This window comes from Diadema antillarum, unplaced genomic scaffold, assembly GCF_040938485.1.
Source record: "Diadema antillarum isolate AM-2024a unplaced genomic scaffold, OU_Dant_1.0 seq00001377_RagTag, whole genome shotgun sequence".
In the NCBI taxonomy this organism is placed as follows: Eukaryota; Metazoa; Echinodermata; class Echinoidea; order Diadematoida; family Diadematidae; genus Diadema; species Diadema antillarum.
In genome coordinates, this window is record NW_027272137.1 from 1179123 (window position 1) to 1251211 (window position 72089).

General features: G+C 37.4%; 2 protein-coding genes and 1 pseudogene across 2 annotated transcripts in view; 2 read left to right on the forward strand and 1 right to left on the reverse strand.

The window, feature by feature from the left end:
* The window catches only part of LOC139708837 (histone H2A-like), a 6069-nt gene extending 4586 nt beyond the window's left edge, over positions 1–1483 (forward strand). The window contains exon 3 of the mRNA XM_071620796.1: positions 1388–1483. Coding sequence (XP_071476897.1) covers positions 1388–1483 — 96 coding nt within the window. The remainder of the gene's footprint in view (positions 1–1387) is intronic.
* An 8885-nt stretch (positions 1484–10368) lies between these two features.
* LOC139708838 (xyloside xylosyltransferase 1-like) lies at positions 10369–13139 on the reverse strand. The gene is made up of 2 exons (XM_071620797.1): positions 12068–13139; positions 10369–11173 (listed from the first exon to the last, which is right to left on the reverse strand). The coding sequence occupies exons 1-2, from the start codon at positions 12833–12835 to the stop codon at positions 10499–10501; spliced, it is 1443 nt and encodes a 480-aa protein (XP_071476898.1). The 5' UTR covers positions 12836–13139; the 3' UTR covers positions 10369–10498.
* A 6737-nt stretch (positions 13140–19876) lies between these two features.
* On the forward strand, positions 19877–31142 carry LOC139708852 (uncharacterized; annotated as a pseudogene).
* Positions 31143–72089: the final 40947 nt, after the last annotated feature.

Sequence of the window (72089 nt, forward strand, 5' to 3'; positions counted from 1 at the left end):
TTTTTTTCTTTTTTGATAGAAAGCAGTCTAAATATTTCACCAAAAGATGGCTGAATTTCAATTCTGAAAATACAAAATCTCCCTCGGGTAAGAGGGGGATAGGCCTAACCCCTTCCATACCCTCCCCTTTCAGTCCTTTCTACTTAATACACTTTAGATTGACAGATTTTCAAATGTTTCATCTAAAGTGTGCACCAGGTCTGTTACTTCAGTTTAAAAAAAATGCAAATGTTCCATGGGTGAGAGAAGATATCTAGATACTTTCAATTAACGGAGGGTTCCCCCCTAAAAAAATAGTATACACTTCTGGGATTGAAATTTTCCCAGATTACATCATTATGTGTTTACGACATATTTTCATCTGAATTCTAAAAATGCAAAAGCACCCTCGTATGCAGGGGCGTCGATCCTGGAGGACGGGGAGCGCGGACAGGGGAAGAGGGGAGGGGCAAACATATCATTATGATCCCCAATGATTCCCGAAATGAGGAAAATTTTCTTGCGTTTTTGATAGAAAACTGGAAGGGTGGTGTTAGCAGCACTCGACCACGCCTTCTCCCTGCTCGCCCGTCCCCTCCCCCTCCCCCCCCCCCGCCCCTATATGCATACAAGTAGACTGTGGTTACATTTTGAACATATGCCACAAAATGTGTGCACAAAAACGTTTAAATGCAATCAGAAAATACAGAATCTCCCTCGTGTAGGAAGGGGAATAGGGAATAGGGCTTATCCCCTCCCACCTTCTCTGATTGACAAATTTCCAGATATTCCAACAAAAGTGTGCACCAGATTGTTGAATGTCAGTTCAAACTGAAAAAAGCTCCCTCGAATATGGGAGACGTATCTTGCCATCCTCGTATTGCTTGGTCCCCTCTATATTTGTGATATTATATATCCGAAGCTTGTCACTTCATTATGAGTCATTTTCTTGTCGAGGAAAAAAACAACAATAACCAAGCAAGGTTTTCTGTTTTGACTGTATTTAAGTTATAGTGCGAATATTCACAAAATCATGTGCAGATGCAGTACCCAAAATGGCCATCAAAAATTTACACAACTTGTCGACATTCAAACGGTCTTTTCCTATAGCATTTGTCCAAATTATCAAGATCTGTCAGTCAAAATTTTATCTCTACTCGGATAGGGAATTCGTTGCTGAGCCGTCCAATAATTTTCCTATGTAAAGCATAACGTCATACGACAGCTTTTCATCTGCTCAGACAAAAGGCTTTTCACCCTGCCAGAAAAACGTGCCATTCTTAGCCCTTTAGATGTTTGACTAACCAACACAACCAATCCAAAAATTTATCACTCCCTTAAAAAATGGCCACTGACAAAGTGATTTCATGCTAATTTTTTCTCTTTACTCTTTGTGCCATTGCTTTAGGGAGGTGTGATGCCAAATATCCAGTCGGTTCTATTGCCGAAGAAGTCGGGAAAATCCTCTTCGGAAAAGAATTCGGGACAGAGCATGGAATACTAGCCGCCTTTTTACCTGCCGTATTGTCTGATCTGTGGAAAGTTATCTATCTGTATATAAATTATACTATCTCCAGGAACGTAAATCTATCTAAGAGGATTAAACTGACTACAAAACATTGAGATAATCATGGTACTGGGCAAAAACTGAAGAAGAACAGCCGTTCCGCAAATAGAAGAAGAATGCTGCTGACGAAATGGGTAAAGAAAATAATTATGTAATGTTAGACATTTAGCAGCATGTTATATGCTTGGAAACACTTCGGGTATTCATTTCCGTAAAATTTGACCAAATTCAGTGTAAACTATGAATACTAAGCTATCGCCATGCTGGCACTGACCGGCATGCATACAGCCCATGCACACATCACTTGGAATGCTAATCACCTTGTGTCGGGATGATGATCAGTAGTCCTGTCATAACTTTCATATCCTGTGATTGATAACGTTAAAATCGGCTTCCAATCTTTTTAGTACGACTTGGCAAATTAGTGTGTATCTCACAATAAAAGACCTACTTCATGATAGTAAACATTGAATAGAAGATTGCAAAGACATGTCTTCAAATGGTTGAATATTTATATGAATATCAATATGAATCATATACAATTGACTAGTATTTATTCAAAAATAAACACATACAAATAGACGCACAATCTTAAAAAATAAAAGACCGATGTTATTTGATTTCTTATTCAGTATTCATTAAAACAAGATACTTTTTTTACAGGAGTTCATATGTGATATTTACAGAAATCAGAGTTTTTACAGAAACTGTTATTAGATGTGATTGCAATCTTTCTTGGACTCTTCTCACATGATCCCAATCAAGAAAATATAGCATGATAAAGTTCCCCTCTGCGTTCATTCTCGTCATATATCTGAATTGTTATTCACGTAGACAGAAAACCAGTTAATAAAGTTGATCAAAGTCGCAAAAAATTTATGAAATCTGAGCCGATGTGAGCATGAGAAGTGATTCTACATGGGGTAGTATACAGTTCTTTGGGCAAGTTTACACTAGTTCGCAATACACCTCGCGTCTTTTTATAGAAATCTGTTTATCAATGTTGTATACATCGACCGGATGAACGTTTAATTTCCCTTTTCCTGGCGGAAATGTAGACTTTTTTTCTTCAAAATTTTCCGAGTCTCGAATGTTAAGGATAGAAAAAAAAAAAGCCGGAACATCTCATGCGGAACTGTTCACTTTGTTTGTGTTTTGTTTTTTTTTCACAGAAAAAAAAAAAACCCAACCCCATGTTGTACTTCAAAGCATAAGGTCAATCCAAGTCAGTGTACCTGTGAATTTGTCCTCCACGAGAATAAACTCAGGCCTATTCAGATAAGACAGAATGCAAGTTAGGTGTTTTCGACAGCTTTGTATTTTCATATGTAATTACGTCTTTGTGCAATGTTTGTTACCCGCATAATAACGGATGTTCATTTCGTGTTTGTTTGTTTGTAAACGTAAAATTTTGTAGGTGTTGAATAAAGGTTTGTTGGAATACATTATTTCTGTGTCTCTTGCTTGAAAGGCGCTGCACAAATCGGGAGTTTGTGGCTGAATGTTGTTAGATTTGATGACTTGTATGAAGTTGCATGACGGTGGTGGTAAAATGCATTTCTATAGCTGAAATTATAGATGTAGATGGTTTTAATGCCATTCAGAGCGCGTTTACAGGATCGATGGGTGAACCCTGGATCTTAAAGTTCATGTTCTTTATCGAACACTTCCATTAAAACACAGACAAAGATTTACAAAAAGCATATCGACAATACTGACAAGGACAATAAAAAAAAACCAACTGGATAATTAGGAAAGTGTTGAAGGTCAGGAGGCGGGCTATAGGCCCTAAGGGCTACAAACTATGTTCTGATTTAAAATTGACTCGTTCATACCCACAGGCACACTCGTGTCTAACATGCACTATCTAATTCACTGTTTGACGACCACATGACAATATTGCACATAATCATAAACACGGACCCCGGCATCCGAACCCTGCTATACGTCACATAAGCCAGTTCAAGTTGGAATGTCGCCGTAATTTTCGTTGTGCAGAACTAGCAGGAGTGTTTGTTGATGGCCAGTTCCGATATTGTCAACATTGATGCACCATGTTACTCTCTATTAAAAACAAACAAACAAGCAAACAAAAAACCCACAAAAAAACCCCATTAAAAATCAACACGAGTGAAAATGTTAAATCTTGAAGGAGTGAATAACAGCAAAGAGTGAGCTTAGAGTGAAACTGTAACGAATTTTGTGTGAAAATGTTTATTTTCATCAATTTTGGAGTGACCTCAGGGATCACTCAAAGATGTTTTAAATGGGTTGGACATGAAATAGACGATGACATTTTGGGTTGTGAAATGGTCGAATTAAGACATGAAATATTCTTTCCTACAGGCTCGATTGTGCTAGAGTCACAATTGCCTTAATGCTGTATACAGTGTATTTGTATGCAATATGTCTTTTTCACGACATGTATCTGATGATTTTTTTTTCACTGATGTTTGATTCGTCAAATAACATAGCACCATATATCACTTCTGTACTTCTATTTAAGGATAGGAGTTTTCAGTGCTCTCAAACACGGGTCAATACACATCCATCACTGTTCAGAATAAAAAAAGACGTCATATTTATTACTTTCAAATATGTAAAAGAATACTTACACAATACAACTGTATTACGCTTTTCACTTAAATTGGGAAACTACAAACAAGAATTGTATTGAAACAGGCCTACATCTATAATTAATATCCCACACACGAAAGACCAGGAAAAAGAGAAAGAGGCCAGTAGCGTACACGTCAAAGATCTAGACACCAAGCTATTCATCGTGAAAGACACTGAACAGCCACTGCATTTCAGGAGCATCGTATGGCTGAATACTGCTCGCAGATTGAAATGCAATGTTCGAGAGAAACAAATGTTACTGAGATAACGATTACGACCCCACTCCGTCCCCCAACAAAATATATAAATTTCCCCCATTCAGATAATTTGTCACTCTTACAAAAATACCAAGATACTGTACAATCTGTAATAACAGGCACGGGGGGGGGGGGGGGGGGGGGAAAGAAAGAGTATTAGTCGTTGAAAAGCAAAATAACCGTCACAAATCTACTTTTTTTTGGCGATTTTCAGCCTAAATGAATGAACGAACCAATGTAGTTGTTCAGTAACACCATCTTGAGGACATGGGACTGACTAATGAAAAAATAAGCTGGTTTACATACCTGAGAAATAAAAGAGCATTCAACAATGATATCAACAATTCATTTCAGTAGTGGAGAAATTATTCCTTTATTGCTTCACTGCACTGGAGCCTGTATCAACATTGGAAACATCGCTACTGTATATCATTAAATATTACCATTTTTTCCAAAGAAGGTCCTGTCATAATAAGTTTGTAAGTTTCTAGATCTTAAGTATGAACACTAACCTTCCCTCACAAATGAAAAGCCAAGTTTTCTGTTTTAACTTCAAGGTGATTTTACGGAAAAAAACTTACACACTTTCCAACACCACCCCATCTTCTTGTGATTAAATACAATTGTAATACAACCATTGTACACACTGCAGTAGATATACAGCACAGTATAACTATGATGATTTTAGCCTTGAATGTTTACTCATGATAAGACAAGGGAGAGAAATTCAGTACAGAAATCATTACTTACAACTGTAATCTTTGTCAATTTGTAACCTATGCTGTTGCTTTAAATCAATCGAGCAAAATGTATTACATGTATAATGTTCAATTATAGATTACACAATGTAAGTTTACAACATTGCAATAGATTTATCACACAGTCTACACTGTTTTTGACCAGTTTTTATAGAAACAAAGGAATCATGCATAGCTTCAGCTTATGTAGGTATTCAAAGTGTATCTGCACTGCAAGAATAGCCAAAAATATATTCATCATTCATTTATTCATCTGTGTTGTTTCAATAGGGTAGCTGTGCCTTATGCTAAAACGGTTTTTCTCAGTGACTTTACACAAATATAAGATCATGTGATTCAAATCTATTACATGTACATGAAAACAAAATTATGTACATCTCACGACAACACAGCTACAATGGTAATCTTACAACATGATCACACTGATTGCATTGACAGGAGATACAATTACCTCATTTGTAGCATTTCAGTTCAGTGATATGTAATTATACATTTGCACATGTTCTTTATTGATTACATAATGCTGTGTCAAAAACTGATTAATGTGATATTTAGTCTATTGAAGTAACATGTCTTATCTCCATGGGGATACAAACCTTGGTCCCGAGGGAAAGCCCTGAGTAACACACCAAACATGCTTCAGCCTTTACCAAACATTACCCAGTTTATGCATTATAGTTACTAGTATGAAGTACACAATATCAAGGGCATGGAGGTGACCAATGAAATGACTAAGTCCACAATCTTTTGTTTGATAAAAGGAAGGGAAGCTACAAATGCTAAGAACCAACAACCCTCCCCCCCCCCCCAAAAAAAAAAAGAAAGAAAGAAAGAAAGAAAAACAAAGTTTCTGAAGAGATTGAGGAACTATGTATACCGGTACATAAAAGGGGATGGCATAGTATTGGTCGAGGTGAGGATTCAAAATTTAAATTTTTGCAAGAAACTTAAAAACCACTTTATGAAATGTTTAAAGAGTATACAATTCTAAAAGGAATTCAAAATCTATTTAATGGAAATCGGTTTTGAAATGGCTGAGATAACAAAAATAAAGATATACAAAGCTTTCCTCGAGATAAAAGGTGAGTCCCACCTTTTATTAGGATTTCTTTATTCTGGATATCTCAGCCATTTAAAAACCAATTTTTGTCAAATAAACTTTGGATTCTTCTTAAAATAATATGCTCCTTAATATTTAATAGGAGGTTTCTCGTTTTCTCCAAAATCCATCATTAAACTAGAAATGTCACTATGGTGACTGGTTTGCCTCCGCCATAATGCATGGTTCTCCTAACAGGTCTATGTACAATGTCTTGACAATGTGTGATTACAGTTTCACATAATTAACAAAATATCAAAATGACAGGTTTGTCACCAATGTGTTGCATGTTCACTTTCCTTGAACATGTATGTAGGTTGAATTGGATAAATGGTTATATTGTTTAAGAGTGTATAAGTATTTGGGGATTTGAGGATTTTTATCTGACTGCTGACCCTTTTATAAGTAAGGAAGAAATGAAATTTAGCACTTTCACTTGACCTTTGACCTTTTGGCAAGAAAATTTTGGAGAAAATTCCAAGAGAATCTCTATTAAGTAATACATGCATACACCAAGTTTCAAGAAAAATCCTACAGGTATTGCATGGATAAGAGGGAAATAGTGAAATTTTGAGGAGTTGACCCTGACCTTTGACCCTTGAACCCTAAATTCCCTAGATAGTCACTGCCAGTCAGTTAATGCATATGTACTATAAAGTTCCATGAAGATACCTTGAACCATTTTTGAGAGATATGGAGAAAAAAGTGACATTTTAACATTTTCACTTGACCTTTGACCTCCACTACGTTTCAAGAAAATATCTTCATGCACTGCATAGATATGGGGGAGATAATGACACTTTGAGCATTTGACCTTGACATTTTTGACCTTGAGCATATGCACCCAAAAAATGATAGGCACAACTTTGCCCACTCATACATACACATGCCAAGATTCAATAGGACGCTAGCTGTAACATTTTTTTTTTTGATACGCTGTCCACAAAATTAATTATGGACGGGCAGACAGAAGGACGGACAGATGGACAGACAACCAAAAACATAATATCCCTGGCGACACTTCGTGGTGGAGGAATAAAAATGTTAGAAAAACTGTTGCCCCATCTCAGCCGAAACTGTATCATCCCTTTAAAATGGCAGGGATATTGCATACCATTGCCCCTTGACCACCTCCCACTCAATCACACACACACACACACACATGCGCACTTAAAAATGTTGTGCAATCCCTGATGAATGCATTAATATGAGGAAAATAAAAGCAAATGCAAAAATAGTGCTACCCATAACACAAATAAATATACAACGTAATAAATGATAATGAAAGTCATAATTTTGATCTTTTAAATGGAGACATAATACGTTGTTGTGATTATTTAATTTTGAAACAACCACGTAGGAAATGACAGTATTAGCATGGATTTGTGGAATATCATAATCACAAATTTGAGCACTTTGAAAGTTAAGAATGTATACTACATAGCTGGTAGCACACACCATCCATATAGACATCTTCAAAGTTCCTTATCAACCAAAATGTACAAAGACTCAGTTGACACAAATTTATGTCCTCTGCTCACACCAGCCATCAACATACTGCAAAATTTTCACCTTGTGGAAATTTTCATACATTTTCCTTGACATGAAACTACAGCGATAATAGAAATACTAATTTTTTGCTTGTTTCATTAATCTTAGATTGTATTTTGTTCCTCCAGAAAAAAAAAACAAAAAACAAAAAACAAACAAGCAACATTTCACAAAGCCAAGAGCAAAAAATTACTCATGTGCAAATGTCCACTTTTACAGTATTTCAGTGGGAATGAGCACCTTTACAGATGCTGCACTTCCGAACATCTGGCTGATGCAGCCTCTTTTTGGCTCCGTAATGATAAAACATAGCTTAGGAATACATACATATACAAATGTACCTGCAGAGACTGTCAATTTTTTTTTGCTCTAAGATGGATTCATAAGGATTCATACGGATGCATATGAAGTGCATGAAATTAGACTGTGTAACAAACGCAAACAGAAAAACTGACCAGAAATGAATATTATTCATTAGTGGAAAAGTTGAGCAAAGAAAATGGGATTCCATCGGGATTCGAACCCGAGATCTCTGCATTGCTAGCCCGGTGCTCTACCGACTGAGCTATAGAAAGCCCTAGTTCAGTGTTTGTCCCAGAAACCCTAAATTCTCAATGCTCGGATGGTCAGAAGCTATAGCAGTGTGTTTGTGTGTGACAAACACGTACACACTTGAACCTGGCATAAACCAGAAGGATAATTCAACTTGATGTGACACAATTTCAGATGGGTAATGACAGAAATGAGTAATATTAGTCACAAAGGTACAACATACTTTATGCTGACACTATTTCAATTGTAGTTCGCTACATGTATGCACATTGTAATACTGCAAACTACAATGCCATTTATTGTTTTACGTACATTCTCCAAACGTGGAATCAAGATGTACATTGTTGTAGACTTTCTTGTTTTAAATGCTAGTACTAGATCTACTCTCTCTTCCTCATGAGATAGAGAGAGAGAGAGAGAGAGAGAGAGAGAGAGACGCAAACACACACACACACACACACACACACCATGTAGCTCCATGCACTCACTATACACTGTACCTTCTACATCCCGGGGGGGGGGGGGGGGGGGGGGGTGATTCATAAAGCTGTTCTTAAAGTTCCGAACGACTAAGAACGACTGGTGATCAGTTCTTATGCTGAATTACTGAAATTCTGATAAGTATAGCACATCATAACTGATCACCAGTCATTCTTAAGTTGTTCGTAACTTTACGAAATGCTTTATGAAACATCCCCCTGCAGCACTTTCTAGGGGGATTTGAAGATTAGAAAATCTTAAGAATTAAAAGTCTTTTTCAGCTCATACAATGCTTACAGCTATCCCTGTGGATTGATTATGCTTTTTAATTGAAAAAGATAAATGAATAAACCATTCTTACACCAAATGTCTATAATGAGATAAATTCAGTATCCACTCTGAGAAACACACAAAGAGGGCTACAGAGTACCATCATTGATAATCAAGGGCTACAGTGTGCTATCATTGATAATAATCAAGGGCTACAGTGTGCCATAATTGATAATCAAGAACTACAGTGTACAGTGTACCATCACTGATAATCAAGGGCTACAGTGTATCATCATTGATGATAAAAAGTTACAGTGTGCCATCATTGATAAGCAAAGTTACATTGTGCCATCATTGATAATCAATGGCTACAGTGTGCCCTTCACCACTGATAATCAATCTTTATGTGTGCTACAGGCAGGTTCTTACCTCGTACTCTGTATTATGCCGGCCATGTGAATGTGAGCTACCCTATGACTCATAAACAATGACAAGACTGGAATGTGAAATTCTATATTGAAGCATATTTTCTATTATGATACAATATCTTTCTTATTCACAAAAAAGTGAATAGTATGTGATTGCATAATCATGTCAGTTTTTCTTGGCAACTTCCTTTGCAGTCTCTGATAAAGGAAGGCATTTGGACTATTCCTAAACCCGTTGAGGATGAACTGATTTCGCTACAACACCCATTTCCCATAGACACCTACCAGAGTATACTCGGGACTAGTCCTCAACGGGTTAAAGTCATGTTTACCTTATAATTATACATGTGGAAGGAGAAAATGTAGCAATAATATTTCTACAAGTTGTAGTAGAGCACATGAGTGAAAGTTTGAGGACAATTGGACAATCCGTTCAAAAGTTATGAATTTGTGAAGTTTCAGTGCCGCCATCGCTGGACGAGAAGACTAACTACATTTTGTAATATCAAATGCGCAGAACGATTTAAAGAAAATATAAAGAAAATTCAACATAATATTTCCACTTTTTATGCATAATAAAAGAGCACTTGAATTGCCTATGACTATCCCTAACATACTGTACGTCAGTGACACATCAATAGAATGTGAACTTTTTTCAATGAATTAAATTTTGTGAAATTCTCTTTATATTTTCTTTATAGTCATATCGATCTATAATGCAACATCATAAACTGTAGAAGTCTTCTCATCAAAAGTGATTGCGCAGAAACTTAAAAAAAAATCATCACTTTTGACATATTGTCCGGTTTTTCTCAGGTTTTGACTAGCCAGTGTGCTCTAACAATGCTGCATTTTTTTAATTCACATGTATATAAAGTAGAACTTAGCCTTGAAGTCCTTGTTATGCACTGTTTGTTTTGCCATAAATGCCACCTTCATCAGTATGGAATAGGTGTATTGCAGTTGCCATGGTAAATATGGATTTTCCCCTTGCATTCAAAATATTGATCCCACACATCATCATAGCCTTTGTTCTTCCACCACTGACAGAGCTGCTTGTTCCATGAACAAGGAAGCACATAAAACAAATCCTCTTTTTCCATGGACACTAGCGTATAGAAATCTTGATCACCCAGATGGCCTCGAAAGTGATATTTATCTCTGACTGAAACAATAACATCTGGTGTCAAGAATTGCTTCAAATGTTTACTTGCACGCATCTTATCGAGATTGAGGAGAAGCACACCACTGTTGAATCCAGTCAGACCATCCGGTGGTGGAGCACCCACAAGTGTGCCCCTATTTTGAGAACGGTATAATGAGAAGATGTGGCGATAGACAGGCTGCTGCTCGTGGGCAATGCCAATGATGTTGTCACCTTGGAAACGGTCAAAGTGATCGAAGAGCTCCTTGATATCCGACATAAACTTGAGGTCAGTATCCAGCATGATGATGCGGTTTACATAGTCAGGGAGGAGGTTCTCATGGAGCATGGTGGAAAGGAAGAAGATAGACTCCATGTAGTATGGATGCTTTCCTTGTATCTTACTCTGCATCATCTCAACTAGTGGAGCCAGTTCCTTGGCGAGGTCATCAATGTCCATGAAAATGAACTGGATAAAGAAATGTCAAAAGAAGTGCACCTTGCAATGAATTAAAGTATACATACTTTGTAAATTCCCCTTCCCTAGAGCTAAAGTAGTATGTACACTGCACATGCAGGATGCATGAAATTATCAATGTGAACATTATTTCATGTAACAGGTATTCACTAAAGGCTAAAGCAAAAGGCAGCCTCACATTAATGAAGAGATACTGAGCCAGACCTGCTACTACAGAAGTGCCAGTAAACTGCAGGTAACAGTGAACATTACATTTAATTCTGGCATCAGTGTCAAATCACATCAATCAACAAATCTGCATTGAGAGATTAAATGCTCCGTATGCAGCTGTACTTCCATTGCAATTTAAACTTCACATGCATGACATTCACAATCTTTTTTGTTGTTGTTGTACACTTTAACATTCTAGAATAAATGTTTCATTTTGTTTACAAAGTCCCTTGGTCCAAATGGTACATCACTTTAATACTCTGAAGAGGGGACCGAGTGTTTTTTCATTTGAATATAATGTTAAAAACAGATCTATAAAGAAATTATCATCAGGACTTTCTCATACCAGTGGAACTTGATAATCCTGAAACAAAATGCTCTTTCTCGTTTAGAATGCAGCTGGAAGTACAATAATACTGCATATGGTATTTAAGACAAAAAACAATATGCTTGAACTCCCACAATGAGACTAGTTAAAATTTTATACATTCTCCATGAATGCCAGTTTTCTGTGCTGATTACAAGTATAATACAAGGCTTTAAGCTTTGATCAGAATATAAACAATTTGTCAAACTGATAGAAATACATACATGTAGATAGGCCTACATGTAAATGCATTGTAAAATCAAAAGCCTACAATTGCACATACAATGTAAGTACATCATGCAACCTACCTGAAATTTTGATTTGGCAATGTTAAGATTGGTGATTTCTTGTAGAGCTGACTCAAGATATGACTTGCTCTGCTGGTCAACTACAAAAAAGAACAAAAGATCCACAGAAGAAGTCTTCAGTATGGACTTCATGCAAACTTCAAAACGTGTTTTGAGATGTGGCATCTTATGAGTGTTGGTCAGTGTATGAAGAATGTGGTATTTGAAGATGTCCTGGCTTCTTGCAGGCTCTCCATTATCAGTATTTTTGTCATCCGGTCTGTTGACATCATCAGCCTCTGAATTCCATGGTTCATCGTCCGCATCTTCACTGGGTATTTCTCCCTTAACCTCTGCTGCCACAGGTACAGCATCTTTGTTGGGAAGATTAGCTTCAAACCCATTCTTCTTTACATCATCTTGATTGATTTGAGAATTACCGCTATTTCTCCAATCTTTATGAACGTCAGATATTCCAGATGACTTATGTTCACTGTTCATCTGGTCTAAATACCCTCTACTCTTCAGAAAACAGTACAAAGCAAAAGCTAGGGCAACGACAACCAGTAGTTTCGACACTTTGGATGACAGGCACGGCCCGAACACACCACGTCGCCCCCTGCTCCAGGGTCCCGCTCGGACGCGATCCCGCTCCCGAGCTTTTGACGCGCTGGCGTAATGCATGTTCTTTTCCTCCTCAACAGCAACTGTCCCTACTCCTTGACCTTGGTTAGATTTCTCGGAAGCAGGAGCTTTCTCCTCCCCACTAGCTGCCTTTACTCGTCGCATTGGATCACCAGAATACTTGAGAACGATAGAATATGAACTAAAATGTCCTCCCGCAGTTTTGCCAAGCAACTAGGCCGAGTTATTACACAAATTCCATGCAAGGGTCCAGGGCACGTAATTGTACGCAGTACCGGTTGTACCGTGTAGCGTGAGCGATTCCAAGCAAGGGGTCGGGGGTTACCCCTTTCAGACCAGGTACAGCTGTAAACGCAAAATTCTGGCAATAACAAACACATTAGACAGCCGGTAACGGGAGGGTAATCTTCCTGAGTTTGCCTGCCTCAATATTCGCCCACAGGATAGGAAACCGTGTCCGTTGTGTAGTTTGAAGATATAGTAGCAGGCACGGAGTAAGCGCTCTCAGCGCGGTTGTAGCGTTGATAACTTCATACACAGTGACACATGTAATACATTGAATACGTGTACGATACGAAGACACCGGTCCCTCCGTGTAGCTTTGCTATGACTATGGCCGTGCAGGGAGGAGGTGATCCCTGGACCGTGGCACCTGCTGTTACAGTACAGCTAGGTGCCGGTGTCTTCTGTTGGGCGTGGCCACTCCTGTCCCGGAGTGAATAGGAATATAGACAACTGTAATTATTGTACCTGTCCCGGAGTGAATAGGAATATAGACAACTGTAATTATTGTACCTATACTGTATTCGTTTTTAAAGGGGCTGTACAGTACTGGTTAAGGTGGGGATTCATGTATTTTACATTCCTAAGTGAGATAATGAGAAACCTCTTGTGAAATATGAAAGAGCATGTAATTTTAAGCATTTATTTGATGAAAATTGGTTTTCAAATGGCTGATATATCCAAAAAAGTGATAATAATAAAAGACTACATGCCCCAACTTTATTTTTGGATATCTTAGCCACTTCAAAACCGATTTTCATCAAATAAACTTTTGATACCCTTAGAATTGCATGCTCTTTGACATCTCATAGAGTGGTTTCTGAATATCTCGCAAAATGTTAAAAGCTAAATCCTCACCTCAACCAGAACTGTACATACCCTTTAAGGAGAAGTGGGGGGGGGGGGGGGGGGGGTTGGGGGTCCATAGCACCCCTGCCCTATACTGGCCCTTCCCTTCCCCTCCTCTCCTCCGCTCAGACGGGGAGGCTCTAAATTCTTATGATGTCCGTTTGGATATATTCATGGGTGTAATATACAAATTGTCCTCCGACTTTTTTCTTTTTATATTTAAGAGCTAGATTTCGTTGAGTTGGGCACTCAACTCAGTGCGTGCACCTATTAATGATGGAGAAGAGAGGAGGTGACGTGACAATTCAATACAACTTTTCATTTATTGATTTTTCACGCGATCCAAGTACAACACACTGTGATAGAAAATATAAAAGTTGAAAGTTACTAGCATCTATAAAGCACATCGGGCGTGGATATCTTGCTTCCAACACATGTAAACTGAACAGAATTTTGAAAATTATTTGTTTTTTTCAAAGATATAAATATTTTATTTATAACATATTTGATTTATGTTGTTAAAATCGACTTCCGCTGTAAAAAATTCACCATCAGATAGGGTACTGAAGTATAAGTACAGGGTCGGCAGAACCAGGGTTACGGGGTGGGGGGTTTGGCCCCCACTTTTTGTTTGAACCCGTATCTAGGAATATATAGGGTGGCACCATTTTGACACCCCCACTTTTCTTTTCTTATTTTTTTTTAAGTGGAACCCAAAGTCGAGCTGAAGGCATTTTTATTTTATATCATTTTTAATTATTTATTCATTTTTTTCTGATTTTCTGCTGATGAAACCTAGAAGTGGGCCCCTACTTTTGGAAACGTGGTGGCGGCCATGAAGTAGAGATCTACTGACTCTCCATTGACTATTGACTATTGACTCCCTTGTACATCAGTTCTCCTAACTGCAGCCATGTGATATCTTTTGCTTCATTCTTTTTCTTGTTATTCACATTCAATGATTGTGAGATTTTTTTTTTTTAATCTGACGGAGAATGTGATTCCTCCAGTCGTTTCGCTATAATTCTGTAAAATTTCTGACTAATCTTATGATCTGGGTGAGAACATTAATTGTAATAGCCTCTCCGTCAGCTATATAAGTCACAAGTCCACTCTCTTGAAATATCGAGTGAAAATATTCACTCTTAAAGGAGTGAATACAAGAATAATGATTTAGAGTAAAGTTGGAGTGAATTTTGACCGAAAATGTTTATTTTCACTCATTTTGGAATGACCTCAAGGATCACTCGAAGATTTTGGAGTGATCCCTGAGATATTAACTCTAAAACGAGTGAAAATGAACATTTTCACTCAAAATTCACCCCAACTTCACTTTAAATTCACTCTTTTTTGTACTTACTCCTTTTAGAGTGAATATTTTCACTCGTTTTTGTTTTTAGAGCACAATAACTGGGAATCCGAACGTGTTCACTCCGCGATAAGTGCACATGAAGATTTTTTTTTTTTTTTTTTAATGCCAATACCATAGGTGTCAATATGTGGGACTTCATGAAGCTGTTTCTCAAATAATGTACATTAGGACTACACTCTCTAGGTCTATAGTTGTTGAACATTTCTGCATATTTTATTATACAATGTTGCTTTACTTTAATCGTTTTTGGAACCTGTCTTGCCTTCTTTTTCTGTTTCCATTATTCATTCTTATTGCCAGTCATGCTGTGATGTTTTAACTTTTTTGTTTCGATCAAGAAAAAAATCCCCCCACACACAAAATGACCTTTTGTACCAACTCTTCCTCTAAGTTGCGTTACAATTGTGAGCTATCATTGTTCTACAGAACGATATAATATACAGATACAAGTGTATCTCTTTCTAGAAACCTTGAAACCTTGAAGGATAATCCCTGCATCAGCTGGTACGTAGAAAGCTAAACGAAAGAATACACATACTTGTAGCTTTTATTGTTGAAGTCTCTTCGATTCATAACTGATACATCATACACTCACAGATAGAATCTATTCACTGTCACGGAATAATATACCCCCCTAATTTAAGTCAATAATTGTATTCCATTTTCATAATAAGTAGATAAATACCTGTCAAAATTGTGACAGACAATGTTATATACTACTCTGGTAGTCATTTTCACTCGCAAGTCGACCGTATGCAACGAGTTGTTATCATGCTCCACTCAGCTGACCAATCACAACATTGCAATTCTGCGGCCCCTTTATTTTGCATTTTACACGCAATCATAATACAAACGAACAAACGCGAGTGAGAGCACGACGAAGTGGCGAGGAGTAGGTAAGAATTACCATACCAGCGCTTGGGCGATGCAGAGACGAATACGATTTTAACTGACGAGTAAACTTTGAATGTTGATTGTAGCTGTTAAAGTGCTGTTACCTTTTAGTTCCTGCCAAATTTTAGGATAAAACGTCCCCTCAGCTACAACTCAATCGATCATGATTCGATCTCTCGTACATACGGTGTAGAGCGAGCGTCGTGTAGTCCCACATATGCTCTATCATGTTTCAGCCTAGCCTGACCAGACCGCTGTGCCGCTGTGCGAAGTGCACAGCTATGTCTGACATAGTGTTTAAACGTTGTAAACGACCGTCACTATTGACGGCAAAATCACATAAAATGCCTTTTATTTTGTTTGATTTTAAGAGTAAGATAATTTTTACCACTCACCTACAGCGTATTTTCCTGATGGTTGAGTTGAATTCGGCGTTTGTTGGTATCCAGTGGCAGTGTCTACTACTACAGTATTCAATTGTTGAATTTTTCGGAATAAAGTGTGCGGTGGCATCTTTTCCTTCGGTGAGTTTTTGACGTAATTAAACAAAAAATCGCATACCGATTATTGAATGATTATCATAGATTACAGGGATTCCTTAAATTTTAGTTTTCCACGGTTAATAAAGATATTCATGAAGGAAACGTACACCCACCGCTGAAAAATAACAACGTCTGCGAAGGAATAGACGTGCAGCCGCTGTCGCTTCACGACAGCGGCTGCGTGTAGTTAGGCGAAAATAACAAGGCGCTAATAGCTAAGTTGAGATAGCTAGGGCTAGGCCCTCGGCTCGCAACCGCGAAATTAACAACACGCGAAAATGTCCTCCATGTAGCGATTCGCAAAAATATCTGTACGCGAAAATTTCAGCTCGTACAGTCCTAACTCAGTTCGGGAAACCCACTCACAAGGGGGGCCCCTCCTTATAAGTAACCCGTCCCCCTTATAAGTAACCCCGTCCCCCTTATAAGTAACCCCCGGGGCACCCCTTATAAGGAGTCTCCACGCTTTTTTGCAATGCAACGCGAAAATGAAAGGACTGCGGCAATTCGCTTGATTATGTCCATAAAGCTTCACAAGTACAACTCAGTCGCCACGTCTGCACTCAAGCATTGCCGCGCCGCCGCGCCTGGCAACACTCACGCCAGTAATCGCTCCTATTTCAGCATTCGCATGGGTCGTTTGACATCGCATTTAAATCCATGATTTTAAATATGATGCCTCAAACCGATTTTGCTCAAATTTCGTGAGTAACTATGCCGCAGTCCTTTCATTTTCGCGTTGCATTGCAAAAAAGCGTGGAGACTCCTTATAAGGGGTGCCCCGGGGGTTACTTATAAGGGGGACGGGGTTACTTATAAGGGGGACGGGTTACTTATAAGGAGGGGCCCCCCTTGTGAGTGGGTTTCCCGAACTGAACTATACACAGCACAGCCCAGTCGCTGTAACTACGTTACGTAGCCGCACAGCGTATTAACAGCGTCTGGTCGGGCTACTCGTACAGAGTACTGTAAAACATGATATATTCGCGGCACGAAATTTTCGCGAATTGGAGCCGACGGCCTTTTTCGTGGCATGAAATTTTCGCGAATTGCCACTTGCGTTCAATGCATATACAAACTAGTGCAGATAAGAAATTTCATGTGCATTTTAATTTCGTGAATCTTGCGTATTCTTGGCGCTTGCAAAATTCGCGAAATTAAAATGCACGGGAACGTACATTCCTTGTTTTACAGTAATTGGCATACTCATAAAATAAAGCCCCACCGCTGCGTGTCCGTACACAAATATAACCCTACCTAACCCTAACCCTGTACTGTAGCAGCTCAACTTTTCTCTCCCTCTCTCTCCTATACAATCCCCCTCTCTGCTCCGATATCTCTACCTTTCCCACTGCACTCTCTCTCTCATCCTCTGTGGGTCACTGATCTTCTCCGCTGATTCTCCTAAACAATCAGTTTCTCTATGATACTATCATGTGGTGTTTATTTCTACAAACTATCTGATGATGATTTGCGAGCCTCTGCTCGCCTGTGCGTCTGTCCGCAGTGTTTAATATGATGGACTCAATTCCTAGTATTCTAAGTGGAACTCGATTCTCACCCACCTGACGTCCATTCGTCTTCTTGGCTGCCGCTGTAATGTACATAATGCATTGTAACTAAGGCCGCCCATAAACAATCTCAAAACAAGGTAATCGCTTGTCAACACTGACCCAACTGACCACTGCTTTGTAACCTTTCTTGACCCCCTTGTTTTCCTGCCTGAGATACCACAGAGATGATGAGTCACCTCTCCGCTGTTCCACATGTATAAATATAATACCGATTGCTCTTTGTGTGAAAATGCAGAGTGTGTTACAATTTCATCATAAGTTACTTGCTCAACAACTCGCCTCGGTGCAGAGCCTCCAATAAAACCATCCTACCTAGAATGTACGCTCGGAGTGCCTGATGTCTCATTTCTCTCTCTACAACTTTAATTAGTGAGTAGGTGTTACTGTGGATTCGTGTATAATTGCATAACTCTGCAATACGAACAAACACACAAACACACACACATCTATCATCACTAAAACCCTAACCCTAAACCTAACCTTGCTTGCTAATGCACGGGGCACGCGCACTGACTGTGGTGGGGCCTATTTCATGATTTTGCCAAGTCATTGATTTGCTACCCCTCCGGGGCCCTTCTTCTTTTTCAACCATCTGGTGTATTTTTGCTTTGCGGGTCTTGTGTGATGCATGTACAGTGCCATATAAGATAACTAAAACTTGCCAAGGAAAATATAAAGAGAATTCCTCAAAATTCTTTAAAAAAAAAGGTGCAACGCAAAGTTAGTGGATTAGGAGACTCTAATGTTACATTCCCTCACTTTGTAACTGACATACTGTATGTTTTAAGGGCAATGTGGCATTATCGCGAAATAGGTCCCCACTCCATTCACCGCCATTCGTTTCGTTATAGCCGGGGGACTTCTTTCAACCTCCGTAGCTCCATAGTTTTTGCACATACGTGTATAGTGGAGGCGCACACGCAGAACGAGAGAGAGAGGGGACGTGACCGGTAGGCCGATATCACGATTTGGCTGGTAATCGGTAATGTTACTCCCCCCTGCCTTCTGAAAGAGGCAAGTCATGTGCTCTTTTATCATGCTAGAAAAGTAAAAATATGTTAAATTTTCTTTATATTTTCTTTAATTCGTCCTACCCATCACAAGCTATTGTAAATTTAGTTTTCATACCCAGCGATCACAGAACTGAAATTCAAACTTATGAATGGATTTGAATTGTAAGTATTAACATGTACATTGTCAAAGACAATGGTTGACAATGCACTGACCTGTCCCAAACGTGTTGCTGAAGCACGTGAAGGTATAAAAAGCTGTGTATAGAGTTAATCAGATGAGATGCTAGAACTCTTCAAATTCTTACCTATTAGTACAGACCCTGTCCTACACTATTGCCAGTATTCATGAAGGTGGATGTGATTTAGTGTTGTTTGACTTTAGTGTGTTCTTAAGAATGGGAGTGCACTGTAGGACATTAAAAAAAAGAAAGAGAAAAAAGGGGGAAAAAAAACCCACAATGCCTAGCACACTGGTTACCTACATTATGGGTTTTCTTTTTGTAAGGATGACTTATTTTTTTAGCCATTTCAGAACTTATTTAAATGAAATATATTTGGCTATATAATTATTAATCTAAAAAATCATGATTAATTTTTCTCTATCTTGCAAAATCTTCGTTGTAAAAGTATTGTCTCTTTGAATTCCGATTTACAGGTAACCATTACTGCAGAGCAGTGTTTCATGATGGATGATATTTCTAAACTGCGATTAGAGTGCAACAGACTCAAGAATCAGCTACAAAAGAGACAGGACTGTCTCAAGGCTTACCTGCGTGACAAGCTCCCAAGGGAAACTCGGGAGGGACAAGGATTAAAAGACAGGTAAGTAATCTTTGATAGGATATGAGCTTGATAAAATTATCAGCTCTCAAATAGTAGCTACTGCATTAGCCGTATGAGCAGTGTTAACACCGTACTACAAAAGAATTTATAACAGATGATGAAATAGAGTGACATTAAGTCCTGATCGAGCAAAAGTTCAGCGTACAATGTATTCCTATTGTGCACATTGGTAAGCAAATGTTTTTTTGTTTTTTTTTGTCTATGAAAGAAATGCATCTCTGTTAGGAACAATTGGGAGCTGTACATTATTTAGAGTTTGAATCTAATGATCATCTGCCACCCTTGTTGGCAGCAATATCAAGCAACTCAATGATAGCAACTGAACGGTTGAGACGATGTGTAAACAGTATTCATGCAAATGAGAAGAATATTTTGTGAAACAATACACATACATGTAGGGAGTATCCTTGAACTAGATGTCTAACTCGTGTGTATACCAATGAAATGATGTTTTATGTTCAGTTTATGGTCATATTCTCCATTTAGTCATGGTGACACCAAGAATTCTCAGTGGAGCAGCACACCAGTGAGAGATCGTTTCTTCACCCAGTCCCCGTTGGACCATCTGTATCATAAGAGACCTCGGTTTGGCAGTGAGGAAAATGCCAGGGACTATTCTGCAGTGGCAGCAGAGTGTGGTGTAGGAACAAGGGCAGGACATGGACTGAGTGGGAAGCGCAAATCAGATGCTGACACACCCCGAAATGTTGGTTTTGGCCCAAGCTTGCTGCAACATGGTTCAGAGTCGAAAAGATTAAGAAGTTCAGGGAGGGCTCAAACAAAATCCTCCACAGGCCAAGGAGGGAAGTATGAAAAAATGAAAAACAAGAGGGAAGCCAAGGAAAATGTGACATTTGTTTCACCATCAAACACAAAAGCTAAAAGCAGTGAAGCCGTGTTTGTATCTGATTCACTGAAAGAGAGAAGACTACAAGGCCAAGACAAGTCAGATAACAGCAGCTATATGAAGCAGCTTTTGTCACCTGGCAACAATCGCATAGCAGCCATCAAGGCACGAGACGTCACCCCAAAACCTCGATCCATCCTACTTACTCCTGGAGGAAGAGCAAAGAAGGTACATTGTCTTATCTTTTGAAAGAATGAGATGGATGGTGTCCGAATTAATTTCAAATAAATAATTACAGGTGCATTAGGCGCATCAAGGCTTGTATTTTGTAGCATGTAAAGAGCTCATTAATGTAAATTGATTTTTGAGGATAAACATGAATTAGATTTTAAGCAACCTAAGAATCAGTGATGAGGGCAAGTTGAATAGTATTGTTCTTTGCTAATAACAGAAACAAACATTGCTTGAATTTGAATGTTTTTTTTTTGACATTGCTAGAATAAAAAGAATTGTGAGTAATTACATGAAGTGAAGGATTATTATTTGCATGCTCCCCCTCATGCATTGCATGTTCCCCCTCGTGCATTGCGTGAAGTGATACGTGAAATGTTTGACCTTTCATCCTTAACTCACAGACTCCAATGAGAGTAAGTTTTCTTGAACGATTGAACCAAGGTCATCACCACTCTCCTATCCAACAATTACCTCGCTCTCACCTTGATGGTCGAATGAAGCCAACATCCTATCTCCAGGGAGACCTTCATGAGCGTAGCTATGGTAACGAGACCCAGCCTCTTCTTGGCTATGATTGGATAGCTGGTCTGCTTGACACTAACCCTTCAGTGGGGGAGCAGTCTGATGTCTATCTAGAAGAAATTAAACAGTTCCGGAGACTCAACAGGGAGGAATGTGTCCACACTGCAGCCTCAGAGGGGTAAGCTTTTGCAACTGAAGAGAAGCAAAAGTTTTTTAGTTTTGTTTCTGTTAAAATTCCTGAGGTCAACCCAGTGTATTGTTCTATGCCTGCAGGGACCTTCTCCTCCATTGAACTGATTTACTATTTTTTTTTCAAAGAAAAAAAAAAATCATCTCTTTCACACTGTTTCTCATTCACAGTACTTGATCACAGACTCTTTATGTTGATATCAATTTCAAGCAACCAGGCCCTTGCTGTTTAGAGGAATAAATTCAAAGTACAATAATTCATAACTGTGTTGTACAGTAGTACATGGCACACAGACAAAACATTGTTAATCAGTTTTGAGATCATACATATGTGACCTGCTACAACAAAAGGATCCGAAAGTCAGGGAGGGCAATTTTCTGAAAATGACACGACATACCTTTACTTTTCCACTTTAATTTCATATTTAAAACGACTCCTAAAAGTACTCGGTTGCAGAGATATTGATGATTTTATTAGCACATAACGAGTGGTTTAGGAAATCAGTGTTTCGAGAAAACGCTTTCGAAATTTTCCCTCCCATGCTATTATGCTCCTAGCAACCTCCACAATGCTCATTCAAGCTTAGCGCCAGCATTCTAAGCACGACCAATCAGTAACCAGGATGCCAGGCACTGACCGATAAGATCACTTCCTCGTTGCTAGGGGCGAAGTCTATTCGCGGTGCTAAATCCAAATCTTCGGACATGTGTCAGTTCCGTTGAAAGTCGGAAAATTATGGCCGAGAAAAATGCTAATTTCTCGCCTTTCCTTTGATCATTTAGCTTCAAAATTTCAGCAGATGATGACAATACATCAGACTACAAAATTATGCCAAAAACAGAAATACTATCGTTTTGACTGATTTTAATGATCTGACATCAAACTTGATTTCTCGGCCCAGCCTTCAGTGACTTTAGGATCCTTTTGTTGTGGTGGGTCACATCTGAAGGTAAAGTTTGTGACAGCAAGTTGCTTGTGAATGGAAAAGATCACACTTGTAAAGATGAAACTGAAAAATTTGGGGAAGACTTCAGAAACTACACAACAACTGCAAATGGGACATGTTGCATGATCAGTCTGTGGTTTGCTGCACTAAAATAAAAACCAGACATCAAACTTGTCTTTAATTTTTGGACTTGAATTTGTACTTTGTTTAAAAAGATTGTTTTAACCATCTTTATTATAACAGGAACGCACTGTAAATATGGAGTGAACAATGAGCAGTCCTGCTAGACTTTGTAGAAGGCATGTGGGTGAATTCTGTAGGAAGTATGATGTTCATCCTAGACCACTGTCAATATAAAAGATGTCTTGGTATGCACACTTTGTGCACATCAGAACCAGAAATCCATGAACAGGATCAGTGTGGCAAGCACTGTATTTGTGCAATTAAGTAGGCATGAATAGGCATCATAAGAATGGATAAACTTAGAGAGTAGCACATCAAAATATTTTTTGCTTGAAAAAATAATTGTATTGATCACTGCATTATATTCCACATGTATGTGAGTTTGCCAGATAATATCACTGTAGGTGTTGCTGTAAGTGTGAAATGAAAGAAAACAATCTGGAATGGTGTGCTGGAATTTGGTGTCTTTACAATACCAACATTCATTTACTTTTGAAATAACAAGCCTTCAGAATATCACCACAAATGTTTTGTAGAAAATCTCATTTCATTTTCAAATTAACAAACATCTAGGTATATACACAAAATTTATGTGTTTTGGAATAACAGCCCGTCAGAATGATGCAAGTTCTTCTTTGACAAAGGGAGCAAATTCAGGTACTTCTATTTGAACACACTGAAAGTCGAAGCGTTTGCCCATAGATGCAGAGACACTCTGTAAATGTTCATTCTGTTTGAGTAGACTTTATCGATAATTTTATGACCTGAATTTTTACTTTGCTGTAACGAAATGTCATTACAATTGTATTTGTTGTAATGGGAATGAACTGTACAAATCAATGTTCATGCAGCTGAGATGGTCCCTCTTGGTCTGCATCACAGACTTTCTGCTGGTTTTTCCTTTAATCCAAAGTCTGTGATTGCACACAGCAGACTCTCTAGTCCAGATCTAGAAGGCCTGACTACATTGAAGACAGTTTGTAATCATTTGAAGCATGATTTGTCATTGTGCTTTCTCCGATCAAACAATAATATACATGGCATGGGTAGTTTACAGTGTACATCACATCTTTCTGAAGGGTAGCCCCACATAATTATATTATGCTGATTGTGATTAAAGTCATTTAGAAAACTTCAAACTGTTTGTCAAAACTATCCAAACAGTAATATGCAAATATCTTTTTTTCCCTTTACAGCCACAACATGGAAGGCATTTCTGCCTTTTCTACTGCAGCTGATGATGAACACAATGCTGTGCAACACAAATGTGAGTTAAAATGCTGAATACCAAGATGCTTATTGGCTACCTAACAAATGGGTACATATATACATGTCAATACTTTATGTCCTTATTTTCTACCACACTGATTTCTATCAGAGCCCTAGTACAGGCTTAAAGATTCATCGCAAAAACAGTGTCAAAAAGCTATCATGGAATTATAGATTATCTTAGACAGAAAGGCACTTAGGAAACTTAAAAGAAAAAAGAAAAGAAAATTGCTTTGCCAATTTTATTGCCTCTTCACCTTGCCCATGAAATATGTAATTTACTTGAATGTGTTCAATAGTCTACTGTAAAAGTGGATATTTTTGCGCCACTAATTTTTTGTGCTAGGCCCGTTAAGAAGAATTTCACGTGTTTTTAATTCCGCGGAGTCAAGGCAGTAAGTACTGGAATATATGACATGCAAAAATATTTGTGTGCTTTTACATTTTCGCGCTAGTTTCTGGTTGCGCGAAATGCGCGAAAATTTCAACACCGCGAAAATTTCCACTTTTACAGTACTCCACGAATAAAAAAAAATGTATGCTTACATCCTACATTTGCTATAATGTAATGCAAATGCCTACAGTGTAGTGTCATAAAAGTACAGATGAATTATTTGTGAGTTAAAGTCTAATGTCATTGCATTGAAGTGTGTATAAAAATTTGGAGTGTCAATTGATTTCTGTCACCATGTAAAGAACTCATACAACATTCTCTGATACAGGTATTCATAACTATGTCCTGAATAATCGCCTGTTTCCTGAACCCCTTCATGGCAATGGCAGTGGGGAGAGTCTGTGTGCCATCTGCCAAACAAGACGAAACAGTGAACAAAACCAACAAAAGTCACCATCATACATCAGGTACTGTTTAATGAAGTCTTTTTCAAGCTGGTACATCCTAGTCTCCATATGTCAGATAAATTCTGAAAGCACAGAGTGATCAGTGTGTACAGTCAGTGTTGACAAACAAAGCAGTACTCTTTCTGTCATCCGTGCATTCAATCCCATGATTTCATTATTTAATATAATGTATCCAGTGCATCATTTTAATTACCTCGTATTGTGTTGTGAAAGGAAAAATATCTCTGTTTTTTTCATAGAAATCACCATTTGTTGCTTTCTTGCAGACATACATTTGGGAAGTGCTCTTACTGTATTTATAGTCATTTTGCACCATTGACTAAATTATCAAAATCTATTCAAGACATTCTGTATATACCATACCCATCATCTTTGTGTGTGACTTTGATCTTTGATGCATTGCAGAGTGAGTGTTCCCAGGTCCACCCTCATGTCTCCATATCAAGTGCGCCCTCATCGGAGGCAGAGTTTTGATCCTACAGACTCCATGGGATTATCACAGGTAAGAGTTATGGCTTGTGTGGTAGACAAACAAAAAACAGATCTACAGTGGAAACTCAATATAATGAGATCCTTGGGACCAAGGCAATTTATTCTTTATGCATATTTTGTTGTACATATGTAGTGAATAAACAATGCAAAACAAAGGAAATGAATACATTGGGACTGGAGGAAATAGTTTGTTATATCAGGTATTTTGCTATATCAGATCTCTTTATCTCGAGTTTCCACTGTACTGTTGAATTGACTAAAATCAGTGTGACTGGCAATAGTTTCTCTGGTAAGTGTGGTATTGTGATAAGTAAATAAGTAAATAAGTAAGTAGATATTGTAATAAGTTTCTCTTTGCCCAAGGGAACCTGATGAGTCCTTTACAAAACCAAGGGAGATTTCAGAGTCTTGTAGAGAAAGGGAGTGAAGAACTGTTTGTTAGTTTGTTTGTTTTTTCACAACAAGACCATGTCCTTATTTCATTTTCATTGCAGAGCAATTATACAGTGCACTCCTGTTACAACGAACACGGTTATAACGAAATTTCGTTATAACGAAGTAAATCTTCTGGTCCCAAAATTATCACCATTAAGTCTATGTTACAAAATTCGCTTATAACGAACACGGTTATAGCGAAATTTCCGTTATAACGAAGTCTTTTCTAAGCGCCACAGACAAAGAAAAACAAAAGAAATGTGCTCCGTTATAACGAAATGCGAATTGCTTTCGAAAATACGTAGCGGAACAAGCATTTATAGCGTCTCTGCATGGGTGAACACTTCACACCACTGTGTGTTCGCTCCTTGTGTCACGCACAGTTTCTGAGGGGAACTTGCGTTTATTATTGTAATACAGTTATCTCATCACATTTTACATAGCTTTCTAGTGTATGGTGAGTATTCAGCAAACATAATGTGATAAATATACGTGGTTCCTTGTTTTCGTTATATATTGTATTTGTTTGGTTATAACGAAATTTCGTTATAACGAAAGAAAACCGCCGGTCCCGAGCATTTCGTTACAACGGGAGTGCACTGTACATGTATTTGCAGAATACACAAAATACTTGAAACTTTAATTTTGTCAAATTTGCATAATACAATTGTAGATCAATTTTTGCTACATTAGGGACATGTATCAATGAAGTAATATTTCTGATATTATTTGAACAGTTATAAAGAAAATAAATCCTGTGAAAATGAATAAAAGGAGTAACGTGTGATGTTGCATCACAAAATCGACAAACTGAAAGTCGCCAAATAAGAGCTTTCATGTAAGGTCAGACTCTAGGAGTGGAGCTTTAGCTTTGAAATGTTAAAATCATCAAAGTTTGATGATTTTAACTCATCCAAATAAAGGATGGAAACTAAAAAAATGTAGGAATACTAGTTTTGAGAGTAAGGGCTTTGAAGTTAAGGGTCTATTCAAGAGCAGCGAGGTACCCTTTATGGTGTGTGTAACAAGAAGGGGATTGAAAAATTGATGGTAAACACTGTGAAGGTAATATCAGAGTAAAGTGAAACTTATTACATTCTCTTTAAACAGTTAGGCTGTTAAAAACACTAATTATCATTTAACCATGATTTAATGGTCCCAGTTCCCACATTTTGCCAGGAGAATGGAAGCACTGTCAGAAAATACAGATAAACTGTACTTGGTGGAGGTGACCCAAAATGCACGTTTTCAAGTGTACTGACAATATGCAATATCAACCTGTGTAACTTGTGTGGATTTGTAAATCATATAAAACTCAAATGCAAGAAAGGAGTACATGTATGATGCAAGCCATGCTAAAGAGGACTCCCGAGCACCGTTTCATGAAAATTGTCAGTCCTGGCAAGTTGTCAGTCTCTGATAATTTGTCCCCGCCGAACGAGTTCGAGCAGGGGACTATGAAACGGGCTCCGTACGTGTGTGTGTCCGTGTGTCCGTCCGTCCGTCTGTCCGTCCGTCCGTGTGTCCGTGTGTCCGTGTGTGCGTCCGTGTGTGATCAAAATCTTCAATTTGCTACTTCTCTGTCATTTATGAGCCAATTTTGATTCTGTTTGCTTTATATGATAGCACTACATGGGAGCTTTGAAACTTCTACACAGAATTTCAGTCGTGACCTTTGACCTTGACCTTTGACCTATATTGTACATTTTGCTACAAAATGCTACTCCTTCGCCATTTCTAACCCGATTTCGATTCCGTTTGCTTTATGTGATGGCACTAGGTGAGGGCTTCAAAACTTCTACACAGAATTTTGACCTTTGACTTCTTTGACCTTTGACCTTGATTTTTTGACCTATATTGTACATTTTGCTACAAAATGCTACTCCTTCGCCATTTCTAACCCGATTTCGATTCCGTTTGCTTTATGTGATGGCACTAGGTGAGGGCTTCAAAACTTCTACACAGAATTTTGACCTTTGACTTCTTTGACCTTTGACCTTGATTTTTTGACCTATATTGTACATTTTGCTACAAAATGCTACTCCTTCGCCATTTCTAACCCGATTTCGATTCCGTTTGCTTTATGTGATGGCACTAGGTGAGGGCTTCAAAACTTCTACACAGAATTTTGACCTTTGACTTCTTTGACCTTTGACCTTGATTTTTGACCTATATTGTACATTTTGCTACGAAATGCTACTCCTTCGCCATTTTTAACCCGATTTCGATTCCGTTTGCTTTATATGATGGCACTAGTTGAGGGCTTCAAAACTTCTACACAGAATTTTGACCTTTGACTTCTTTGACCTTTGACCTTGATTTTTGACCTATTTTGTGCATTTTGCTACAGAATGCTACTCCTGCGCCATTTCTAACCCGATTTCGATTCCGTTTGCTTTATGTGATAGCACTAGGTGAGGGCTTCAAAACTTCTACACAGAATTTTGACCTTTCTCTTCTTTGACCTTTGACCTTGACTTTTGACCTATATTGTACATTGGCTACAAAATGCTACTCCTTCGCCATTTCTAACCCAATTTCGATTCCATTTGCTTTATGTGATGGCACTAGGTGAGGGCTTCAAAACTTCTACACAGAATTTTGACCTTTGACTTCTTTGACCTTTGACCTTGATTTTTGACCTATTTTGTGCATTTTGCTACAGAATGCTACTCCTGCGCCATTTCTAACCCGATTTCGATTCCGTTTGCTTTATGTGATAGCACTAGGTGAGGGCTTCAAAACTTCTACACAGAATTTTGACCTTTCTCTTCTTTGACCTTTGACCTTGATTTTTGACCTATATTGTACATTGGCTACAAAATGCTACTCCTTCGCCATTTCTAACCCAATTTCGATTCCATTTGCTTTATGTGATGGCACTAGGTGAGGGCTTCAAAACTTCTACACAGAATTTTGACCTTTGACTTCTTTGACCTTTGACCTTGATTTTTTACCTATATTGCACATTTTGTTACAAAATGCTACTTCCGGCGGGGACATATGTTACGCACCGCGTAATTTCTACTTTTCCTTGTTACCATGGTAACAGTTAATGACCTGATCATCTCAGCCAATCAAAACTAAGGATTTTACTGAAATTGTCAGAGACTGACACCTTAATTGTCAGGGCTGACAACTTTCATGAAATGGTGCCCTGATAATCAGTGCATAAGAAGTCAGGGTAAGTAGCAGTAATCACTTTGACATGATGTAGCTTAAATTCTAGGTATTGCTCTGATGTTGGTTAAATTTCCAAGATACCTTAGGTGTGCACAGAAAAAAAATGGTCTTCTGTGGTGCCAAACTTAACACCTTGGAGTATAAGTGCGTTCTCTAAGTATACTGTATGTAGTTACACAAGGTATGTGAGTGATTTGTTAAAAGACTTGATTACCTCATATCGATACAGCATTGCCTGGCTGGCTGGCAGAATTCCCGTCCTTCCATGATGCCATCTGCCTCAACCATTGACCTCAAGGCCTCCCTTGACAAGACTCTCCTTGTAGCCTCCTCACTGGTCAGTTTTGTTCTTTTATTTTCATGTCTTTGTTATGTAATGGTTATCGGCTTCTTTATACTTGTATACATATACAGTGTATATATATGAAGAGTTTGTTTGCAAAAACCGATAAGTTCATTTTTGAAGATTATGAAGTACGGTCTCTGTCATAAAGGACAAAATAATATCTTTTAAATGATATATTGGTCGCTACATATAAAGGTACATTTTTGAAGTTGTGGTCAAAAGATTCAAACATTTTCTTATTATTCTCTTTATTTTTCTTGACTTTAATCGAAAATATCTCCATTTGGCAAATATGGACTTATCGGTTTTTGCAAACAAACTCTTCATTTATAGTTGTTTTTTTCTTTCAAAGGCAATGTGTTAAGCTTTTTCTCCATGTTTGGTAATGTCTTTGTTCCCCATTTTCCTTCTGACTTTGTTTCTGTGATTACCAGTGAACAACTAGCTTTGTTTGATTTTATGTGTTCACTGTTACCATTAAAAAAAGTACAACTGTATAGTCATAATACATGTACTTCGCACTGGGATTTAAAAGAGAAATCCATGACATAAAACTGTAAAGGCAATCTTACAAAGCTCAGATGTATAATACATTTTATTTATGAATATTGTATTACAGTGAGTATAGTCAATTAATTCCTCACTCAAAACAGAGACTGCAATAATCAGCCGTATCATTTATTCATATTGCTTTGATTCCCAAAATACATGTATCAACAAATATGGAGAAATGCACACATATAACAAAAACGCAAGAAAACCTTTAGTATGGGTGTGCAGAGACATAGTGCTAGAGGATTTACAGGTATAAGGCAGTCACTGTCAAATTGTAAGGTGTTGTAAACAGTTACAAGTAATGTTTATGATTTCAATTTCGACATTTATTCCCAAAGATGCACTTGACTTTTTATGTATTTTCTGTATTTAGTACACCTGTTATGTAGATGACATGGTAATTTAACAAACACATATTACTTAGAATGAATCAAGTCTTTGAAGGGGATGCAAAGAGGGTTTGCTGGTCAATTTAATAATTCAGAGGTCCACAAATGAATTTTGAAGAGGTTCCTCAGTATTGCACTTTTTAGGAGACTACCTTGAGTACTCATAGTGATAAAATATGTTGCAATAGGTACAGACTTAGAGATAAAGATACAATCTACATTTTGAATTCTATGGAAATGTTTGTGACATGTATCTTTTTTTAAACCAAAATATTACCTAACATGCATTCAAGTATTCCGTGAAATAAATTCGACAATTATTCTTTCTTCAATTTCTATGTATTACTGCTATTCAGTTTGACCCTAGTCAATCTGAAAGCCAGGACACCACAGCTGGGCATCCTCTCCATCCCTCACGACAGACACAGGAGCTTCTCAATCGATCACATGCCCTGAGGGCTGATCTTCAACGACTTGAACGAGCTGGGTTATCAATGGCTCCCTCTAGCAGCACATCTTACAACTATTCACTTTTATGAAGTTTAGAACCAATACAGTGCACTCCTGTAATAACGAACATGGTTGTATCTTAATTTAGTTACGATGAATCTATGTATCCAAGATGAGAACCAGAAGGGCACTATCGCATTCTAAGAATTTAGCAAAATTAGAAACAGAGCAATTAATTTTCGTGATATTAAATGCTTATTTAATCAAAAGTGGTTACATTATAAGCGTTGTTCCAGTTATCGGGTAAAATAGCACCGTTGTGCTTTTAATTTGTAACATTGTACTGAAATAATCTGAAATAGACACCATAATGTAGAGGAGGTCAAGCTTGACAACATGATACCAATAATTCAATGCCCCTAAAATTCTGGTTCTCAGCAGACGATATCTTTATGTACAGTCAGACCTGTCTGTAGCAGCCACCCAAGGGAGAATGAAAAAGTGGCCATTATAGGCAGGTTGCTGCCATAGACAGGTTCTATGACATGCCTTTTTTCTGAAACGAAATTGTTTTCATTGGCCATATACGGCAGGTGGCCGCTATAGACAGGTGGCTGTTAACTGTATGTTACTGTATACACCGAATATTTTGCGAGGTTTTTATTTTTCGCGAGTCAGGTGCTATTCGCGAAATTAAAGACACGCGAAAATATTGACTCTGATTCCGATGTGGATGTAACGTACGCATGTCCATTTCTCCGGTCAGTACAGGACACCACAATCGCAAATTTAACCACTCGCGAAATCGTCTGGAATTCCCGATTCGCGAAAATTTAGACTTGCGAAATATAAAGCGTATACAGCATTTGTTTGGCTGTAATGAAATGTCAACAAAACAGAAGAAAGGTGTCGGTCCTGAGGACTTGGTTATGACAAGAGTGGCCTGTACTAGGCATGGAGTCAATCTAGATGAGACAGTTGCTGTTTGCAGTCAACTGTATGATTCCTACATCCTGTTTCTTGGAGAGATGACAGCTGAAGGTTTACATTGCCTTCATTTCATTGATAATAATGTCACTGAAGACTGAGTGAACTCACTGTAACCAAATCCCTTTCTTGTTTTTATTCACTTTTGTATTTCATGTCTTCATTGGACAGGAACTGTCTGGAATTCTTTCTTTTTTTTCATTGGTACTCATCATTGCTATCCCACTGTTGAAAACTTGTGTTATGAGAGAAAATACACTGTAGTGTAATAACTGATTTCATGAAGCAATGATCTGTCTGTTTGTTTGGAGCTCAAATATTGCCTTTTCAAATTTGGCACATGCTGTTCATATAAAATAATGCATAATCAGGTTCTAAGATTTCAGTTTATGGGGGTGTAGATTAAAGATTAGTATACTACTTTACAGATCCCCTCTCATACTCCATGATGTAGATGCAAAATCACAACCAAGCTTAACATTTGTTAGATGGTAGGCTCCTATATCTGACTTTCCCAGATAGCTTTCTTTTGAAAAAAAAAAAACAACAGCAAAAACAAACAAGACCAGTCGAATAAGTATTTTTTTTTTCATGTAAACTGTACTTGAGCATGTGTTACTATGTATTCTTCTCTTTGAATGAGTGGAAAATAAATGTTACAATACAGTACAGTAAAGTCCACATGAGCTGAAATTGTTTGACTTAAGCCTCCCAATAGTCGTGATTTTATGCATGCATTTAGGAACCAAAACTTTGGCCAAAGTTGAAGTTGCATTTATATTGGATGAGTCAAAAAGATTCCAGTTCCTTTCATTTGAAATACATTGAGAATTAAATCTTGCGAGTTGCAGTGGCTGAGTCTTCCTGTAATTCTCACAATGCAAACTTGTGTTGTACTGCATCAAGCGTTACATACAACTCAAATCAACTCTCCTTGACTACTGCACATGTCCATGTTTGTTTTGACGTACAGTGACCAGTCAGTTTGATTGGAAGGCAAGGGAAATTTTGTTGGGGATATGTGTTTGTGTGCCATAGATGATGTCATGAGTGGGTGTTTAATTTTGGGATTTCATTCATGAAAACAGCAAAGTTGAGAAGGCTGTGGTGATTGTTTGACCATTATGACTGGCTAGTTGACTCCCTAAGTGTCATAATTACTAAACATTGGCTAACGGAAGAACAGTGATCTGTGAATATAGACAAGATACAGTGGAAACTTGATACAAAGAGATCTGATATAACAAATTAATTTCTCCAGGCCCAATGAATTTATTTTCTATTCTTTATTGGCTACTGATATAACAAAATATCTGATATAAAGAACGTAACATATTTTCTTGGTCTCTAGGATCTTGTTATATTGACCACTGTATAGAGTAAAATATCCCGTTTGCGGCAGTTTAAGCATTGTTAAGGGTTTTTCCAACTTGTAAACAAATCAGGCAAATTATTTTCAACCATTTCATATATCATAGACAAGATTATTCATTAACGCAATTGTTTTCGTAAAAGAAATTAACCACTGACCAACGCAGTTTTCATGATTTACCAGGGCAAAACCCGGCACAATTTTCGCCGATAAGGGCGATATGCGACGTAGTATTTCTGCTTGCGGCACGATGTACAATCCCTATGCAATACGCGCGTGCTCCGCGATCTTTAGCTGAGACGCCTTCACATGTCTCGCGAACATTGCGTAAGCGCCAATTCCCATTGCGAAAGCACGTAAAAATAGCGTGCGCACATGCATTGGCCGCAAACAAGATCGGAATTCTGGCGGTGTTGTTGATGTCTTTCTCGTGTTTTCCCGGTTTTTTTCGATGGTAACATCCTTTTTCCGAAAAAAATGGCGGCCCACATCGGCTCGCGAAAGTTCCATTTTACGTGAGGATGTGTTTTCAAAATCCATGAACATCGAGAAAACGACAAAAAATCCAGTTTCTTGGACCATTGTTTCTTAACTGTTATGTTAAGAAGTACCGAAAATTTCATTTTGGATGCGATATGTTGTCATTTCGGTGAGAAAATTTCACTTTCGTCAGAGATTGTGCCCATTTTATCGGTTGGTTTTTGTTGAATGCTAGTGTGTTGGTATATGTGTAGTGTGCATGTAACAGTGCAGTGCTGTGTTTAGCGGTATATTACCGTGTATGTTGTACCTGCCGCGAACGGCTGCACGGCCGCTTACTGACGCAGTTACTCTATACACACAAAAACAAATAGATACTGCATAAATCTACATGTACACCTATTTTCGTTAGCTCTTGTTTTGTAGTCCGCCATGTCCATTGAAGCATTGTATTTCCATGTAGTGTCCAACACACTTTGAAGCCAAATTGGAAGTGTGTAAAATTCATTGCCAAATTCAGCAACATTATGAGAGAAACATGTCTGAGAAACTATTGATAACACATTGTATTATTTAATTTTTATTATATCCTGACCAGTTAGGACAAAAATTAAATCATGCGAGTCGAAAAAAAAAAGACTCGCAAGAGTCCAGACATTGCTTGAGTTGTAACACTTACTCCAGTTCCTAGCACTCAATCGGGCCCGAATTCACAAAGGTGGTAAACAATTGAAACCATGGTTTAAACCATGGTTTCAATTGTACCACTTTTGTGAATTCGGGCCATAGCATGCAGCGGGTACTGCATATTTATTAACATTAATGAAACTCCAGCATCGAGTTTTTAATAATTTCTGTTTTTATTAATTTGCTCTTAAGGGTTAGAACCAGCATTGGCTGTCGGATGGAAGTTCTGTGGTCTAGTGGATAAGACACCTGTCCCGTGATCATGAGGTCGTAGGTTCGAATCCTGCTGCTGCCCGAATATGTATGCCATGATCTTTATTATGGCAACAATACTTCTGACCACTGATTAATTCGGTGCGTACGTCGATGTAGGGCAAATTGTCAATCGGTTGCAGTAAAAACTTGACGCAAGAACTTAATTTGAATGAACATCATATTGGTCAAATGTGCCAAATGTCAAGTCAAATACAGTACCCGAAATCTGAGGAAACTGACTTAATCCACTGGTCTTCATTTAAAATATTCTGTTACCATGAAAACACAGTGTTCAACATTCATGAAAGATGAAATTTTCGCATAACCATACTACATGTGTATTGTGGTCACATGTGCCCAAACTTCAAGTCAAATACTAAAAAGCCGACTCGGACAACATTTTTTGCATACTTTTTTTTTCGTTTTTTTAAAAAAAACATAATACAGGGTAATTCATCGGGTCTTACTACTTTGGCCCCCACGTTTTCTTTTTTTTCTTGTTTGTTTTTTTTTTTTAAACCTGGAAGTGTCATCAGAAAAATGCGGATAAGTTCCCCCCCCTTTTTTTTGCCCGTCAGCTGATGAACCCCAGAATTGGCACCAGAAAATTGCAGTTAAGTCTTTTTTTCCCTTTTTTTTTTTTTTTTTTTTTTTTGCTTTTCAGCTGAAACCCCAAAAGTAGCATCAGAAATGTGTTGTCCAAAATGTCTTTCCTCCCTCAAAATGAATCGACGTCCATGTTCCCATAAGCTGGGCCCTCACTTTTTAAAATGTGGCGCCGGTCCTGTTATGACATGCAGGATATTTGAGTTTCATGAAATATTGATACACTAAGTATTCATTTCACGGGCAGAGGATATACATGTACATGTATTGTATAACATCTGCAATATACAGATAAACATAATAATTTCTCCGTTAAATACATAAACATACGTACCAAGAAAGTGTGAGGATATTGATATCAAGTAATGTACTGTATACTCTTGAAACAATCAAACAAGCAGCAATTGTGAGAATTGGTTGCAGAAAACATTACTTTTCGTAATCAGACTGCCCTCAATTCTTGATAATTCATTTGAGCGAAGAATATTGGACGAAGTTGCAAAAATCATGAAGGACAAGAACCATCCCCCAGAGGGAATTAAATGTATTCAACTTATCAATACGTTTAGTATAAAACTTCTTATACATGTACACATGAATCGCATATAAACTGACCAAACTTTCACCATTTTTTCTTTTTTCTTTGTACAATATTAATCTCCATATTTTATCCTCTGTCATCATTTTTAATGTGCCATGACAAAGTAAACAAGACAGACCCCGCGCTCCTAATCACAAGTTCACTATGCACATTTTCTTGTAGACTGTTACCTGAGACATTTCATAACAAAAACAAGAATATATTATGCATGATATACTTTTATATGAATGCACACTTACATACAGAAAATCAACATTACCAGGGACTTGCTCACTAACCCAAATCAAAAGTTTCATTCTCACTTTGGATTTTTTAAAATTACCACTGAGGTTTGAAATCAGTTGATATTCATTTTTTTTTTCAGTTTGAATCATACAAATTACCCGATTATCGTAATGTGCGCAATATACATCATTATCATGTCAATGTATGTATAGTATTTATAGTGTTTCGTAAACAAAGTACTTCGTGTTACACGATGTCCTATGTATAGTAGTTACGAGTCATTACTGTACGTCTACCTACATTTGATGGAATCTTAACCATAGATAACAATTTGTTAATTTGATTGGTCAATCTTCTTAGGGTCAAGATACAGTCATTCATAAAAAAACAGAGTTATGATAGTTTTAGTCATTCTTAACAAAATGATTTAATGATAGTTTCAGTCATAATAATAATGATAATAAAGGACAACTATATTGCACAGCTACTCTAAAAATGTACTCTACTGCGCATTACAAAATAATCACAACATACATTATTCAAACAGAATGCATTGATCAAAAGATTCATGAAATACATATTCTTAAGATATTTTCAGTCATTCAGACAATTCGTAGTTTCATGGTAGTATCAGTCATACATGAAATAAATACTTTCCTGTAGTATCAGTCATTCATGAAACGCATAGTTTCATGAAAGTTTCAGTCATTCAAAAAACACATACAGCTTCATGATATAGTGGAGGTAAGGGATGAAAAGGGATTATAGATTTTACATCCATGTTACTTTTAAACTAAATCACATCTAATTTGGATGTGTAATACGAACATGGATCTATTTTGTTCAAGTTGCACGTATTCACTGTACTATTATTCTAATCATATTATACATGTGGGTTCTCATTAAACTGGACTTCTGAGTATTCTATTGCCCTGCCAGTTGACTGCACGATATAGTACACGTTTGTGTCATCTAAAATGGCAACAAAGTTCAGAATTATATCACATCCTCTGGATGATAGCGAAACCTTCTTACACGGTGAAAGAGTGAAAGAGCCATCAAGTTGTTAGTGATACCCGCAGGGTAATTATAATTTGTATAATGTGTAAACAGATGCATCATTTATAAGCATTCATATGCATCAGTACTCATGAGCACGATGTAGATCTGGCTTCATTTTACGTAATCATCGTTAATGGATGATACGACACATAAACATCTGAGTTTTGTGCTATAAATGACACTTAACACATTTTAGTCATACCGAGTATATACAAAAATCATACACACTAAGAAAAAATGATTCATTCTTGCACCTTTTAAGGGTGCAAAGTGATGTCACACTGGTGGCTCCCTATGGGTGTTATCTTGCACCCTCGAGAAATGGGTGCAAAAGTGGTACCTTGCGCAAGGGTATAACCTTGCAACCTGTGGGTGCACCTTTGCAACGCCAAAGAAGGTGCAACATTGCACCCTTTATTGAGGGTGCGAAGTGGTTCCCTTGGGTGCATATTTCCACCCACACTAAGTGGTGCTAAGTTGCACCCTTTTCTTGAGGGTGCATCTTTCCACCCACACTAATTGGTGCTGAGATGCACCTTTCTTGAGGGTGCGATCTTTCTCCCTTTAATTTTCGGCGCAACTTTGCACCCTCTCTTGCCTCTACTTTTGGTGCAACTTTACACCTTTCGTGAGGGCGCAAAGAAGCACCCTAAGTTCCAAGATTGTAGCCTCTTTTGAGGGTGCGATTTTGTTCCATATATATAGGTATAATGTTGCACCTATGTGGTGCTTATTTGATCCATGACTGCAGCAAAATTGCTTCTTTAAAGGAGCCAGTCAGTGTCACTGTCTACGCCTTTAGAGGCGCAATGTTGCCCAGTATAACCTCAAGTGAACCTTGAGATTACTGGGCAATATTGCGTCTCTAGAGGAACAGGCAGTGACACTGATTGGCTCTTTTAAAGAAGCAATTTTGCAGCAGTTATGGATGAAATAAGCACCACATATTTGCAACATTATACCTATAAGGTAAATATACTTAGCATCACATAACAAGGTACAATTTGGTTACTTAACTACTTTAAACCTTGAATAGTGCGAACTAATGCAAGCCTGTTTGCTCATATCAAACTTATGCTGTTGTTCCACTCTGCAAAGTAAATAAGATTGGTGTAATTTGGATCCTGTGAATCATGAAATGTGTGCGTGGAATTTGTGAGTTTTGAAATGTTAATGTAGAAGTTAACTTATAGTTGTGTTTGAATGACATACTAAAACCAAATATTTACCCAATTACCTTTCCAATGAGGTGAGCACTATCACTATCTATCAAACAAACCCTCTAGGCAAGAGCATACATCTGCATGAAGGAAGAGGTAAAAATATGATATACATTTGCCTGGATACGTTTTATTCAAAACGTACTTGAATACGTACTTATTCACATAATCTATAAGAATAAGATATGCTTTTTGCCAGTACACAAAGCCTCAAAAAACAAAAGCATGCTACGTACATTTCTAAAGTAATATGCACCATATCTTTAAAAAAACAAAGAAAAAAAAGTTGTTTGTATGCATTAAAACGAATAGGCCTACATATTTCCATGCGTACAATATTCATGTAACAGTGACGTCATCATGAATCATCAAAAAGATATGTTTCCAGCATAGACATGAATTTATCTAAAATTTAAAACATGTCTTACAATTAGGAGTTTGTTTTATAATGACGATGCCAATTGTCTTAAAGTCCTTATCACGACATGTCTTGGTGTTCACACTTATTCAAATCATGAGATTCTTGGCACTTAGATTACGACTACAATTTATTATGGTTTAGATACTGAACTGACATACGCATACCATATTCAGGTATACGGGCATTTCGATGAAAACATCTAAATACAAGGTATAATTATAATATGAAAATCGAACTTGATACCAGCCCTTATGGGCTACCAATGGAGACTAGGCAGAATCGCAGTTATCATGGTTATGTATTCAGATTTTGTTTTGGGTGATCAATTCGAGTCCCTCGAGCTGAGATTCCGGAACTGCAATGAGCAAATCACCATAATGACTAACAAAGTGACTGAGAATAATACATGCACCAGTTTCTGTTTCGTTGTTCTATACATAGAAAGTTGTTACGTTTTCCAATCCTCTGTAGGCACACAGGGATTTGCAGATCACCTTTGGCTATAACGCCATGGTCGCGTGCAAAATGATTGCAGCTTATCTAACTTGTAGTTTCCGAATAGGGGACTACCGTGCTTATACATATTAATCGGATGATAGACCCCGTCAAAGAGTAAATTGCGGATATCGTATGCCATTGTCAAATCCACTTTTTGTTCTGTACACAGTTTCACTGGACTCTTATGAACCACTTAAGCATTACCAAATCATGGAGTATACTAGAATAATCTTATGTTATTTCCTTGAAACGGCTGCATTTGTATGAGCGGGAACAGTTTGGCATCATACATGACTAAATGCATGTATTATACAAGGTTTCAGGACACTTTGAACCGTGTCCCCCCCCCCTCCCCCCTCCCCCCTAAAAAAAACCCACAAAACAAAACAAAGCAAAACAACAACAACGAGTGAAATGTTGTATACCCTAGGCCCATTAGTGTATGATCTTTGTCCTTTAAATACATTGCCCATATTTTTCAACGAATAAGCATCTGGATGCAACGTAGGTATATATAAAATGATTTTTTAAAGGAAAATACATTTAACCACTTCAGAAATAACTATGGAACAAATAGCATAATATTGACACGTTCCCTTATTCCTAAATGACGTGACAGAAAACTTTCCTCACCGAAATCATTCTGTCGTTATTCAAGTACAAGACATTGATGATTATATACCTAGTTCGATTAAAAGTATACATGGAGTCATTGCAAAAGTATCTAATGAATAGCATGCTTCAGAACTACATCATTGTCATTTATTCTATGACGCTAATAATAGAGTAATTGTTCCGCCATACTGCCTGGCAGGTTGTAGCCCTCCTACGACGTTTGTTCAGCAAATAAGGCACAAAATAAAATTTTGCGAATTTTACACGCTGTTGCCAAAGTATCTAATCTTCTTTACCACTATTCTCAGACATAAGGTATGCTGATGCTGTATGAATTGGAAACGGAAGCTTCACAAATATTCACCATCTAACAAGGTAAAAGCGAAGTGATGTCTTGCCCACATATCGAATTTGTGATTACACTGATTTTCAAATGTAAGCTCATTGACTTTTTGACTGTTGACGGAGTCGGACTTCACCAATATCAACACTTGACAGCCATCTTTAGATGTTCTGGGGAGTGAATTTGGTGGTCATATAGCTCAAAAGTGTGGAAAGTTATTAAAAGAACACCACAATACTATGTCGACAGTGCTTACAAGGTGAGATACAAAGAAAGAGCACGAAATGACATCGTAGAATTTGACAATGACCTACAATATTTGACCTTGAACGCTGGCACCCACAATGTGGTAGAAGTAACTTCATCCAGTCGTACATACATATGCAAAGTTTCATTTGGATACCTCAAACAGTACTTAAAGGGGAATGAAACCCAAATGTACCCGTGGATTGGAGCAATATCATAAGAACACATAAGTGAACATGGAAAATCGTATGATCCAGTGGAAGTTATGCATTTTTTAAAGTTTCAGTGTCACTTTCATGTATGGAAACGTATATGACGAAAATATCAAGGGAATTCCATAAAATCTGATTCTAAATGAAAAGTACAAATTGCCTCCACTTATTTGTCGTTGCCATAATGTTAAGGGTAATATTACCCCCACCCCCTTCTGGAAGAAGTAAATCAAGTGCTCCTTTTGTAATGCTAGAAACGTGAAACTATGCCTATTTTCTTTACATTTCTTTACATAATTTTCCATGGTTGTCGTCAAAGATGTAGCTTTCTCATCTCGTAATGGCGGCACTGAAACTCTAAATATATGTGTATATATAGCTCTTCAACGGATTTTCCGATATTCCTCAATTTGTGACGATGTGTTCAACTGCTAAAGTAATCTCCCTGCATTAACTTGTCCACTTGTACTTTTCGTTTCATTTCCCTTCGTGATACAACGTTGCCATAATCGATAACAGACTGATGTACGAACGGAGGGACAAGCTGAACAACATCATTTCTCTGGTGACAATTCCTTGTAAAAGTATACACCATGAAAACATTAGGCTGGTAAACTATATCAAGACAATTATTGAACAATATTGTTAATGAAATGCCGTAGGTTTTTCTTCGTGATAGTTGCCTGTTCAGATCAAGGCTTGCAATGTACTGCTGAAGTATGCATCGGGTGTTTCTGCCTTGTCTGGGATACTGAAAGCCACAGAGCACAGCAGGCCGGAAACATTGTAGCGAAGGAAGACACGATTGTATACAGGAATTCGGGCAGATTTCACAACCATCCAGCCAAATAGTGCGCAGCATTCACAGTGAAGATTGTGGGATTTAGTCCTTCCAGGTTCTGAAAGAGATTTTGGCATGAATAAATAATGACTGAATAAAATTTCGAAGGAAATAGGTCGTTTACACTATAGGCGGTTTTGTTGCTTACATAAACTAACAGGTTGCAACTATGACCATTGACCAGAAAATGGAAAATTAAATTGATTGCATAGATCTACTTCAGGTTTCTAACGTCTTTTGCTGAAATAATGAGAAATGGTTTTGAAATACCTGCGATATCCAAAACAGAGCAATAATAATATAATATAGGACTCACTTTTTATCACGATCGCTGCGTTTTATTTTGTTTTTAGATGGCTCATCCATTTCAAAACCAATTTTTATCAAATAATCTTTAGAATTCCTCTTAGAATGGCATACTCTCTATTATTTCATAAGTAGGTTCTTGGTATATCACAAAAAGTTAAAAGCCCAAATCCTCACCTCCACCAATACTATACCATCCCTTTAAGCTTTGATATTGGTTTCTAAACAAATCCGGTCGGATAGATTTATTTCAGCTCTTTGTCATATAAGTAAAACATGATAATGTTGCAAAGAAATATTCCTCTTATATTTCTAGTCACAAAGCAGATGGAATTCCCGTCTCCCATAAAAAAAATAAAAGTGCAGCACTTACTTTGTCACAGACATACAGCATGTCCTCTCCAGGCAGACAGGGAATTAGAAGACAGCATGCCGGCATCACTATGTTAGAGCTGAAAAAAAAAAGAATAAATGTGGAATAGCCTGAGTAAAGTCATGTTGAAAAGAAAAATGTGGCGAATTTGGACTGAGATGAAAATACACACCTTTTATGTAGGCCTGCATACATTTATGACATTGGGCATATTCAAATATTCCCACATTTTTCCTGACCAACTCAAAGTCTTCATAACATAAAATAACAAAGTAAGACAACATCAAATTACATGCCAATTTAACATCAGTTTGCTGTATATTTTACACAGTTAGGAAAGGAGTAAGACTTATAGACCTCAGCCATTCAGCCGTTGCTGAGCTTGCCACAGATGATGGTCCGGGTGCTGGCCATGGCAATGGGTGTAATGATGCCCATTATGGTTGACACCTCTAATCCTGCTACCACACACACAAAAAAGTGAAAATATAGCCCCCTCTACTTATTCATAACATTGATTTGATTTACTTTGATAATACTGGTTACAGAAAAGAAGATTACCCCCCCCCAAAAAAAAATAAATAAATAAATAGAAAAATAAAAAAAAAATAATAATACATAAAATAATATAAAATAAAATAATAAATAAATAAATAAATAAATAAATAAAAAATGAAAAAAAAATGAAGATTCTTGCGGGGTAGAGATGCTGCCTGTATGAGTTACAATCCATCATGGAGTTTTCAGGAAAAAGTCCAAAAAAACTGAGAAGACGTAGAACGGAAAAGGCAAGAATGAATGATCGCAATGGTCCACTTGAGTAACATATCTCTCGATTATAGATGGTATCAAAAATTGCACTATAGTCTTATCAAATTTTCCGCAACCCACTAAACGGTGGCTACATTATAGTAACTGATAAAACTGCGTTCATGTGTAATAATACGCTTTAATATAATATACTTCACGGATATCACATGCTGAAAATCTAGATGAATCAATAACCTGAAAATACATATACAAGTGTACATGTATTACGGATTAATCCATTAATGAAACTTACATATTCTGTTGAGGAATCACTCTGTCCTTCAGAATTGCATATCAGTTTACGTGATCAGGAGAATGCGCGCAAATTATTGTATCTTGCTTGAATACCTGAAAAGGAAAATCAAGTGTCATGAGTTCAAGGCCACTGTTCATGCGTGTGTAATAATTTTGCAGAAGAGCTAACTTATGTAAATGTGACTACATAACTCTCTCCATGGCAGCTTAATGTATAGTTCAATTTTTATGCACTGCCTTGCTGCATACAGGGTGTACTTAAGTCCACCACATACACTACCTGACTACAGAGAATAAAATTATTATCCCAGCATAAAGATAAGCGTGCAATGTTTGCCATTATAAGTTTAGTTAGTACAATAGTCTATTTATCCATAAGTTTATCAACAATTATTCATCAACTTCAGTTCCGTTCCTTTTATTCGTTATTAATCAAATGTGGTATGGCACGACGCGATGTATTATCCTTGGGGATGTGTGTTTGTGTTGGGGGAGGGGAGGTGGCGTAAAGGTTATGTTAAGGATACACTTCCTATAGGAATATCCGATTCCACGTTTTCTTAACTATTTTGTTTTGTTGTTGATCGGTAAATATAAAGAATTACTTGAAATTTGTGATTATGTATGTGTTCACTGTATTGTGAGTATAAATCATGCTTGTATAATTGTGTATGTAGTAAAAATTGTATCATTTATAATGTGTACATGTACATGAATATATGTGAGTTTATGCATGTATGTAGATATTCCTATGTGCACGCCCATGTACCAACAAAAAGAATTTCCTAAATGAACAATAAATGAATTTGAAATCTGAAATCGGAATGCCATGACGTCTTTAGCAAGACATTTTATCGCTAAAGCTGCTCTAATTCCACAGAATGGTTACGAAACAAAACAAAATAGAACAGAAAACAGCACGCATAAAACTAGCCAGTTTTAACAGAACTCTAAAATGAACATTTTAATATTACTGCCTGCAAGCCTACATTATAAGACATGGCTATACAACCAAAAACATAACAGATACAAGAAATTTGATGAAGGGTAATATCGAGAGTAAGGCCTTGGTCGAGAACATTATGGATATTTCAGATCATGCTTTACGATGATGTTTTAACTCACCATTTTCCACGTGGTAGGAATCTGCGGGGTCTTGATATCATGAAGTGGATAAAATAATTTTGAAGTCAGAGTTGCAGTAAGCCGCTATGAAAAGCCTCAGAAGAGCTGATCTGCTATGGAAATGGAATTTGCGCTAGATGCTCAGCTCAAACACGCATGAACGAGCTGTACAATGAGCCATCTGGGAGTCAACTTATGTGCACATAAGTTCGCACGACTCAACAATTCATTGAATTCATAAATCATGTTCAAGAAAAGAATGAACATGCCCACACCAGGTGACCAAACTACTGGGTCCGTGAATTGACACTCTAGGAAACATCCATGTCATTATTTTGCATCGAATGTATTCTATGGATTAATAGGCGTTTAAAAAAAAATTCCACTTTTGATTCTTAATAATTCAGTAACTATATATCAGATAACACTATCATTGATATGGGAGATAGTTGTATAGTGTACAATTTCGTTGGAGGTGGTTTAAAACACAAATCAGTTTCATGAAATCCATGATCAATTTCACAGTTAGGTTACAGATTTTGCTCTATTTTCAACCCTCTGTACAAAATTTTCACTTTGCACAGGGGTCAATGGGTGTGTATGGGAGTATGTGGTTAACACCCTGACATTGGTGTTGAACAATAGCTAGGGTTTTAATGCTTTATTATTTATTCATGAGAAATTCCACTATCACAGCTAGTCTTTATTCATTCTAAAATGTGGTGTTCGCAAGCACACGGAAACATGTGCTTACATTTTTCATGTGCATGCATTTTACTCTTTAGGCTTTACCGTGCATGAATCCATGAAAAAAAGGGGGAAAAAAATCAACCCTTACAAATAAATCGTGTAGTTTGCACCCTTATATATCCGCGAGTTTGCTCTCTAAATGATTTTAGTTTATCATTTCCTTTACGTTCACTCAATAAAATATGCATACATAAAATGTGACAATGGTATGAATAAAATGACAATGTGACAAACAAACAAACAAAGCAAACAAACAGCAAAAGATATCAAGTGAAGGGGTGTGTGAGAAGGCAATTGGCCTTATTTAAAACTAATCCCGGAAAAGTAAATACATTGTATATACAGAGAAAAACATTGGCACACACACACACACACAAACACACACACACTCACACATACACACACATGCATACACAGACAAAAACATGGACCAGCGCATATTAGCAATACACAAGATGTCATTTTCACAAATACACCCTATCTTGCTAGTCTCTTATGAATTCGTAAAATGATATTGGTAACTTCCAGAAAACCTTTCAAGTAAAATACGTTTTAAAGCTTCCTTAAAACTTTGTACCGTTTTCTTACATTTCACATCAGAGTGGATGGAATTCCAGATTTGAGGGCCTTGAAAAAATATTGACTTTTTTTTTTCTGTCCCGAGATCGAGTCGCAACGAAAATCTTTAGCGTGTAGTAGGGTTTGATTCCATCATCGCACAGTAAGCATGCAGGGAATGCTGTGACATATTCCATTTCGATTGGTCAATACCAGACGAGCAGTCAAGTATTCTTCGTTAGCTTGTTCGCAGACCCTTTCATCAAAGACTCAACTTCATTTAAAGATGCTCCGATGAATGATTATGAAATTATGGGAGAACATCAAGTTTTATGATGTCTTTAAAAAAACATGTACATAGTAGCACCACGACGGTATGCAATATTGTATTCAAGTGTCAATCAACACCATATGGGTCTTTCTTTGAGACTTGTTATGGGCTCAATATTGCACCTTAGCAAGAATGAACCACAAACAGGAAGATATGTCTTTGTAATGGTAATTACGTTTCGACATCCCAACCAATAAGAGATAGGTTAGGTGAATGTTAAAGACACGGGGATACACGAATAGAAATTGCTCAAAAAAAAAATGAAATAAAACGAACATTATTCTAATAGGCATGCCTGGGCAGTAATCTGATGTTTCTATTGATAGAGAATTCTATTTGAAGATTCATATCAGTTTGCTTTGTCAGAATCATGAGGAAAAGTGATAAAATAAACCGGCTATCCAGGGTACAGTTTAAACACTTTCACATGAAACAGCTCTGATTAACACTTTTGCACAATAATATTTCTGTTCAGAATTGACTTTTGTTTTATATGTTTTTATCTTAAAGTATAGGATTTAATTTGAAGCAAAATATAGCCAAAATTATGTAAACGTCCAAAATGAATCTTCAGATTGCTCAGTGAGACGGCGGCATCGAATCCCGATCAGCGAAGGCACAAATGCACCTGTGGAATTGTTTTGTATAGCAATAGAAATCTGACGACTATTTGAATAATTACATCCAGTTGGAACTTCATCTGTTAAACCTCCTAGGTTATGTGTACAATGTGATTGGTCAATACCAGACAAGCAATCAGGTATTCTACTTTTGTTTTTTTAGTAGACCCCTTTCATCATGGACTCAACTTAATTTGAAAATATACTCTCGATGAATGACTATAGAATATGAAAGAAATTTAAGTTTCCTGATATCAAAAAATATATGTTCATAATATCAGCACAAGGATATGTAATATTGCATTTTAGTGCCGAGCAACACCATAGGATGGCCTTTGTTTTGAGACTAGTTTGGGGCGTAATATTGCACCGTCAATGACCGTGGCAAGATCGAACCCAAAATGAACCATATAAGAAGCAAAGTTCCACCATTTTCTCAAATCGTGTAGTTTGCACCCATTTTCGCGACTTCGAACCCTTCTAGCTCCCTTATTGAACCTTTTTTTCTTAGTGTGTATCTAGAGGATGAGATGCTGTACATGTATCAAAATAAGTAACTGTATATTTATCAAAGGAGTGTCAATACACTATACAATCATATGAAATTATTTCTTTTCAAGCCACAAATAAGACAACATTTGTACATAAAACACCTCACCCAACAAATCAATGCAACCAATGAAATCAGGCACTTGTGTAAAGCTATAATAATATAGTCCTGTTTATTAACAAAAAAGAGATAAAGAAGCGAAACATCTTATTGGGGTGATATGCACTCACATACACAAAGTTAAAGCTTAATATAAATGCTTTGTACAGACACTTGATACACTGTTGGATACAGTCACCAGCTGCACTGGGTGCCAAGGATATCGGAGAAATAGACTTGTATAATGATCAGAAGGATATAATTTTATACACATGTAAGCCTACTGTACATTTTATTAGGGAGGCTGATGGCATGTCACCGTCTCCCATTGAAGCATTACGTTACCTCACGGAGAGTCTTACTCTTCCACCACTACCAAACCCGAGAAGCATAGAGTATAGCTTACATAACAAATTCATGTACGAGAATCAATAGTCTATTCAGTCCCGAATATCAACATCATTTTGATAGCATATGATGGCATAAATTGTAAAACACTTAATTTTGCTGCACCTGTCATGGTTAATGCTCTTAACTGATATTTTGGTTGGCACACTTCCTAACAAACAAGTGTCTTATAAATAAGTTATCGGACTCTGGAATTACAGATAGAACCTGTTGTATTAATCATTGAGTAGTACCGATGCTGCATATACAGTGCAGCTGGTTATTTCAGAGATATTAACATTTTGACAAGGTATGGCGTAATTGATATGCGTTCGTCAAGTAGTACGGTGGTGGTGGTGGTAGTAGTAGAAGTATACATCTCTCATTGCGTTACGCATGAACAGGATCTTGCCACACTAAGAACACACACAGAACCAACTCGCTTTATCAGGCAGCCTCTACTGTATGAGCAGTATGCTCTTGCACTAATGATCAATTAACTACTCCGGATAATATCTGGAAAAATCGTATTTTTTTCTCTCTCACGTAATGTGGTCCCTGCTTGCTAACTCAAAATCTGGTAACGAGAATTCAATGTATAAATTTCTTTATGTTCAAAAGGACAGACCTAATCAAAGAACATTGAGCATATAAAACATTTTCAGGATTCATTTCAAGCATTTTACCATAAGTCATGAGTGACATCGTGATTAAATAATCATGCTGAGCTTTCGGATGTACACATACAAATTGTAAGAACAGAATAGTTTTTATTGATGTATGATATCGTTGAAAAAAATCAAGATATTTACAAATTCACAAACTTGCACAGCCATTCTTTACTTTAAGACAGTATAATATCTGGCAATTGTACGGGACTAGAATCCAAAGCTTGACATTGGAAAATGCGGTGATTAATCCATCGAGTCTGCACTTGCACCTTCAGTGTTATCTTGAGTCATAGCATATATCATGGAAAGGCCAGTAAAGAAAAAAAGTGAAAAAGATATTGGTTGGTAGTGTCTAATCATCACTGGTATTCCTCCTGTCACGTGAGTCATTTATTCCAGTCAAGTCAACACCATGACCAGTGACGTCTTGTGCTTTACCAGCTCTTGATCTGAAGACAAATAATTCGCCTCTTGTGAGTCTCTGCCCATGGTAAACTGGTAAAACCTTGCTGAGGTTAATAGGCCCGCTTAAAATTCTCCTGTAGATGCATTGTGAGTCAAGATATGATAATAATGATTAGGAATAAGAAAATGATGATCGCCCTTAAGCAACTGTTAAGTTTGTATAATTCCTCAGAATATAAATGTACTCTCATTCATTACAAAAGCATAATATGACTCCTCTATTAAAATTCATGAAATTCTTCCGTCGAGATGTTTTTTTTTTTCAGATTCAGATTCAGATTTAATTAATACTTCCAGTAAAAGAAAAATACAGAAAATTGACGACATCATACATCGACGTAGTATTTATGTCAATGTAGGGCAATTTGTCAATCAGATGCAATGAAAACACCTCGACGGAAGAATTTCATGAATTTGAATAATTACGCAGTACCCGCTGCATTCTATAAGGGTTAGAACCAACACAAGCTTTCGGGCGAAAGTTCGGTGGTCTAGTGGAGATGACGCCTGTCCGGTGATCAGGAGGTCGTAGGTTCGAATCCTGCAGCTCGAGTATGCACGCCCATTATTTTTTTTTATCATGGCTACTACCAAAACACTGATCAATTCAGTGCTCATTTACGTCGATGTAGGGCAATTTGTCAATCAGTTGCAATGACTCCTCTATATTATGAAAGAAATGTGACTATGTCTATTTCACAATCTGTATCATGGAGGTCAACCATTATTTCTTTTTTATCGTAACTAACATGGCGGGGAAGTTTGCATTGAGGTCATTTTTAAGATTTACAATGATAAGATAATGTACTCATTATATATTGTGCTCTATCTGTAGTAGAAAGTATACAAACTTGTTTGAATATCATTGATTTGGCTTTTGGTGCACATTTCCTCTTCGAAAAGATAACATGCTACCCCTGCCTATGATTGATGTGAGTTTGTATACATTTCATGTTTGACCATGCGTTTAAAAAATGCGAAAACTATACACTGAAATATCATTCCTGTCCAAAATTGAGGTCTCATACATTAAGGATGTTTCCTGCCAAAGGTGGAAGTTATGCGCACCTACAACAGCAGCTGTGCAAATTCGCGTTGCTATAATGCATATTTTGTACCGATGTGAGGGTATAGGGGTAATTGTGGACACCTCCCAATGGTTTACCTTTGAATGTGCACCCCTTATAGAGAGATTCCAGAACAATCTTTCCCCTATCAATGCCATGGTTGATGAAAAGAAAAGTGTCTGCTGGATGACCTTTTAAATCATGTGCACCCTTTTGACTTAGAGTGAGTTAAAAATGTTTACACTAAAGAAAATCGTAATTTGTCTTACAAACCTGCCATGAACGAAAGGTTATCATACATTTGAAAGAGTATATCTTATCCTGAATCATTTGTATCATTTTTATGTGTGTTCACGAATGGATGAACAGGAAGCATTGTTCGCAAGAGTGCAAAAATCAACTCGCAAGGTATATAGTGTGAGAGAATAAATGTAATGTACCGAATAAAATGCATTGCTTATGCTGTTTTTAAAGATGAAAAGTCGCTCGTACACACCAACAAGGCTTACACTCACTGACGCTCACATACACACACTTAAGGAACACATACAGAAATACATGCACGTACACACACACACACACACGAACACACACATTTGCATCACATGACACATGAAGGTGCAGACTGACCGACTCCTTCGGGAGAAACAATTTATTATGAAGTGAATGCACTAAACTTTCATTATATGGCATTATTATTTAATTTAAGTTCCATTTTGATATGAAAAGGGACATTTTTGATTCTACAGAATAATGTTCATGACGAAATATTATGACTTGGTTTCAAATGATATTTGTCTTTTCGAGCTCGTGCCTTGCCTGACCTTAATGGCAGGCATTACGTAAGCACTAATAGGGCAAATTATTCTCAAAGAAAGGCAGATCTCAAGAAGTTTTTACCCTTATGTGTGAGTCTGTGCGGTTTTCTTGACTTTGCCGGCGTAACATATAGGGCAAACATGATGTGTCCTCAGTTTACCCCGCAACAGCAATCTTTCTTGGGGATAGAAAGTACAGGAAGTACATGGGATGTCAAGGTGAAGGGTCAGAGTGTGGTAAATTGGTAAAGTGTGTGTGTGTGTGTGTGTGTGTGTGTGTGTGTAACTGTATGAGTGTGACTGTGCTTTTTTTTGATGTGTTTTGTATGTTCTATTTTGTTAGGGATGTAATTTGTATCTGCAAAAACGAATTATATTCAAATACCCATTTTTTTTTTAAAATCAAACATCACGTCTAAGCAGGCTTGTGCCGAAAGGGTGGGTTGGGTGGTGGCGCGTCGCGTTAATGGGAACACCACCCTTCGTCCAAAGCCCCCCCCCCCCCCCGGTTTTGCCGAAAGGGTGCGTTGGGAGCGTTGGGTCGCGTCGCGTTGACTGGAACCCCACCCTTCGTCCAAAGCCCCCCCCCCCCCCGTTTTGCCGAAAGGGTGCGTTGGTACTTTTTCTCATGTAATATTAAAAGACAAGTTTTGAATTTATATTTAACCTTCAAATAACCATTTCAAAGAGGCTATCGTCCGGATCGGTTTACACTCTATTACCACTTGGTCTACAGCCAGTTGGTCTAATAGACTGTTTAATATCAGTTGGTCTAATAACCAGTTGGTCTAGCCATCATTTCGTCCAATTACTGTTTGGTCTAATTGTTATTTGTTGTTTAATATCAGTTGGTTAAATATAAATTCAAAACTCATCTTTTAACCCTATAAAGCCCAAGGGGGGGGGGGGGCACATTGTGCCCCCTACCAGATTTTCATTCGCCACTCCTTCGCCCTTAATCCAGTTTTAACCAAATTTGGTGACTTTTCCTAAAATCTTATTCCAAACATTTTGATATATAATTTAGCTATATTTGATATTGCTGGTTGCCATGGCAACAATAAACTGACAACCATGTCAGTCAGATTTTGCATATTTTTGTTTCAATTCAAATTAACCATATTATAATGTATAAAATGAGCGTTTCTAGGCTGAAATTTGCTGAAGGAGCAAAATGTGAAGTAATTATGGCCCTGAAATGTTTTTCCTATTATTTCCTTTGTTTTTCTGTGACAATGCCATAAAACAATAGATATAATAGAGATACTTGAAAATAACAGTATTTTCCAAAGATTGCCATTCTATTTTGTGTCATTTTGATTCCTTCACCCAAGTTATACCTCTGATATTTGTTTGTCACATTATCAATCTGCAAACTTAAAATTCCGATATTATGGGAATATGAAATACGATAACTATGCATGTACCTACCCCGAATAATACATCTTAGGTCTCATAATGTATTTCTTTATTTTGTTATGAATAGCGCCCTCATGTGGTGACCTTGAGAAATTTCAAGTATAAAAAATAATGAGCTTTGACTTGCAGATCATTTGTGGCAAATATGAAAAACATTGGTCTATGATAAGACATACATACTGGGGATAAAGAAATTATACAGAAAAATCATGTTTTTAGCATATTTCCTACGTATTTCTTTATATTTTGGTAAATAGCGCCCTCTATGTGTGACCTTGAAAAAATTAAAGTATGCGGTCATGTAAACTATGAGTTGCTCTACCCATGTGCCAAATGTGACTATGAAACATCAAACAACAACAAAGTTATATAGGGGGGCACAATGTGCCCCCTCCCCCCCCCCCCCCCCCCCCCCCCCTTGGGCCTGGGAAGGGTCAAAATAACTTGGGCTTTATAGGGTTAATACTACATGAGAAAAAGTACCAACGCACCCTTTCGGCAAAACGGGGGGGGGGGGGGGGGCTTTGGACGAAGGGTGGGGTTCCAGTCAACGCGACGCGATGCAGCGCTCCCAACGCACCCTTTCGGCAAAACCGGGGGGGGGGGGGCTTTCGACGAAGGATGGTGTTCCCATTAACGCGACGCGCCACCACTCAACCCGCCCTTTCGGCACAAGCCGTCTAAGCATTACCACAGTTTGGCATAAGTCGAATTCGCACTCTTATAGAAAAAATAAAATGTGTGTGTGTGTGTGTGTGTAAGTGTGTTTAAGCCTTGTGTATCTGTGCGACTTTGCTTTTGAATAAAAGCACATGCAATGCGTCTCATTTGATACATTCATTTTATTCTCTCCTTTTATACTCTTGTGCATGTCGATTTTTTTACTTTTGTACGCAAACAATGCCTCGTGCTCATCCAAGCGTGAACAGATATTACTAAAACATCATACCGAATGATTACAGATAATATGATCTTTCCAAGCATGCATGATGACCTTTCATTCATAGCTTTTTTTTTTTTTTATAAATGCCAATTTCTAAGTGTGTATATTTTTACACTCATCCTGTAGATATTGTAGAACAATGTCTTATCCATCATTGCTATTACATTAAGTGAAAACAAGTATCTTTGCCACACCGTCTGAACGAGTGCACGGCGTGAGTCCGACACTCATAAGGCATACGTTGGAGGGCTTAAAGGGATTGTACAGTTATGGTTGAGACCTAATTTCAGGTTTCTAACATTTTTTGGTGATATAATGAGAAACCTCTTATAAAATGTGAAATAGCATGTAATTCTATGAGGAATTCAACGTTTATTTGATGAAAATCGGTCTTGAAATGGCCGAGACATCAAAAAAGAATGATTCTAATAAAGTGTGGGACCCACACTTTATTAGGATCGCTTTGTTTTACTTTGTTTTTTGATGTTTCAGTCATTCCAAACCCGATCCTCATCAAACAAACTTTGAATTCCTCTTACAATGGTATGTTCTGTACTATATCATAAGTGTTTTCTTGGTATCTCGCAAAAAGTTAAAAACCTAATTCTCATCTCCACCAAAACTGTACTGTCCCTTTAATATAGCCCATGAGTTCGACACAGCAAATAAGGCCCGTGAGTCGCCGACACTAGGCAAAAAAGGTACACGAGTCCGACACTAGGCAAACAAGGCCCACGAGTCCGACACTAGGTAAACAATACCCATAGTCCGACATTACATCACGGGGCTTAACCCTATAAAGCCCAAGCTATTTGGACCCCTTCCAGGCCCAAGGCGGGGGGGGGGGGGCACATTATGCTTCCATATAACTTCGTTATTATATGATTTATCACCGTCATATTTGACACATAGGTATAGAGCAACTCATACTCTACATGACCCAACATTTGAAAATTTTCACGGTTACCTATTGAGGGTGCTATTTACTAAAGTATAAAGAAAGATATGGGAAATATGCTAAAATCATGTGTTTTTTTTCTTTATATTTCTTTATCCCCAGTACAGTGCACTCCCGTTATAACGAATACGGTTATAACGAAATTCCGGTTACAACGAAGTAAAAAATCAGGTCGCATCGTTATCCACTCTAAGTATATTGCTCGGTTATAACGAAATTTCCATACAGCGAAAGAAAATCGCCGGTCAAAGAACTTCGTTGTAACGGGAGTCCACCGTACACAATGTTTTCATTTTATATCAATCATTTTCATATTTGCCACAAAGGATAAGCAAGTCAACCTTCACTATTTGTTATGGTTGAAATTTCTCAAGGTCACGTGGGGGCGCTATTCCGTACCGTACATTACAAAGAGATATTATGAGAGCTATGATATATTGCTTGAGATAGGTACATTATATTGGTATCATATTTTATATTTCCATAATATTGGAATTTTGAGTTTTCAGATTGATAATAATATAAAGAAATGATACTACAGGCAAAGATTGTGCGAAAATGACACAAAATGAAAGGATAATCTTTGGAAAATGCCGTATTTTCGATTATTGTTTGATGACTATGATATATAAAATATAAAAGGAAATAATAAGACCATTTTAGGGTGATTCACGACCATATCTACTTCACATTTTGGTCCTTCGGCAAATTACAGCCAAGAAACCTCCATTATTCCATTGTTATAATTATCGTTAACTGAAAATGGAACAGAAAACCGTGCAGAATCTGACGGACGTGGTTGTCAGTTTACGGTTGCCATGGCAACCAGCAATATCGGATATATATAAATCATATATCAAAAAAATTTAGTAATCACCAAAATTGGTTGAAATCAGGTAAAGGGCGTAGAAGTGGCAAATGAAAATTTGGTAGGGGGCACAAGCACGTGCCCCCGGGCTTTATTGGGTTAATGTACGCGTAGCCTACTCTGTCTCATGGGCCCTTTTTCGCGTAGTGTCATACTCATGAGCCTTTTTTTTTTTTTTTTTTTTTTTGGTCTAGTGTCGTACTCGCTGGTCTTGTCTTCCTATATAGTAGGTAATGACTGTAGTTATATCAATTGCCCTGATTTTCGTTACAGTGAAAAAAATAAACTGTCACTTTTGCATGTTAATTCTAGGAGCCTTTATAAAAATTTTGAAGATTTTGTTGTGTTTTTATCCAGTATAAAATATGATTTTACTGTGATTGGTATAACCGAAACTTGGTATAAACCTTCAACAGATGTAGCTATATTTAACATTCCTGGATATTCTTTTATTCAGTCATGTCGGTTGAATAAAAAAGGTGGTGGGGTTGCATATTATATAAAGGAGGGAATTGACTTTCGGCTGCGAAGTGACTTATCTGATACAAATTTGTATTATGAATCTTTGTTTATAGAAGCGAATGCTACAAACACTAAATATGTTATTGGATGTGTGTACAGAGCGCCTGGTGCTGATATAAGATCGTTTATTGATAGATTTGATGATACAATGGAAATTGTGAGTGCAGAAAATAAGAAAATATATATTATGGGCGACTTTAATGTAAATTTATTAAATATTAATGTAGATAATAAAGTTAAAGATTTTGTCGACTTTGTGACTTCATATGGTCTATTCTCCCTAATTAATAAACCAACTCGTGTTACGTCTTCAACCGCAACCTTAATTGATAATATATTTACAAACTGTGTTAAAGACTATTTTCATTCTGGTATTCTGTGCTCAGATTTTTCTGATCATATGCCCATTTTTAGCATCAATAAAGGAGATGCTGTTATAGCTGTTAACAGCAAAGGTAAAATATTTCGGCGTGTTATTAATGAAGAGAAGATTAATGTTTTCAAGCAAAAGTTATCTGACGTTAATTGGTCTTGTTTGTATGATTTGTATGATGCTAATGACTCTTATGAACAATTTATTGATACTTTTTTGATATTATATGATTCAATTTTTCCTTTAGTTGAGAAGAAGTCAAAGAAAAAATGTAGAAAACCATGGATTACCCCAGGCCTCCTGAAATTTATTAATAAGAAGCATAAGTTGTACTCTAGGTTTATTAAAGATCGAAGTGATGCAAACTTTAAAAAGTATGTGGTATATAAAAATTTGTTGACTTCTGCTGTCCGACAGAGCAAAAAGAGGTATTATGATAATGTTTTTCGGTCTACTCAATATGATATTAAGAAGACATGGTATCACATAAATGAATTATTAGGGAGAGGGAAGAAACCATTAATTCCGAGTGAAATGTACCATAATGGCATTACACTTCAGTCAGATTTACATAAAGCTGAATATTTTAATAAATATTTTATTGATTTGCCCTCAAAGATAACCAATGATATACCCGCTGCCAAAAGTTCATTTCTAGAATATTTATCTGTGCAAAGTCACTCCTCATCATTGTATTTTACTCCAACATCTGTTCATGAAATTATAAAATTTGCTACTGCCCTAAACCCATCAAAATCATGTGGGTCAGATGATGTATCTCCAATGGTTGTAAAGAGTTGTATATAGTATATTGCTGATCCCTTGTGTGATATTTTCAACAAGTCTCTTTCACAAGGAATTGTTCCACAAAAATTGAAATTAGCAAATGTAATCCCTGTATTTAAAAAGAATGATAGCAAATGTATAGAAAATTATAGACCAATTGCTTTGTTGCCCATTTTCTCAAAGATCCTTGAAAAAATTGTGTATAAAAGATTGGATGATTATCTTCAATCATATAGTGTTTTGATTCCACAGCAATTTGGTTTTCGGAAAAAATGTTCCACGAGCATGGGTGTCTTGAATTTAGTGAATACTGTCGTTAATGCTATTGATAGTGGCAGGTATTGTATTGGTATATTTTTAGATTTGTCGAAGGCTTTTGATGCTATTGACCATTCGATACTCCTGTGTAAGCTTGAGCATTATGGTATTCGTGGGGTAGCTCTAGCTTGGTTTAAAGATTACTTGCAAAATAGACAGCAATGTGTAACGGTAAATGGAGTTAAATCACTGTCGAGGCAAGTAACATGTGGTGTTCCACAGGGCTCAGTCCTAGGCCCTTTATTGTTCCTTATTTATATTAATGACATTATCAATTCATCTAGCTTGTTTACTTATTCGCTTTTTGCAGATGACACTTGCTTACTTGCCCACCACAACTATTTAGTTACCCTTAATAAACTCTGTAAATGAGGAAATTGGTAATATATTTGAATGGTTTTGTTGTAATAAACTATTATTGAATACTAGCAAATCTCAATATGTTGTATTTAGATTAAGAGGGAAAAGAATCCAAAATGACATTGTTCCACTGGTTATAGGCGGTAACCAGATTGATCGAAGCCAAAATGTACGATTCCTAGGCGTTATAGTCGATGAATATTTATCGTGGAAAGACCACGTCAGTTACGTCTGTACTAAAGTTTCTCGTAGTGTTGGTATCATATCTAAGTTACGTCTCTATTTACCAAAAGAAACCTTAATTACTCTGAATAATGCCATAGTTATGCCTCATTTAATGTACTGTAATGTAGCTTGGGGAAATACTTATAAGACTCATATAGATAAGTTGTTTGTTCTTCAGAAAAAAGCTGTAAGGTATATTACAAATTCAAACTATAGAAGTCCAAGTTTGCCATTGTTTATTCAACTTCATATTTTGCCATTTGAAAAATTAGTTATCTTGAGTTGCTTGATTTTTATGTTTAAGACACAAGGTGATCCGAAATCTTTCATGAAGGATGCGTTTGTGTTAAATTCTACCGTTCATGCTTATAATACGCGTAAAAGTAATCTCATTCATCAACCCTTTGCAAGAACTCAAACTGCCCAAAATTCATTTGTATATGTTTGTATTAGAGAATGGAATAATTTGCCATTGAGAATTAGGTCAGCCTCAACACTATCCAACTTTAAACGTACATGTCGCATCTATCTTGAGGGAAATTTGTAAAACAAGAATTGATCAGGGAAGCTGAATTTAAAAGTATAGTAAAATAGAAAGTATCTTTCTGCAATTTCATGTGAATTATATGTATGTGCATGAGCGTTTTTGTGACACGTGTTTGTGTGATTGAATGTGTGTGTGTGCGTGTGTGTGTGTGTGTGTGTGTGCTTGTGTTGCATCTGTCTATATGTTACTATTATACTTCTTGTTAATATGTTTAAAACTTCAGTATGTTTTGCTTTGTTTTATATGTTTATCCGGGACCCCTTTTTTACAAGCTCTGCTTCTTTTGGGGTCCCAAACCATTCATTATTCTTAATGCTGTATCCTTTTGTAAAATATCAAATGTTTAATGAATTGGCTAAATAAACTTGAAACTTGAATATAGGTACCTACTGTTTCTGACTCGTGTGGTGTATGACCCATGGGCCTCTTTCAATGTCGAGCTGGTGGGCCGTATAACTCGCTGATGTCGGACTCGTGGGAGACCCCGCCGGAACGACTTTTTAAAGTTATGTACAATGAGACCAACTATAACGTTCGTGTAATGCATGTTATATCCGGATCTGTGAAGGTAGGGGTAAATTTGGGCACCTTCCAGCGGATTGCCTTCGAATGTGCACCATGTTCACTACATAAATATTGTATAAAACAATGTCTCCTTTATTATAGATTCCATCATGTTTCGTGAAAATTAGTTTGCTATATATACAGCTGGAATTTTTTTAAAGGCATGTACTCATGGGGTGCTGTTCTTTATTCCGAAGGTTCGTTATTCCGAAGGTTCGTTGATCCGAAACACGCAAATTCCCTATACCTATTAGTGGTTCGTTAATCCGAAAATGAAAAAGGGTTCGTTAATCCGAACATTTGTGGCGTTATTCCGAAGGTTCGTTGATCCGAAAATAAAATAGCGTTAGCTATTTTGAAGGCTCGTTAATCCAAAAATGACCAAGGGTTCGTTATTCGGGAGGTTCGTTTATCCGAAAATGAAATATGGTTCGTTATTCCGAAGGTTCGTTAATCCGAAAATGAAATAAGGCTCGCTATTTCGAAGGTTCGTTATTCCGAAGGTTCGCTGATCCGAAAATAAAATAGGGTCCGTTATTCCGAAGGTTCGTTATTCCGAAGGTTCGTTGATCCGAAACATGCAAATTCCCTATACCTATTAGTGGTTCGTTAGTCCGAAAATGAAAAAGGGTTCGTTAATCCGAACATTTGTGGCGTTATTCCGAAGGTTCGTTGATCCGAAAATAAAATAGGGTTAGCTATTTTGAAGGCTCGTTAATCCAAAAATGACCTAGGGTTCGTTATTCCGAAAGTTCGTTTATCCGAAAATGAAATATGGTTCGTTATTCCGAAGGTTCGTAAATCCGAAAATGAAATAAGGCTCGCTATTTCGAAGGTTCGTTATTCCGAAGGTTCGCTGATCCCAAAATAAGATAGGGTCCGTTATTCCGAAGGTACGTTGATCCGAAAACATGATAAGGTTCGTTATTCCGAAGGTTCGTTGATCCGAAAATGAAATAGGGTCCGTTATTCCGAAGGTTCGTTTAATCCGAAAACGAAATAAGGCTCGTTAATCCGAAAATGTAACGAGGTTCGTAATTCCGAAAATGAGATAAACTCACTGTAATGACAAAATACGTCGTAATTAAAAAAAAAAAAAAAGCTTGAATATTACGCAATGAAAATTCCATATTGTCTCTGGGGAGGATGATAGACGTGTATATTTTCAAGTAAAGCACGTCGTCTTGCGTGAAGAAGTGGCGTAGATCAAGAGTTTACCTGAGCGATTGGATTTAGAGCGTAGGGGATTGTGTAATTTTTCTATAGCCTATTTTCAGACACCCTCACATTTTTAATGATGATAACAGTAACGACGTCATATTGCAAGTTTGAAATTACGTGCTTCATTATGCCCCACCTTCCCCATACTGTAGTCGGGATCTTCAACATGCAGCCGCTGATCTCACATCGTCCACCTTCATAATGGTTATTTTTCAGCATTCGGTATCATTATGTATGATAACGACCAATCCAATCGCCAAGATCTATACGTATAATTATGTTTGTTTGTTTTTTTAATTAATTATACCAATATCCAATGACGGGGCGTGTTTTGTTTTTGTAAGGTGCTTGCAGTTAGTCTCCTTTTTTATTTTGTGTCTGTGTGTATGTGTTTGGGGTGTCTATCGATCGTCTGGGGTATTAGTGTCTTATAAGGAGATTTATTTCATACAGGCGAGGTATTCTAATCTGATAGTATAGTTTTAGTTGAGATGGGAGACTCAAATTTTAAGTTTTTGCAAGATAATTAGAAATCACCTGTGAAATTTAAAATGATACAATTCTAAAATAAATTCAAAGTGTATTGTATCAAAAACGGTTTAAATGGCCGAGATATCATAAAACAGAGTAAAACATCGGGCCAAACAAAAGGTGGGTCCAACGATATATTATATCTCAGCCACTTCAAAACCATTTTTCATCGAATAAACTTTAAATTCCTCGTAGAATTACGTGCTCTTTCAATTTCATAAGAAGTTTCTCATTATCTCACAAAAAAGTTTGAAACCTGACGCCCCATCTCAGCCAATACTATACCATCCCTTTAATTTTGAATGCCTTCCCTTTATTCTAAGATGGTGACCGCGGTCCCCCCCCCCCCCAAAAAAAAGAAGAAATTATATGTTTAAAGAAAGTGAAATGCATGCAAACTGACAACTCGGTTTTTTTTTACTTCTAACAATGGGTACCGTAACTTGAACATCCAAACAGTACACCTGAATATGTGTCCAAAATCGAGTTTTACACAAAAACGTTGCAGTTTCTTTTGGTAATACGTAATACAACTAGTGTCATGGCAAAGGCTTTCATAATGGAGTGTAAACCCAATTTACTTAACTTCACGAGAGCTAGAAATAATACAAACCACTCGCTTACATTTTGTCAGTTACCATAACGACACGAATTCCATGTGTTACCATGTCACACAAAAAAGTGGAGAACTGCATTCAACTTCTCATTGAATACATGCAAAAATAATTTCTAACGTAATAATAATGATAATAAAGGACATTTATATTGCGCAGCTACTATAATAATATACTCTACTGCGCATTACAAAATGACATGCATACAAAAAATTCAAACAGAAAATACATTACTTCATAATACATTACTTCAAAAGATGACTTTTTAACCTTGCCTAGCGACTGATCGGTAGGACAAGTTCGATTACATTCCACTCTTCACAGTGGAGCTTACATGTTGAAATCTGCTTGTTGAATATATTTGATTGTTTAAAAGCTTTTATTTTTAAGTAAAAGCATGTGTGATTTTTTTTCCTGCTGGAGACATGTTAGAGTCGCAGAATATGGTAATTATTTCTAACAATGAATGTATTATCCTGACATTGACGAAGAAATGAAGGAGTGGGAGGGGGCGAACTCATCCTCATAAAAAGTACTGAACCAAATTTAATGATTTTGGTACCATAGTCTTCTGCGGAAGATGCTCTTTCTAATGATGTCAAAGGATATATAACTTTTAGACCGCAAGGTACTGAAAATCCACCGTTCCGCTTTTTTTGGGACACCTGGTATTTTGTCAGAACAAGAATTTTACTCTATTTTCGGAATATTAAGAACCTTATTTCATTTTCGGACTAATAAACCTTATTTCATTTTGGGATTAACGAACCTTCGGAATAACGAACCTTATTTTATTTTCGGATCAACGAACCTTCGGAATAACGAGCCTTATTTCATTTTCGGATTAACGAACCTTCGGAATAACGAACCTTATTTCATTTTCGGATCAACGAACCTTCGGAATTACGAACCCTATTACATTCTCGGATTAACGAACCTTATTTCGATTTCGGATTAACGAAACTTCGGAATAACGAACCTTATTTCATTTTCGGATCAACGAACCTTCGGAATAACAAACATATCATTTTCGGATTAAAGAACCTTCGGAATAACTAATCTTATTTCATTTTCGGATTAACGAACCTTCGGAATAACGAGTCTTCGGAATAATGAACCTTCGTATTAAAAAACCTTCGGAATAACGAACCTTCGGAATAACGAGCTGTAACCGTATTCATAAGGATCCATGGTAGGTGTAGGCTATACTGTATGTTTTCTGTATTGTTGCCATGTGGGTTGCGTGACTTTGTACTCCGGCCATCTCCCAAATAAGGGTTGATTGGTATTGTGCACCTTTTCACTATATACATATCGTGGAGCAATGTATCCTCTATTTCATGACAACAAAAGTGTCTAAAAAGTACTGATGCTATACTTATTTGCATATTTGAACACTGTATTGATGAAAGATATGAAAAACGTTTTAGCAACTTCTTTAAAAACCCAGTGCATTCCTTTAATTTTCATGCATTAAGACTGAAAATCAATTTATTCTGCTTGATTTTACATAATTTACTAGAAAATCTCTCAAGTAGCAATTCATGGTGATAAGCAGCCTTTTTGTTTAAGCAAATTAGATGATAAAGATCAGTGAATTCTGCTTGTATGGGAACCGAATATTTCGGATTCAGTAAACTCATATTGGGTAAAAGAATATGATTTCCAACTTTAACTAAAAAGAACTCCACTTGAACTTTATAGAGATTCGTTTTCCACAAGTTCAACTGTACTATCAAGAAACAGCCTCCCCCCCCCCCCCAGGAAAAAAAAAATCATTATTCAACGAAGGCATCTTCAATCTTGAGATGCTGAAAAGGCCAACATATCGTTATGAAAATTAAAAGTTGAATGAACAGTTATGATGCATACTTCTTCATCTGGGTCCCCATGCACAACATCAACACTGAGTGTCCCTTCTTCATTAACCTCCTCACAAGATCTGTCCAGACTCTTTGTCGTGCCACATCTGATAAACCTGGATTTAAAAAGCAATGTTTAGATAAACCGCTGTTATTTTAGTGGAGTAACTCAAGCAGCGTCCGCCAAGTTATAGTTTTTTACCACTTTTTTTTTAACAATTTGAGGAAAACAGAATTGTGGAAGTGATTGTTCTTCTCCGAACACAATGTCGTATCATTAAAAAGTCTTTGTGACGTTTGCCCATACATTCAGGGGTAAAATCAGCAATTTATCAAGTAAACCAGCCTTCCTAAATTCTCTGATTCCATGCCTGGTCAATGGTATAATCAGCTTTTCCTTTAATAACGGACGGTCTTCTTGATTTGATTCTCATCTGTCTTTTGCATATTTCCCTAAATACTGTTAACTCTTGTATACGATGAAATTTGACTTGATGTCAAGTGTCATTTTTATTTTATTGATATCCCCCTAACATTGCTAGCGAGAGCTGCCACATAAAACGATAACTTTTAAATCTTCATTTGGTTTTCAAAAAGCCACAAAGGATCCTAAACTAACTGCCTGTAAAGAGTGCTTCTAAACAGTATTACATAACAGTGAAAATCATCTGTGACTTCGCCATACATGTACTTCAAACAAGTTTGTTTAGACACTAGTACGGCAATTTTCTCGTTTTTTTTTTTTTTTTTTTTTTGGGGGGGGGGGATTAACTAAGACTCATTCAGCAACTAAAATGCCAATTTTGAATGAAGTCACTTGTATAGAGTGAAAATGACTGAAGAAACAGTCACCATCGATCTAAAGATAACATCATAAAGATAACATCCTCATGTCAGATTTCCTGACATTTGCTTTGGCATGGCTGTTACTAATATCACTGAACCTGTATATTAAGATAAAATTCTGCGCAAATTGAGACAGTTCGCTGAAGACCGATGTGTGACTTTTTAAAGCATGAACATAACATTTAAACACGGAGTTTCATGAAATCTCACATTATATTCTTTAGATGAGAATAAGACCGCACAGATCCGATTATATACTTGGCTCCGCGATCTTCCAAGTAGATATCCCTTACAGACAGCTTGGTTACATTTTGCGGCGTACGTAAGACCTGGCGTAACTGTTGGCATTCCATGAACGGGTTCAAGTCGAGAGTTAGACAGAGCTCTATATCACTGTTGGAATGGAGTGGCCATGCTTGCTGCAAGTCTGGAATAGGAATTGGCACCCCTTGAAGCATATAGAGAGTGACCTTCTCCACATTAGGGCACAGGGAGGCCACATTTATCTGCTTGAATGAGAGGAGGGATCGGACGTCTACTCCAAGGTTGACAAGGGGACTCCTCCCACAACCACTCTGTAGAAAGAAGGGGAAGAGAGGAAATGTTCACTCTTGCTGCAGTACCATAGTCATTAATAACATTATGTTTAGAGATGGCAGTCACTCATTCAATTGAAAAATCAAATCTGCATATCAAAAAGACTGTCTTTTCATTATCCAACAAGCTGTATGATCATACATTCTTCCAGCAAAAAAAAAAAAAAAAAAAAAATGGAGATTGTGACAGCTAGCATAGAATATTTATGAAACTTCTTTAAAACACAAACGCGATAGATGAAATATGCAATTTATAACGCGTCTATACTCCTGTGATACAAGATAAGGAGTGATTTCAAGTGATACCTTTCTTTCTTTGTGTGCATATCTGATGAAAACTATTTCTCATTAGTAGTTCACACCTGACGAGGCATAATAACAAGAAACCTGAGAGTCTTATAGCGCTCATGTGAGTATCCCAAGTTAACCTTCTAAGTATTCTTGCAGGTTATAAAATGGGCTTTAGAATCTCTGTAATCTGATTGGTCTATTGTCATGCATTGATTTTTACTGATCCACACTGAGCCATGCGTTTGGTAAAATCCTAGTCCACTTCCTGGACTGTATTCGTAGTGGTATACTATCACAATCAATGCAGTGTGTGCCCGGACGTTAAGATCACCGATTATTTTTTCGGGCGTCCCAATTGGTGGAGTGTCGCAATCAGCGTGTGAGGTGCATGCATGTATAATTGTTATATGCGTGTGTTAGTGTGGGGAATGCGGCCGACTAAAATCCAGTATCTGGACTAGTAAAATCCGAACACATGGTTCAAGTCTTGTATAGCGCTGTAGGTGTATACCGGACGCGTGATGAGACTATGGTTGTATTTCATGAATTATGTGCCCATTTTTATAACGCAAACGATGCACATGTCTCTTTCATGGATCAGTGAGAATTGAATGCTTTCGTTTAACTTTGGAACAGTCTAAAACCCACTCACTGCGCAAGTGGGTTTAAACAGTTCCAAAGTGTCCTGTGCATCATTTGTATAATATACTAATATGTAGCCCTATATAGCAAAGGGGGGGGGGGGGGGGGAGGGGGAGGGGCAATGGTGCCCATTCATCATCTAGTAATAACATCTGCCAAGTTTGGTGAAAAATGTGATGTGTTATCAAGAATATGAAAATGTGAAAATTGGAAATTAATTTAGCGCCTGCCCCGCCTCCCAAAATGTGTGTGTGTGTGTGTGTGTGTGTGTGTGTGTTGGGGGGGGGGGGGCACCTCAAATCTGCTATGAACAAGCTTCAAACTACAGTAATCTATCTATACGTACTTACTCATAATATTCACTCAACTCTTTAGACATCACTTCTGGCATTACAGATGATGTTACAAAAATCCGGAATTTGGGGACACGGTGCCATTTGAGCAGATGAGATTCTATTCCCCTATGCATTCTATAATTATATTCCGAATGTGGTGAAAATCCGTCACTATGCGTTCAAGAAGAAGCTTGATATGAAAAAAAAAAAGAAGTTAATTTTGCTCGACGGACGATTTGCGGACGAAGAATGATTGCAAATTAACTGATATGAGCCTTTGGCTTAGGGGAGCTTATCATATATCATGGTCTGATAACACGGATAATGATGGCTTTTATAGAACCATCACCATCACCGTAATCATAATCATAATCACCATGTAAAACCCGGCATTTTCCAGCATCCTGATCGACTGAACCGAAAACTATCATTGTTGTCATTACCATCACCAATGCCATAAAGTGTTTATCAACTACTGTCACTGTCTGTCTTACCATCATCACAATCAGAAAGATTCTATCAATAGTACTGTCACATTGCCCTCATCAATCAATGAGGTCTCATTTGCCCGGCACCAAATACGGGTGCTCGTTTGACACCTACGAGTCATACAGCCTATGAGCTGGACACTTAAGTGAACAGGGTCCATGAGTTCGACATCAAATAAAATAGGCCCACGAGTCATAATGGTCCACCAGTCTGAGACTAGGCAAAATATGCCTACAAGACTGACACTAAGCAAATAAGGCCCACGAGTTCGACACTACGCAAAAAAGCCCCCCGAATCCGACACTACGCAAAAGAGACCCTCGATGCTATGCTTGTTTTTTCTCTGATTTTTTTAATGCTGTCATTAGAATTAGCAATGAAGAAAAGGGATAAAGGTCGATCCTTTTATCGGTTTTTTTTTGTGTTAGCCGATTTACTTTCCATTTTATCCCGACAGATATTCACAGTATAAGAGCGTGGACGATTCAAATAAAGAATGGACTGAAGCGGAGAAGAAATGAATGGTGCAGGTCATCATGTGCGGTGGGGTGGGAGTCGATGGGGGCCTAATCGAGGCCAATGGTACGAACTTGAGGACGGAGCCTGCGAGGGAGATGAATTATAGAGGGAGATAGGCGGGAGCTCTTTATTTGTTCACGTTCAACGGCTGTTTCCTACTTAAACATGATTTTTCCTTTTTCTTTTTCTTTTTGCCTATGCATTCTCATACATCCTATAACAGGACCATCCTAAACAAGTATATTTCTTGAAATCATGTCCTCCAATCTGAAAATGCAACTTTCATATATACTGCCAGAAGATGTTCAGCGTGACTGAATTTTTAGATGCTATATGGTCAAACTCATATCTTATCATTTACTGTTTTAGTGATTCCTTTTCAACCTGCTGCTCGGCTTACCTCTCTCTCCGTCCCCCTCTTTTTCTCACGGTTCATTTCTTTTTAATGCAACACCCTGTACAAATACATACCTATTGCTGGTTTGTGTCGAACTCTTAGGCCTATTTGCCTATGGTGTTGGTCCGTGCGCATTTTCTCTTTTCTTTTCTTTTTTCTCAGTGTTGGACTCTAGGCTTTTTTTTTTTGGGAGGGGGGGGGGGGGCGTAGTGTTGGACTTATAGAAGATTTTTGTTTTTTGTTTTTTGCCTGCTGTCAGACTCATGGGCCATACTTGCCTACTGAGTGTTCTCATGGAACTATTTTTCTTCAATACATGTATCGAAATCGTGGGCCGTATGGGATGACCCCCAATGCAGTCACTGTCATTATTTACAGTCATAAATACCATCTTAATTATACCCGTTATTCTTTGCATCATTTCTGTTCTGTTCTGTCTGTTCTGTCACAATCATCATTCATTAGAATTGATACATAAATGTACAATGTTCGTGGAACAAACCTCAAAGCCTTCTTTGTGTCCCTTACGAGCTTCAGTCTTCATCTTGGTCTGTACAGACGACGGAACCTTCGAACGACGGAACTCCCGGCGTAGACGAGATAACCAAGTGACTGGAGGCTGGATTCATAATTTTCCACAACAATGTTAGTAAGAAGAAGAAAAATATTGACGGAAAACTGGACTTTTTAAGTTTCTCACAAGGACACAAAGAAACGAAATTACAAAAACAAAATAATCAAGGGAGTAGATATACAGCAGCGACAGTACTTAATGTCCATAATAGCACATGCCAAACATCAGACTTTGTCATTCAAATGCACATAGTCAAATGAATATACAATTATTTAGAGCAATGTTCTATTTTAGAAATCAAATGTAGAATAATGATGTCAAATGTCTATTGCACATTACAGACAGCACTTACTTGAATTATCTCACATAATAAATTGTATTATTTAGTAGGGCCTATACGTTTTCCAAGTGAAATGTCCACTGGCTGAAACCAATTGTCAATGTATCTATGAATGCCATGAAATTTCTTTACATACGCACTTACCTCAGTTACCTTTCGTACGGTAAGGGAACTCAGACGGGGCAGACATAAGATTGACTGAAGATCACTTGTTGACATGTTAACTCCAATCAGATCAAGTCGCTGGATCTATACGGATCGTTAATGGAAAGTATTTATTAGTGTACGATAGTAACTATGACAGCAGTCACTGTCAGTGGAAAAACAGTGACATAAGATGATGGGGGGGGGGGGCATTTCATGAAGGAACTTGTCGGATAAAATGTCCGACAAGTCAATTATATCCGACAAGTTCAGAGAAATCAGCCAATCAGACTAAAGAATTTCTCAAAACTTGTCGGATATAATTGACTTGTCAGATATTTTATCCGACAAGTTCCTTCATGAAATGCCCCCAGGAGTCATTTGGTAGCTAAAAGTAATGTCCAGCATTTTACGTTTCTTCAGAAAAAGTTCAAATTTTGGACATCACATTGTTCTTATATTTTGTATATTTAATTAACCTTTTAATTAAACTTTCACGTTAGAGGAATATTGCAAAAATATGACCTCACCAAATTTCATTTGAAGTGTCGAAACATTCAGCATAAATGATGTTAAACAGAACAATTCTCATAATGGTACACCCACACAATTGGTAAACACAGTAAGAGCCAAAAGACCACGATACCTTCACATGTCGCATAGCTACTTTCACTGTGATTCACCACTTCATATCCACAGACTTAATAATCAACATTTTGTACAGGTTAGTGTTTATCAGAAAACAAGAGAGTACAGTGGAATCTCGTTTTAACGAGGATGGATATAAAAAAGCTTCCTACTATAAGGTGTTTTTGCAGGTCCCAACTCATTATATTTCAACAACTCCCGGCCTAGAAAACCACCCTCCGGTTAACTACCACCCGGATAATTATCCCCAGGACGATTCCCCCAGGGAAATTACCCCCGGACAACTACTCTCCTATACACTCCAGGGCAATTACGCCCAGGGCTATCCCCCCCCCCCCCCCGAAAACTACCACCCGGATAACTACCACGAGGGATAACTACCTCCCGGACAACTACCATCCGGATAAATAGGACCTACTCCCCGGATAACTAGGACCTTTCCCCGTATAGGGCTCACAACTGTAAATAAAATGAAATGTCCCAGACCCCTTCACAAATTCGTACCAAAGATACCAAAATAAATGAAGAAAAAAATTAATTAAAAATCAGTGATGCACTTGGCAAAAAAAACAACAACCAAAAACTGAATAGCTGTAGATATTGAGTATGAATTCCTCTACAAACTGCATTTTGGTTGGAAGATGAAAGCTTTTCTGATGGAATTGGAGGGGGACTGTATTTCATTGGCTGCATGTACAGAAAATAGGGGATTTTTTGAGTGAAAAGAACTCGTAGTCTGGCTTTGCGGACCCTTGGACAGAGTTTGAGCCGACGAACCTGCCATGGAAATTTGATGGATGAAAGGGTATAGCTCACTTACCACTTATTCAGGCTAGTGAAGATGAAACACCCAGCTTTCTCCCAGATATTTTACAGAATTTTTTGAAATTTGAATATTAACACAAGTCTCTATGGGGAATTATTTACCCGTGTGAGCCCTATAGACGATAGAGAAGGCACGTAATGCACACAAGTCAATGGGAAGTATTCATCCAACACAACCTCTGCTGGTTTATGTTGATGTATTGTGTCACTCAGATCCCTTCCTCCCCCTTCTCCTCCCCCACCCCCACCCTCTCCCCTCTACCCCCCCCCAACTCTGCTTAATTACAATTTGAATTCTTATTATGTTCTCGTGCAGTTGTGGTACTAGATCTTGGTAGAACTTTGAATGATTGTGTCATTTTAATTCATTTCTTTGTTTGGGCTACCACTGAAACAGCTCAAAATACATCAGGTTAATCTGTTTGATAAATAAAAGTGTTTTACAGGACTTTGTAGGCAATAAGGTGATGATGACACCCCCTTAATCAAGGATAACTACCTGCATCTATGTATTCATCTTATGAAAAACTAATAAAAACTGCAAGATTTAGTTTTGAAAAAACTCCAAAGGGCATCATTTTCAAAGTGTCTCTGTGAGAAGCTTTATAACCCTTGAATGTGCAATTTCCCATATGATGTAGGGGGAAATATCATCAAAAACAAATTTATGACGTTAAAAAGTCAAATGAGAAATATGACCTCCACTATAGGGCTCACACCTGTAAATAAAATGGAATGTCCCAGACCCCTTCACAAATTCGTACCAAAGATATCAAAATAAATGAAGAAAAAAATTTATTACAAATCAGTGATGCAGTTTGGCAAAAAAACAAAACAAAACTGAATAGCTGTAGATATTGAGTATGAATTCCTCTACAAACTGCATTTTGGTTGGAAGATGAAAGCTTTTCTGATGGAATTTGAGGGGACTACTCATTGGCTGCATTTACAGAAAATAGGTGATTTTTTTTTTGAGTGAAAAGAACTCGTAGTCTGGCTTTGCGGACCCTTGGACAGAGTTTGAGCCGACGAACCTGCCATGGAAATTTGATGGATGAAAGGGTATAGCTCACTTACCACTTATTCAGGCTAGTGAAGATGAAACACCCAGCTTTCTCCCAGATATTTTACAGAATTTTTTGAAATTTGAATTTTAACACAAGTCTCTATGGGAAATTATTTACCCGTGTGAGCCCTATAACTAACAAGTAACAACTAACTTACAACAACTTACCACCCGGGTGATTACCCCCTGAACCCCGACCCCCCCCCCCCCCCCGTAAGTAAGGCTACCAAGTATTTCCCCAGTACAACTACCCCCGGATAACAAACCTCTTACGGTAATCATCCTCAAGGACAATTCCCATAGGGCAACCCCCCCCCCCTCCAAGATAACTACTCAGGTTAAGTTCTGCCTAGGAAAAAGGGTCACGGAGTAATTTAACCGACTTCGCGTGATATCGCCCATAATTATATCTACTTGTATATTCTATATTTGTCTATAGATTATTTAATAATCACTGTATCTATTTACAATGCCTATTACTACCACCAGTTGTGTTTAGGCGTTTCTTCGATGCGATTTTTCTCGTTTATATTGTGACTTAATGTAACACTACACTTATAATTGCCCTGCTGCATCATTGGTCATTAACTACTAGTGTAGTTACCACAGAGCATTACATCCCTTTCCCTTGTAAATATTATGCCCCCAATTAAATCCCTAACCCTGATCTGCTGATCCAAACAAATCACCCCTCGTACAGTCACCCTGCCCCATGAAAATATTGCCCCTAGCTCCTATTGATAGTTTTCTAAGATCGTTTATTTGAATCGAAAAAAAGGCAAATATTTGCTAATTAAAGGGATCGTATAGTTTTGGTTGAGACCTAACTTCAGACTTTTAACATAATTTGTTGGTGAGATGAGAAGTTGTTCAGGGAGTAACTGCCCAGATACGCCCTAATACAATGTGCAGTGAAAAACCTGATATAAATTGTAACAATGTAATAATGATGCTTTTTAGGTCCTGATTATAACAAGGTTCCGCTGCCGTGGCTGTATATAACACATTTTTTTTTCTTAAACAATGGTGATCTCTTCATCCAAATAAATGTTTTATCGCGATGGCATATTATGTCACGTTTTTCCTCCCACCTTTATAATGATGCTGTTTAGAAGATGGACATTTGTGAAAAAAGAGAAAAACATCAAAAATTGCTTTATAACTTAACTACAGTAGACTGCAATACACTTGTCTTCAATAGAGTAGATCAGTCTAAAGCTTCATTACAACCAAATAAGGAGATGGTGCTTTATGTAATGTAGTTTTTCTCAAACTGATACGTGGACATGAGATTTTAAGATGATGGTATTGCGTCAAAATATCCGCTGCTAGCAAAAACACAAACAATGCTCACTAAAATTTCCTTGTAGAAATCAATTCGACTGAATTATAGAGGGAAATATATTTTTCAGTTTTCGGAGTTTTTTTTTTCATTATATATGACTGCT

What these genes read in the sequence shown, in the direction of transcription:
- LOC139708838 (XM_071620797.1), bottom strand. Translation starts at nt 12,835, where the DNA reads ATGCGACGAGTAAAGGCAGCTAGTGGGGAGGAGAAAGCTCCTGCTTCC. An exon ending in TTGCCAAATCAAAATTTCAG is followed by an intron (nt 11,174 to 12,067) that starts GTAGGTTGCATG and finishes TTCTTTATCCAG; the next exon opens with TTCATTTTCATGGACATTGA.